Source organism: Mesoplodon mirus (genome assembly GCF_964341445.2).
Source record: "Mesoplodon mirus genome assembly, chromosome: 3".
NCBI classification, from domain to species: domain Eukaryota; kingdom Metazoa; phylum Chordata; class Mammalia; order Artiodactyla; family Ziphiidae; genus Mesoplodon; species Mesoplodon mirus.
The window spans coordinates 12,560,230-12,632,318 of NC_138978.1; the positions used below are offsets into that span (position 1 = coordinate 12,560,230).

Sequence of the window (72,089 nt, forward strand, 5' to 3'; positions counted from 1 at the left end):
AGACTCCACGTCTGACCAGCCGCGTGATCCCGAGCAGGGGGCCTCGCCTCTCTGAGTCTCAACCTGGCTCCCTTGCAAAATGGGCACATTCATGGGAACGTCAGCCTTCAGCAACGCTGTGACGAGTATCAGTGTAGCATGTGTGAACGGGCTTTGTAAACTCTGGAGTGTTCTGTGAGGTATAAACTACCCTCTATTCTCATTAGAGGGAATTCATTTCATAACCTGCTCCCGGCTCTTGAACTTTGCTGTGCATCCAGTCAGTGCTGAATGATCTGGAACCAACAGCTGGTCTATTTATGGCTGAAAACCCACAGGTCATAGGAAGACAGCAGCACCAGAGCCCCTGGGTGGCCACAAAGATAAGGTCCGTGTCCTGCCCCTTCCACTAGTGACAACTGAAAACCTTGGTTTCCCCAACACCCCGATCCAAGATCAACCCGACTCTTTGCCCAATGTTGGAGAAGTACCGGCGTGTCCTGCAGGCCTGGCTGGCCCCCTCTGACTGTGTGTTGCCTCTTTCCACAGATCAGTGCCCTACACAAGGCTACAACCAGGTGCTGTGCCAGACCCTGTCTGAGAGAAAATTAGAAATCACCACCCTGAAGCACGAGGCCGAGAACTTAAGGAGGGAGACTGCCATCACGTCAGGTGAGGCCCTTCTGCATTCAGGCCCCAGAGCTTCTGCCCTCCCCCTGCAGACATCACCAGTCAACCAGCACACCTGTGCCCGTGACCTGGGTGCAGCCTCAGGGATCACCCGTGTCGGTGCATTAGAGTTCTCCCTCAGTGGAGGTTTCTTGCCACCCACTTCCGAGGGCAGGGCCTGGTAAATATTTGAGAGAATGTTATCTCTTGGCTACAAGGTCTCCTGAGCACTGGCCCCACCAGGGAGAACACAGGTCGCCTTGTGGCTTGGGTGGTTCCACAAAGCAGCCTGAGTGCAAACTAGAGCGTGGACAAAATGGGCTCACTCCTTTAAGGCACCCATGGTCTCACCCATTTCAGCCGAGTGCACTTGGGCCCAAGGGAAACCATTTTCTAATTTGATCCGAGGTGGTTCCCTGATAAAGGGCTTGGGTTGGGAGAGGGGCAGCCAACGCACAGCTGTGGCTGAGCTTTGATTCCCTGGATCCCTTCATTGCTTCAACATGTTTCTTGAGCTCCTTCTCGGAGTCAGGCCCCGTTCCAGGCTCCGGGGAGGGAGAGCCAAGCAAGACAGTCGGATTCCTGTACTCACAGATTTGGGAGGGTGTGACAGACAATAAAAGTAAACGGATGAATAAACGAGCCCACTTCAGAGAGCAGTGGTGCTGTGGAGAAAATAAACTGTGTGTCGTGGTGGCCAGCGCTTCAAGCGGGGAGGCCAAGGGGGACCAGCTTAGTGGGTGTGCAACCATGGAACTCAGGTGGGACTTGAACCCGTGGGCTGGGACTCGAACACAGTCAGAACCCACTATCTTTTAATCGAGATCACGCATCTGGTCTCGCGACTTACTAAAGCTCAGGTTCTTTATGTCTCATCGCAGAAAGAATTCAGGGAGAGACAAAGTAAGAAGTGGATTTCTTTAGAGAGAAACACACTCCACAGACAGAGTGTGGGCGATCTCAGAAGGCTAGAGGCCCCCAAATATGGGGCGGTTAGTTTTTATGGGCTGGGTAATTTTATAGGCTAATGAGTGGGAGGATTGGGACAACTCTAATATTTTGGGGAAGGGGCGGGGATTTCCAGGAATTGGGCCAACACCCACTTTTTTTTTTTTTTTTTTTTGCGGTACGTGGGCCTCTCGCTGTTGTGGCCTCTCCCGTTGCGGAGCACAGGCTCTGGACACGCAGGCTCAGCGGCCACGGCTCACGGGCCCATCCGCTCCACGGCATGTGGGATCTTCCCGGACCGAGGCACGAACCCGTGTCCCCTGCATCTGCAGGCGGGCTCTCAACCACCGCACCACCAGGGAAGCCCCACCACCCACTTTTTCACCTTTATGCTCAGCCTCGGAACTGTCCTGGTGCTTGTGCGTGTGTCATTTCACTCATGTATTACAATGAGCCTGTAATGAGGCTCCAGTTCCCCTGGAAGTCGAATCTTACGCCCCCTTGGACCTAGCTGATTCTAACCAGTTTATGTTGTATCCTCCACCGCTATGTCCTTCTTTTAGAGAGGACCTGTTTCACGTGGGCAAGGACAAGCCAAGGGCAAGAGAGGCTGCATGGAATGAACAGGGGATTATGGGGCTGGGCAGGGTCGGGGGTCTGGGTTTTTATTCCAAGTGTTTTGGGAATCCAGTGGAGGTTTTCAAGCAGGAACTGGCATGCCTAGAGACCTGAAGAGGATGGGACAACTCACAGACGAGGGGAGGGAGAGAAGCAGGTGACAGGGAGGAGGCAGTGAGCCTCGGAGGGGCACATCACTCTGAAAGCAGCCAGCGCGTAGCAGGAAACATGCCCACAGCTGTAGAAGCCAGGCAAGGCATTGAGTCGCACGTGAATCACCATCTCTGTATGAATCTCTGCTTTCCTTCTGCCTCACTCTGCAACTTAATCACACCCACACCCACCCCCTGCTGCCCCCAAGTCTCTGCTTATGCTCCTCCCTCACTTGGGATGTCCTCAGATATTTTCTGAGCACCTCCCCCAGGCTAGGTGCTGTTCTGGGCACCAGGAATGGAAGGATGAACTCGCTGGTCCTCACCTTCCTCCCGTATGTCGGCCAGTGAAACCTCATCCAAGCATCGAGCCTGTCTCAGATCCCACCTTCTCCGATCAGGGAGTCGGACAGACCTGGGTTGGGATAACGCTTGAGATGGGCTGGACCCACTCAAAGTGTGGCAAGCCCCAGAGGGATTTCCAAGTAACTGAACTGTGTCCTGGAGGCAAAGCTCAGTTTTAAAATGAAATTCTGGAGCATTTTGTGCTTTATTTCATAGACATTCTTGATTGATACCTACCACTAAAACTGGGCTTGATGTTCTTTCAAGAAAAGAACCGTAGGAGATAACCCAATACCACTGCATTTATGCACCATTCTTCCCACTTTTATTCAAAATGATACTACAATGCAAGAGGGAAGAGATATGGGGAGATATGTATATGCATAACTGATGCACTTGGTTATAAAGCAGAAACTAACACACCATTGTAAAGCAATTATACTCCAATAAAGATCTTAAAATAATGATCCTACAGTAATGGAGTAGTTATCTATTGCTGCATAACAAGTTACCCCAAAATGTAATGGATAAAACCCCAACCAATATTTATTATCTCCTCCAATTTCTGTAGTTCAGGAATTTGAGGGGGGGGTGACTTAGTTCTCATGAGTTGCAGGCAAGATGTCGGGTGGGGCATCAGTCATGTCATCTAAAGCCTCGGGGGGCGCCGGAGGATCCCCCTTCAGAATGGCTGCTCATGTGGCTATTGGCTGGAGGCCTTAGTCCCTCAGCACACATGCTTCTCTCTAGGGCTGCTTGAGTGTCCTCACGACACAGCAGTTGGCTTCCCCCAGAGTGAGTGATTGGAGAGAGAGCAAAGAGGAGGCCACAGTGTCTTTTATGACCCAGCCTGGGAGGAAACAGTCCGTCATTTCCAGAGTATCATATTGGTTACCCATGGCAGCCCTATTCAGGGTGGGAGGGGCTACACAGGGCATGAATTCTAGGTGGTAGGGATCATTGGGGCCATTTTGGAAGCTGGCTGCCGAGAAAAATAATAGGCGCCATGGAACAAACATAATTTAGCCACTTTGTGTTCTTGGGACATACCGTCTCATTTGACCCTTACAATAACTCTGTGTGGGACAGACAGTGGGAGGTGAAATAGCTTGTCCAAGACCACCAAGCTAATAAGTGGTAGAGAGGGGTCCAAACTCAGAGGACTGTGAAACCAACCACCCACCCCATCAATAGTGCCCAGCAGTGCCCTCTGCCACACGCCCGTCTCCTGGCCTCTGGAGAAGAATTCCTGGACCTTCTCTGTGCTGGGCCTTTGTTCCCCAGGCCCATGGTGTGGCCTCTCCTCCCGGCTTTGCCTGGCCTGTGCCCACAAGGGGCCCCCAAAGGCTTCTCCTCTCGCTGGTGCTGACTGCCCCTCATTCTCACTGAAGCCTCAAACCCTGTTCCGTGGACTTTGCTCTCATTCCCATTCCTGCTCTGGGACCCTTGCAAAAAGCCTCCCCAGTTCTAGGCGGGCACCGGTGGTGGCCCGGGCTTGGAAGGTCTTGTCTGAACGTTGGCTGACAGCCATGGTGTTGCCAATAATCCTTCCTGCCTCTTTGACCTCCATGAGTCTTTTGTTTTGTTTTGGTTTGGTTCTTTTACAGAGATGGTGTCATCTTTGCAAAGAGACGTGTTAGTAAAGGATGGTCAAGTTCAACAACTACAACAGGAGGTGAATCAACTGAAAAGTGAGAACAAAGAAAAGGATCACCAGCTCGAAGCCCTCAGCTCCAGAGTGAGTGTCGGGTCATCAGCAAATTGTAGCTGCGAAAAGCAGACACAGTGGAGTCACGTGACACACGGTGGTGAGATGAGGCCAGTGCCCAAGGACACAGGGAGGGTAGTTGCTGGGCAGGTGGACAACTTCTCTGAAGCCTTTCAAAGGACAGCATATATGTGCCTCAGAAGAAGCATAATAGATTTTCAAATCCAGCAAACATTCTCTAACCCCTATTATAAATGAGTTTGTTTAATCCCAGCAACAAACACCCCTATGAGCATATACTGCCATTGCAAAGTTTAATATTAAACAGAATACGATCTCTCTGTGAGCACGGATGACCACACGGCTGCATCATGGTCCCAGCACCTCTGGTTCTCATAACTGTCTTCAAAGCAGAACGTTTGAAGATCCAGATGCAAACACGCAGACTCTCATTTCTTCCTTAGACTTTAGTGTGCAGAATGTCTCTATGGAAGATGAACGTGGTAGGCAAGCAAAGAGCTTTTTCCATGTAACTTTGACTATTTGCAAATCTTGCCTTCAATGCTAACTTTAGAATCCTGCCTCTATAGGATAAGAGTTCTCAGTATTTGCATGATGTGCCTGTTTCTGTGAGTCAAGGTAAAACCTCAAAGCTTTCACCTCAGGTGGCAACTCAGAGATTCCCAGAGGCTACCCGATAGCTAGGTCTGCATGGGGCTGGGGTGAGAGCAGAACTTGAGGTTCCAAGGAAAAGGCACAGTAAGTAATACTTGGTACGTAGTACCATATCCAGTTTGGAGCTGGTGAAAGGCACTGCATGAGCTTTGGGATCAGACAGACCAGGGTCCAATCCCAGAGCTTTCTTTTCTTGTAACTTTTTTGGCCTCCATTTCCCCATCTGTGAAATGGGGATGACAAAATCGTTTTCCGAGAAGTGGGAGGCTGGTTTTAGTTGTGCTCTTCTGCCTCTGCCCCGGGTCGGCTGCCTGGCCAAGCCCTCTGCATTCGTTTCTCCCAAGCAGAGTGTCTTCCCAGGCATGTGCTATAGCTGTTTAATGTGGTGTGTGTGTGTGTGTGTGTGTGTGTGTGTGTGTGTGTGTGTGTGTGTGTGTTGGGGACGGGAAGGGGATGCAGAGCTGGTGCTAAGTAGAAGGAATCTGCAAAGACAGCACCTGCTTGGCTCTTCTACCTCCTGAAGTGCATTTGGATGATTTATGTCCCCGTTTCCCCTTCCTCGTTGACCTTGGAATGAGGTCCCTTCTCCTCTAGACTGTGCTGGCCAATAGCACAAGGGCTCGTCACCAACACGGGTACTGCTCTTGTGAACATTTGAGATGCCTTTTTTTTTTAATGACATACATCATGTGTGTTAATTTTAGAAAAATATGGAGATGACATTGAAAAGAAAAAATAAAAAGAGAGGAGAGGAAATGCTACCTTGAGAAATCAGTGTTAATATTTTCATGGATGTTCTTCCAGTCTTCTTTCTATATATTGCCTAGAAATCAATCAATCAATCATTTTATAGTGAATTTATACTACGCACATTTTTAAATTTTTTAAATACTTATTATTTTCCCATTCTAATAAATCAAAGCTCTTATCATTCGTCTTAAAAGCTACATACTTTCTCCTGGATGTACCCAGTGTTATAAAGTGGTCTGCTGTCCTAAACAACACTTGGGTTGTTTCCTCTTTTTTTTTTTTTTCTTCCACTTTACGGACAATTCTGTGAAGAGCATCCTTGAAACTACAGATTTACTTATTTCTCCAGTCACTGTGCTTAAGGTACATTCCTAAAGTGGGAATTGCTGGGTCAAAAGAAGGCACATCCATCCTTATGCCCTTAATGCCTGTTGCCAAGCCGCCCTCGGGCAAGACAGCTCCGTTTACCCCTCCACACTAGTCGGGGCAGTTGTGTCTTTGAGATGCAACCTGCACAAAAGCCCTAAGATGGACCCCAGCTCACTGGCTCGGCCCCTCCACCCTCACTGGTCACAGGGTGGAAACATCCCAATTCCTGCACCCTAAGTACCCAGACTCTACAAAGCTGGATTTCCCCTGCAGTGAAGTTTTCTGGCTTTTGAAAAGGAATTTAGACGCTCTATTCCTCAGAACTCATGAGAGGGGTGAACTGGGAAGGACTGCAGGATCCGGTGCTCCCATCACACAAATGGTCTCGCCTCTCAGAATTCAGAGGTGTGATTGGGTTATACAGCAGGAAACACTCCTGGGCGTAAACACAGGTACTTGGGACCCCCAGCCAAGCCCCCGTGGCCTTGTCCTTTTTCTCCACAGTGCTCAGTGCTGAAAGAAGAGTTACAGAAGGAAGATGCCCAGAAGGAGAAATGGGAAGCCCAAGAGAAAGAGTTAAAACTCTGCAAAACCGTGCATTGAACCTCCTGACCCCTAGGTGTCCACTGAAAGCCTAGATTGTGGCCTTGAGGGTTTTGGAGGGGTTCCTTGGCCCATTAGCTAGCACAAGCTCTGGGGCTTTCTGGGTGTTTGTCTATTAATGTAGTCTCCTAATTCTTTGGTTTGCTGGCCTCAAAGAGATGGGTGAAAAGACCATGGAAAACACACTCTCCCAGATTTTGTGGGCAGTTGGCTCAAGGCCCCTCATCAGGTTTCCCCTGGGGAAAGGGACGGGAGGTGGCCACCGTATTCTGCTAGAAATTCACCGTGGTCCCTACCCCTGGACTTGTGATGCCCAGACTTTCATGATCCACTGTCACAAGTTTTATCACAGCCCTGAACACTGTTATTAACACAACTCTTCTTGAAGTAGTTTTGCTTAAATACATTCAATTTTACAACAATTCATAAAAACAAAATAAAAAGCAAATGTATCACTGGCCTTGTATGGATGGTGAACATAAAAATGAATACAATGGAAAGAGCACTCAATGTAAATGTTCACCCCCTGTACCAGCCCAAACCCTCGTGCACATCACCAGGCATACGTTTTCCACCCATTGGGAAGGACGGTGCCTGGGACGGGGGCAGGAGACGTGTGTTCTTCTGTCTGTCAGGAGCACATTTCTCTGCCTCAAATGAGAAAAAAGAAAAGTGTCATTGTTCTTTTCTTCCAAACTGTGCCCATTGTGTCTTCCAAACAGCCCTTATTTACATTGAACTCAAAAATATACCCCAAGGAAAGAGATTCTAATGAGTGGATAGGTATCTTGTACTGTTTAATCCAGGATCCATGCTGATCTTCAAAAGAAACTCAAATTTTCCCTCACCCAGCCCTTTCATTGCATCCGTTGAAAGAAAGTCTACTTTGCCTCAAAGATGTGGAATTGTCCCCCAAGGGAAGGAATGAAGCGAATCCCAGACTAGGTTTCTGGATTAATGAACCGGATGAAATGAGTTGTGAAGTTGACTTCCCTGTTGTTGGAACTCTTTCAGCAAATCCATGACATGGAAAAAGAAATGAGGAAGCTCAGGGTGGAGCTGAAAAGGAGCAGTACCGAGCAGAGCCTGATCTCTATGACGCTGCGGGAAAAGAGCAAGGTATGGCAGGGACAGGTCGGCCTGGGAACCACTCTGGGGCAAGCACTCCACCTGCATCATCTCTGTTCATCCTCACAATGACCCCATGTGGTCTATACTGGTATTAACCCCACTTTACAGTCGGGAAAACTGAGGCTCACAGAGGTGAAGGAAGTTATCCAAGTTCACTTGCATAAAGTAGTTGTGGCAGAACTTGAATCCAGGTCTGCCTGACTCCAAAGCTCCGGTGTGTAACCACAACCCTAGACTGCCTTCAAATCTTAAGTGTCAAATTATCTAAGAAAGAATTGATCCATTAAATCAAGTTTGCCAATGATGTTGTTCCAACTTAAATTCTCATATTGAGTTTTTTTGTCTTTTTGTTCCATCATTGAGAATGTTTTTAAAAATCTCAACATGTTTGGAATTTGTGTGTTTCTTCTTTTAATATGAACGATGTTTGCTTTATATATTTTGAGGCTGTGTTACTAGGTGCATATAAATTTAGAATCCTAATACTTCCTGTAGAGCAAAACTTTAGATCATCATGAAATGTCCCTTTTCATCTCTAGTAGTGATTCTCCCTTAACGTCTCCTTTGTCATTTAGCTTCATCACTGGCTTTCTGTTGGTTAGAGTTTTCATACCATATCTTTTTCATATGTTCTCTGTCAATTTTTGTCTTAAGGTTTAGACACATGCCATCAAATAGCGTATCATTTTTACAAAATCCAGTTTGACAGTCTTTGACTTTTAGTCCATTTATATTATGTAATTACTCGTGTCCTGGGGTTTAACTCTACCTTCTTGCTCAATACCAGTTTTACCACCTGTGTTATGTTCCTTTTTCGCTCCTTTCTTGCCTCCTTCTGAGTGGATGGTTTTCTCTTATTCCACTTTCCCCCTCTATTAGCTTGGAAATATTTCACTTTTTTACACTTCTTTTAGTAATAGTAAGACAATAGCATTCATCCTTGACTCACCAAAATCACACATTAATTAAGTTTTTCACTCTTCTACTATTCTCTTAGTAGTCATCCTGAAGACTACAATATGCATTCTTTTTTTTTTTTTTTTTTTTTTTTTTTTTGCAGTACGTGGGCCTCTCACTGTTGTGGCCTCTCCCGTTGTGGAGTACAGGCTCCGGATGCACAGGCTCAGCGGCCATGGCTCACGGGCCCAGCCGCTCCACGACATGTGGGATCCTCCCGGACTGGAACACGAACCCATGTCCCCTGCATCGGCAGGCGGACTCTTAACCACTGCGCCACCAGGGAAGCCCTGCATTCTTAACTTACCAAGAGGCAATAGTAGTTGATAATTATGCCCTTCTCCTTGACAGTGCAATGAGTTTCAAACACCTTAACTTCACTTACCCCCTCCAGATTTATAAGCCATTGCTGTCATTTTCTAAACTCCTCTTGATACTTAAAACCCCACAAGACATTATTAGTGTTTTTCTATAGTCAGTATCATATCCACACATTACCCTTACTGTTGCTTGTCTTTTCTGCATCTCTGATCACCCACCTGGGTTCATTTTTCTTGTGTCTGAAGAATACCCTTTAATGTTTTCCCTCATTGTGGCTCTGCTGATGACAAATTCTCAAATGTGCCTGTGTGTCTGTCTGGAGATGTATATTTAACCTTCATTCTTAAAACACATTTGACTGCATATTGAATTCTACAATGGCAATTCTTTTCTTTCAGCACATAGATACAGCATTAGATATGTCACTATTGTCTTGTGGCTCCTATTATTTGTATTTAGAAGTCATCTGTAAGCCTAACTGTTGTACCTTTGCATAATCTGTCTTTTTCTCCGGTTGCTTTTAAGATTGTCTTTTCCCTTGATTTCCAGCAGTTTTATTATGGTTTACCTAGGTGTGGATTCAGTTTTATTTACCTCGTTCAGAGTTCGTAGGGGCTTCTTGAATCCCTGGCTTGGTGTTTGGCCTTAGTTCAGGCGCTTGGGCTCTGTACCACACAGGCAGTGGGGAGCTACTAAGGCTTCTGAAGAAGCGACTGATGCAATGACATTCGTGGACAGTAATAAGGGTGAAAATTATAGTTATAATTTCTCACGTACTAGGCGTTCCCCTGAACATTTCATCTCTTCATCTTCACAATAGCGCTGTGATCTAGAAATCATCCTCTCCATTTTACAGATGAGAAAGTCAAGGCTACTAGTTACTAGTAAAGTAACTAGCCCAATGGCACAGTCGGTTTTGTCTGACTCCAGGTTCATCTGACTTCAGTGACCCTGGCGTAGCAAACAGCCACATGCTACTGTTTACAGTGAAATTAATCAAACTTAACTAAAATTTTTAATTCAGTTCCTCCGTCACACCAGCCACATTTCAAGTGCTCAATCCCCAGATGTGGCTGGTGGCTGCCGTATTAGACAACACAGCCTCGCTTAGAGTACCTGTACCGTTGTAGAAAGTTCTGTTGGACAGAGCTGCCTTACAGCAGGGTAACTCTCACAGTACCGTTAAGATTGCACTGGAAGAAACTAAACTAGAGGCGAGGAGGCCAGTTGTCACAGTCCAGCTAGCATGTGAGAGGGACTGGAGGACAGGCGTGAGACCCCCGAGTGTGAGAGAGGGAGCAGGGCGGCTGTTGAAGGTGACTCTGAGGCTTGGGGATGGGAATGGGCGCTGTTCATGCAGAGCACAGATAAGGGCAGGGTCCAAGGGTGGACTTGGCTTTTGCAGCATATGAAAAAGGCTGCTGAAATAGAAGTCAGAGCATGTTTAGACCTGGGAGAAAACTAAGGCCCAGAGAGCTTAGATGACTTTTCCAAGGTAACGGAACTGGGTAGAGGCTCTTCCACTGGACCACACTACTCAGAAGAAAGCTCTTAAGGGCTTTTCTGGGTCTTTTATTACATCCCTGTGATCCCCCTCTTCAGATCCCTAAGAAAACAGCCTGTGAATTTGTTTCAGCACAAACACTTTCCATTTATTTACGAGAGTTTGCCTCATTTCCTGTTAGTGCCAGAGCCCAGGGCTCAGCAGGTGCATCCAAGACTTGAGCAGCTGCGAGGCCTACACTGGCCAGCCAAGGGTAGCGTGGAGCACTCCCAAGCTTACCGTGCGTTGACCGTTACCCAAGGAAGGGTGGAAAAGTAGGCAAGCTTCTCCACTTTAAATGCCTTCGTTTGCAGGCTGCAATTCTTAATAGACATTGCTTTAGCAAGCCTCCAGAGAGGTTACCACCAGTGAGTGTGCTCAAAGTGGTGACGACAAACAGTTATGATAATAAACCCAATCATAACATTTCCAAGTACCCATCACGAGTTATTAGAACGAGACTGTACGGCGGACATTGCCGTCCACCTTTCATAGGTCACAACAGTACTTAACACACTCACAGAGCCCTTAAGCACTATTCCGAACATTGAATCCCCACAAGAACTCTATGCAGTGACACTAGTATAATCATCCCCATTGGACAGATGAGGACACTGAGTCCCGGAGCAGTGAAATAACTTTCCCAGGGTCGTACGGCTTGTTAGGGACCGAGCTGGGATGGGAGTGTGCGGTAGAACATAGTTGAGCCCCGGGTGCAGAGCTCATCCCTTTCCCGTAGGGGGCAACTCCCTGTGAGTTTGCCTCCACCCTGTGCATGCCTGTGACCCATGCTGCTGGTCTGCAGCTGTCCCTACCCCTCAGGGACTCCCCCACTGCCATTAGCACCCCCCAGAAGAGTTTCCCCAGAGGGCATGATGATCACATTAGCAGCAAGCCCTCGGTTTCATCATCCTTTCAGGTTGAAGAGAAGCTTCGGGAGGATTCCAGAAGGAAATTGCTTCAGCTGCAAGAAATGAGGAACAGAGAAAACCTCATTAAAGCCAATTTGGAAAGGGTAGTAGGTCAGGTAGGCGTGCTGCAGAGCCCCTTCACGGGCCCGTGCTCTCCATGGAATCCCGCACCCAAGCGGCCGGCAGGGATGAATGAGGAGGAAGACGGCCTGCCTTAGTTCACCCGCTTATTTTCTATACGAAGAAGTGTCTAGAAAGAACTAGAGCTGAGATTCTATCTAGATCTAGAGTCTGAGCTCTTAACCACGATGCTCTACTACTTCGCTATTAGTTACTAAGCTAAGCATCATTGTTCTGTGTTTTGAAGAAAGTTTCGTGAACCTTTGTCCCGCCCCCAAAGGTAGTGGAAATGACTCCTGCGTTAGTCCTGTCCCCCATCAGCTGCAGTTTCCCTTCCCCTCATTTCAGATGAAGATCAACAGTTCTCGGGAAACTCAGCAGTATTTGCTGCAAGAAGAGTTACGGCAGCATCTGGCAGAGAAGGAGAAGCTGACCGAGGAAAGGCTACAGCAAGAGGAGAAGCTGAAAGCCAGAGTCAAGCGGCTAATGGCAGAGAAATCGGTAAGGTGGTCCCCGTCCTTCTCTTTACTACTGGAAACTGATGAAATGGGCTTTCCTATGAGAAACAGAGGGCTCGTACTTAGATGGAGGAATCTAAGCAACTCCTTGTTGGGAGCTAAATTAATTAAAGAGGGTGAATGATATAGGAGGAATTAACATGAAGCTTCAATCCTAAAGCTCAGAGATCAACTTGAAGATCAACTTGAAGAGGCAAGCTTATTGAAATGTCTAGAAATGGTACTTTGTTTATATACCGCAGCTGATTTTATTGATACAAATCCCAGTCGTTACTGCGGGTCCTGGTTTGTGTCTAAGTGTGTGCAAGACCAACCAATTGTATTTCAGTCTTTTGCTTTCTCTTCATGCATATCAGGGGAAACACATGGCCAAAACGGCTACTTACTTTTCCAGAAACCAGCCAATTAGAGGATAGTTTACAACGGCGCCTCTTAACTCAAAGGTGTCCACGGATCATATGGAGATGTTATTGAAATGAAGATTCTGACTCAGCAGGTCTCGGGTGGGGGGAGCCTGGGATTCTGCATTTCTGAACAGCTCCCAGCTGGTACCGATAGCACAGCTCTGCAGACTACATTTTCAGCCACAAAGTCTTAGAAGAAGCTTTTCCCCAAGTTGGCCGATAAGAACCACCTGGGGCTTCCCTGGTGGTGCAGTGGTTGAGAGTCCGCCTGCCGATGCAGGGGACACGGGTTCGTGCCCCGGTCTGGGAAGGTCCCACATGCCGCGGAGCAGCTGGGCCCCTGAGCCATGGCCGCTGAGCCTGCGCGTCCGGAGCCTGTGCTCCGCAACGGGAGAGGCCACAACACTGAGAGGCCTGCGTACCGCAAAAAACAAAAGGGGGGAGAGGGCTTTTTTAAGGATATAGGGGTGAGTGCCTCATAAAAACTGGGAGCTGAAAGAGAGCCTGGCCTCGAAATAGAACTGGTAAGCCATCAGATCTCAGGCATCATCTCTTTTACACACACACAAGCATGCGCACACGCACACACAGGCCGTATCTCCTCTCTGTGTCTCTGTGTGGCTCCCCTGATCTCTGCTCTCTCCAGTCATGTGACAGGAAGGAATGACCTCATGGTCCCCCAGTTCAAAGGACCAGCCCAGGAAGCAAGTAGCATCTTAGAGCCCATAACCCCAAATCCTGGGAGTGACCATCTTAAAAGCCCATCCCGTGCCAAGTGCCCGATCAGCTATGACCAGGGACAGAGTCACACACATGGCTGCCTGGATCCAGGAGTAGTGCTCAGAAAAGGGTTAGACAGAACCCCTAGAGTATGCTGCATTTTCCCCTCCTAAGACATCAGAGACATAAGGCATTCAGTTCAGTAACAGCTTTTCGAGAGAAAGTCCATCCCAATGAAATTGCCTATGATCAGAAACTCCTGGTTCCAAAAAAGATGCAAATGTCAGAAGAAAACGTTATCTGTGTATCTGGAAGAGTGTACACCAAAATGTGAATAAGGTTACCTGTGGGTAGTGTGATAATGGTGGATCATTTTACCTTCGTTTCGCTCACGTCTATGTGTGTATATAAATATTTTTTACAACAAAGATTTTATTTTGAGTTAAAAAATATGCCATTTGAGAAATATTTGGGGATCTCCCTACAATTATAGAGTTTGGGCATTTGTTGCTCTTGCTTATTGTAGGTTGGAGCCAGAAAAGGCACCCCAAAGATGGACCAAGGAAGGGAGATGCTGAAGAGAGAAATGTCCAGCAAATCCAGCCAGAGCTTTCTGTTTTCTAAACCTGGTGGAAGGAACTAGAAACGTCGTCCCGCTGGGCCTCGCGTGATGCTCCGTGAGTCAGTGTAACTCTTCTGCGTCAAACTACTAAGATGCTTTTTTAGGACATTAAAGGTTGCTACCCTAGTGTGTTGCTTCCTAGACTGGTATTTTGCACAATACTGTATTTTGGAGTGTGTGAGGAGAGGGGTTCTTTTCACAGATATTATGAATGTAAACATACGCAGGCGTATGAATAATAAGTTTGAAATTCAGACTCCTAGGCCTGGTAGATGCAATTATGTGTTTGGGTAGTGACAAACCCAAATGTCACACCTCCAAGGAGCTCTGAGAAGCCCGCAGTGGAGAAAACCCAGGGCGTGTACTGGGGCCACAGGACAGAATGGTAACCTCAAGGCTGTTGGGGCCATGGTATAGTGCATTTATATCTGAATTGATTATAATAAATGTGAACAGCAACCAGTTTTATCGCTTCCATAACAGTGAGTCATGTTTATGTGGCGCTCTGCGGTGTTCAAAACACTTCTCGTCTAATCGTCTCTCAAGCCCTGGGAGGTAAATAGCATTATGTTCCCCATTTTACAAAGGAGGAAGCTGAGGCCCAGAGAGGTTAAATGGCCCGTCTAAAGTCACACAGCTAGTAAATTCAAGAATTGGGTCTGGAACCCAGGTTTCTAACTCCATCTCACGCTGCCCATTCTGCCGCACCAAGACAGCCCAGTAGGTCAAGTCCCAGGCCATCAGGACAGACCAAGTACCCAGTCATCAAAGAACACACACTGCCCAGGTGGACACACCCCTTTCCCGTGGTGTTTGAAGAGACCCTCATTTTTGCCTTCTCTCCAGCCATCTGTTCTCTCCCTGCCTTTCTTGTACGGCCAGAGACCACCAAATAAAACAGGAGGAAGAGCCAGAAGCCATGAATATCATTGATTTTTTATTTTTAAAAAGCCACAATAGGGGCTTCCCTGGTGGTGCAGTGGTTGAGAGTCCGCCTGCCGATGAAGGGGACGCGGGTTCGTGCCCCTGTCCGGGAGGATCCCACATGCCGCGGAGCGGCTGGGCCCGTGAGCCATGGCCGCTGGGCCTGCGCGTCCAGAGCCTGTGCTCCGCAACGGGAGAGGCCACAACAGTGAGAGGCACGCGTAATGCAAAAAAAAAAAAAAAAAAAAAAAAAAAGCCACAATAAAAGTATTTTGATATTTTAAAACCAAATGCATTCTTTATACTGATTAAAGCTAGAAGGAAATCGGAAAAATGACTTGCATGATCTTCCACTAAAGGTACTTCTTACACAGTGAGAAGGGGGAGCATCACCTGACCTTAAAAATAATCTTGAAAATCCCAGCAGTTTTCCATAAAGAACATATTACTTATACTGTACCATATCCCCAAAATCCAAAACAGCAATCTCCAGCACCAGAAAAGATCACTTGGTCAGGCAGTAGTTAAGTATCTGGCTCATGTTTGGAAGCCAAATTGTGTGGGGAAAAAAATACTTTGGTTGAATACAAATATTTGAATTTGCATAAGTTAAATGTAATGCCTATGGGACTCCACTGTATTTGAGGGTTTTCAAAGGACGTGCTAATCTTTATCATATCAACATTGCAACCCACAGTGGCAATGTCCTTTCTTCACTCCTTGAACTAGATGGTTCTTTAGGTGTCTCCTCAGCCACACACCCCTTTCTCTGAGAATGCACATTCCCCAACCAGGTTTACCCTACCTACTGCTGCTCTCTTGGCCACACCTGACTGGCTGATCAGTAGATAGTCTACCCAAGCCAGACCAATCAGGTTTCTCTTCTAACCCAAGCTGGGCCAATCAGCACCTGTGCCCTTGATATTTGGAAGTGGGACACGGAGTTACCACACAGGTCATTAATGGCGCAGAGCTGAAAGTCTTGATGCAGTTCCCAGCTGGGGTGGCCATTTCTCCCACTGTGTTTGGAGAAACAAAGCCAGTCTTAGAAAGAGATGGCCAGGATAGATAAGCAACAGGTAGAGACAAGAAACCAAGACCCAGGGAATTCCCTGGCGGTCCACCCTGCGCTTTCACTGCCAAGGGCCCGGACTCAATCCCTGACCAGGGAGCTAGGATCCCATAAGCCACACCATGTGGCAAAAAAAAAAAAAAAAGAAGAAACCAAGACGACCCCCAGAGAGACAGTGCAACAGACACTACAAGCCCCTTAGTCATTGCCTCCCTCTACTGTATAAGCAGCACGCGAAATGCCTTCATTTCCCAGCCTCCCTTGCAGCTAGACCTGGCTGTGTTGTTCAGTTCTGGCCAGTGACATGCAGGTGAAGGCCCTGGGCAGGGCTTCTCTTCTGGAATTAAAGGCAAGGCTTTGCTAGGAGAAAGTTTTTCTCTTTGTCCCTTTGCCTTGTCTCCTTTTCCTCTCCTGGAGCTCAGACTTGGAGCTGGAGCAGCCATGTTGGGGATCACCAGGTAACAAGCAAGAGACCAAAGCCCACCTCAAAGGACAGTGGAGTGGAAAGACATGAAAAGCCTGGGTGGGAGCCTAGTGGCATCACTGTGCTCTGCACTGTACGTGAACTGCTTACCTCTGTACATCCTGTTGTATAAATACATAAATCCTATCAGTTTCAGCCACTGTAGTCAGATGTACCTGTTTGTGCTGTGGAGCAAATCACTCAAAAGTTAGTGACTTAAAATGGCAACTATTATTTCTCATGATTCCATGCGTCAAGCTGGCCACTTGTACTGGTCTGGTTGGTTTGGCTGGGGCTAGTTTAGGGTGGCTTCGTGTACAGGGCAGCCTGGTCATTGCCCGGCAAGCTGGGGGCGATTTTGCCACCCAGGGGGCATTTGGCAACGTCTGGACACACTTTGGTTGTTAAACTGGGGTGGGGGTGATCCTATCATCTCGGGGTAGAGGCCAGGGATGCTGCCAAACATCCTGCAGTGCACAGAACAGCTGCCCACAACCAAGACTTATTTGATCCAATATGTCAATCGTACCGAGAATGAGAAACCCTGGTCTAGAAAGGCCTCAGCTGGGACGTCTGATTCTGCCTGGTGTGGTCCCTCATCACCCAGCAGGCCAGACCAGGCCACGTGTGGTGGGTAGAGGTTTCCAAGAGCAAGAGGAGAGAGAAAGCCCCAAAGCACACTTTTCAAGTCTCCACCTGCCATGTGTTTGCCAACATCTCATCAGACAAAGCAAGCCACATGGCTAGAGTTCATTTGGGAGGGGCTCCAAAGTTTTACCATCTACCCACATCCAGGTTTCTGTTATTTAAAGCTGAAGGCAGCGCGCGCCCAGAGCGTTAACGGGCGGGGGCGGGGGTGTGGCGTTGGGAGGTCCACTGGGCCTCCTGGTAGCCTCCCTGAGTTCAACCAATCCAGTGAGGAGAAGCCGTGGGCGGGGCGAGCTCCGCTGCCAGAGCGGCGTGAAAAATTTCCCAAGGCAGAGCGAAAACCTTTCCTGAGCGACTGAGCATGCCCGCTGGTGAAAGGTCCAGCCCAACTTTCACCACATCCCAGACTCCAGAGGGACTTTTCTGAAACCCAGAGAATTGACCATGTCCTCAAACAGCTTAAAAATCTTCCAGGGCTCCCCCGTGCCTCCTCAGGAAAAAAAGATCACACTTCAGTGGGTGTTTTATGCTTCATCCTCAACCAATTTCTTCAGCCATGTCTCCCACTACTTTTGCAAGAACTCTTTTGCTCCACGGATGTTGAAAACTTGCAGCTTCTCATACATACCATGTTCTCTGTGCACACAGGTTCACCTACCTGCGATTCTCTGCCCAGGCCCTCTCTACCAGGATAATTGCATCTGTACTTTCTAGGTCTATGAAGACAGTCATGCTTCATCCCTCTGGCATAGCTCTTGTTTTTTTTTTTTGCATCTTTGTTGGAGTGTAGTTGCTTTACAATGGTGTGTTGGTTTCTGCTTTGTGGCAGGGTGAATCAGTTATGCATGTGCATGTGTTCCCATGTCTCTTCCCTCTTGCGTCTCCCTCCCTCCCGCCCTCCCTGTCCCACCCCTCTAGGTGGTCGCGGGGCGCCGAGCTCATCTCCCTGTGCTGTGCGGCTGCTTCCCACTAGCTATCTATTTGATGTTTGCTGGTGTATATGTGTCCATGGCATAGCTCTTCTTATTCTGTGTTGTGAATATACTCTATGTGCTCCATGTCTTATCTTCACTAGAAAGTGAGCTACTTGAGGGCAGGCGTCTTGGCATATTTTATACCTGTATGGAACTCTAAGACCTACCAGGGTGCCTGGCACCGGATAGATACTCAATAATTGTTTATTGAAAAAATGAATGGATTATGAGCTCCATGAAGGAAAAAAAAAAAAGCTGAAGGCATTCCAACTGATGCAGAAAGTTGCCGTGATTCCTGATGACTTTCTGGTTCCTGGTTTCTTTCCTTGGAAAGGCCCATTCCAGTGCCTGCCCTTGGGTTCCACTAGGACGTTTTGTATCACTCAAGATCTGGTTGCAACCAACAGAAATCTCCTGTGGCTAACTTAAACAGAAAGGAGTTTACTGAAAGGAAATGCGGAAGGTTAGAGAATCAAAGGGCAAGCAAAGCTGAGGAGTCTGGACAGGCAGGAGCCATCTTTTCTTTTCCATAGATGTCGCCTTTTTTCTTCAGCCGGTTTGAGTTTCTGTTATTTGCAACCAAAATGGCATTTACTAAGACGCTCTGCACAGCCCCAACTGGTAGCTCTGAGAAGCTACCAGCGACCTTTCTTTCCCCTGACGTTGTACCAAGGGACAGCAAGGTACCTGCAGTCCCCCCACCGGAACTCCCAATCTTCTGATCCCCCAAGAAGCTAAGCCAAACAACTTCCTTCCACCCTTGCCAATGGGGGCCCATTTGGATTCGTGACATTGCAGATAAGGTGCCCTTCTCCAGCAACTTGGCAGAGCCAGCAGTGCCTGCTGTTGTAGAAACCGGGGTCGTGAAGTGTCTACGGAAGAAAACAGCTTCCCCTGGATCCGTGTTGCAAAGTGTGTTCCTGGTAAGTGGAGTGGTTTCCAATTTTTTAGGGTCTTAGGAATGAAAGCAATACACTAACGATGAGAGGAAACCCAAAATCTGCTAATGCATTTATTTTATTTATTATTATTATTTTTTTAATTTATGGCTGCATTGGGTCTTCGTTGCTGCGCCCGGGCTTTCTGTAGTTGTGGCAAGCAGGGGCTACTCTTTGTTGCGTTGCGCGGGCTTCTGATTCCATGGCCTTCTTTTGTTGCGGAGCATGGGCTTTAGGCATGGAGGCTTCAGTTGTTGTGGCTCGCAGGCTCAAGAACGCAGGCTCAGTAGTTGTGCTGCATGGGCTTAGTTGCTCCACGGCATGTGGGATCTTCCTGGACCAGGGCTCGACCCCGTGTCCTCTGCATTGGCGGCGGATTCTTAACCACTGCACCACCAGGGAAGCCCCTCATTTACTCTTAATGCTTCCCCCTGTTGAGGACAAACAGGAGGAAAAAAGAAAGGGCAGGGCTTCCTTGGTGGTGCAGTGGTTGAGAGTCCGCCTGCCATTGCAGGGGACACGGGTTCGTGTTGCAGTCCAGGAGGATCCCACATGCCACCGAGCGGCTGGGCCCGTGAGCCATGGCTGCTGAGCCTGTGCATCCAGAGTCTGTGCTCCGCAGCGGTAGAGGCCGCAACAGTGAGAGACCCACGTACCGTAAAGAAAAGAAAAGAAAAAAAAGGGCAATAGCAAGGTTCCAAATGAGCTGAGAAATGACCTTCTAAAAGGGCTCTCAATCTGGCCTCTGGGAGATGTCTGTCGGGGTTTCTTCCCAGACTAGACCTTCCTCAGGAGAGAAGACGTTTAGGGCTTACAGTGGGCTGACTGGTGGCCCCAAAGATCTCAGGCTCTAATCCCTGGGACCTGAGAATGTTACCTTACAAGGTAAAGTTTTGCGGATATAAGGATTTTGAGTTGAGACTATCCTCGCCCTAAGTGCCATCTGTAAGTGTACTTATAAGTGAGAGACAGGAGGAGATTATATACAAAGAAGAGGCGGAGGCAGTGAGTGACCACAGAGGCAGGACTAGAGTGCTGCACCTACAAGTCAAGGGATGCCAGCAGCTTCTGTGGTTAGAGTCTTTTGAACTCCTTGGCTTTTCAGCTCCTGGGCTGTAAGATTTGAATCAGCAAATGCCCCAAGGAGAAAAGCTGCACCAAATGTCAAGCTTGCGTCTGTGTTTCCCTTCTCTCCAGAACTTGGCCCACATGTCTTGGTGTCTCTCTAACATTCAGATGCCAGCAAACAGATGTTTTCTTACTTTATCCAGGTTTTCTAAAATTTCTTTAGACTTCACCTGATCTTATGTTATTATTGAACTACCATCTCAATTACCCCTAGGAAGAAAATTTACAATTTTTAGAGAAAAGGGAACCCTGGTACAGTGTTGGTAGGAATGTAAACTGGCACAGCCACTGTGGAAAACAGTATGGAGGGTTCTCAGAAAACTAAAAATAGAACTACCATATGACCTCGAAACTCAACTCCTGGGTATAACTCGGAAAAAAACAAAAACACGTGTTATCAAAAACATGTATTTGAAAAGATACATGCACCCCAATGTTCAGGGCGTCATTATTTACAATTACCCAGATATGGAAGCAACCTAAGTGTCATCAAGAGATGAATGAATAGGGGCTTCCCTGGTGGCGCAGTGGTTGAGAGTCCGCCTGCCGATGCAGGGGACACGGGTTTGTGCCCCGGTCCAGGAAGATCCCACGTGCTGCGGTGCGGCTGGGCCCGTGAGCCATGGCCATTGAGCCTGTGCATCTGGAGCCTGTGCTCTGCAACGGGGGAGGCCACAACAGTGAGAGGCCCGCGTACCGCAAAAAAAAAAAAAATTTTAAAGAGATGAATGGATAAAGAAGATGTGGTACATATAACCAATGGAATACTACTCAGCCTTAAAAAAGAACGAAATGTTGCCATTTGCAGCAACATGGGTGGACTTGGAGGGCATTGTGGTAAGTGAAATAAGTCAAACAAAAACAAATACTGTAGAATATCACCTATATATGGAATGTAAAAAATACAACAAACTACCGAATATACCAAAAAAGAAGGAGAGTCACAGACATAGAGAACAAACTAATGGTTGCCAGTGCGGAGGGGGAGGAGGGGGCAATACAGGGTGGGGATGTGAGAGATGTAAACTTCTGGGCGTACGATAGGCTCAAGGATGTATTGTACAACACAGGGAATATAGCCAATATTTTGTAATAACTGTAAATGTAAAGTAACCTTGAAAAAGTATATAAAAAATTTTTTAAAGAAATCATAGTGAAAATTGGAAACAATTTAAATGTCCATCAACAGGAAAATGCACATATAAATTATTGTATTTCCCTAGATGGGAATCCTACATAGTGAGAAAAAAAAAAAAAAGAAAGAAAAAAGGGATGCCAGCAGCCACCAGAGCTGGAAGAGGCAAGGGATGGACTCCTCCCTAGAGCATCCAAGGGAGTTTGGTCCTTCTGAAAAACCTTGATTGCAGCCCAGCTGATGCTGATTTGGGGCTTCCAGCCCCCAGACCCATGAGAGAATACGTTTGTTGTTTTAGGCCACTAAGCTTGTGGGAATTCATCACTGTGTTTAGCAAACCAACACGGGGCTCAATCTTCAACTCATTAGAGACCAGCCCCCCACTTTGATCTGAACACTTCTGGACTCTTCCTATACGGCAGGAGTGCTGTGGAAATTGCACAAAGGACCTTAGTTGTTTTGTATGTGTGGAAACAATCAAGTAGAAAATTATTCACGTTTTTCAGAGAATAGCTCATGGATGTTTAGTACGTAAAATATGGAGCATGGATGCACCTCCGTCTAAAAGGAAGGCAGGGAGAATGTTAGCTGGGAATGGTAGCAATAGGCTGGAGCCCTGAATAGTGCCTAGGAAGACAAGGAAGTTATCTGCAAGAGTAAATTAAAACCAAAGCAGGAGGTCACTTTCACCTCAAAATTCCCGAAGGCACACCCGTCCTGCTTGTCCACTGGTTCAGACTTCTCAGAGCTCTCTATCTTTTCACTACAGAAAAAGCTAAAAAGGTAAAAACCAGAAGAAAGACCCTGGCCCTTCCTTTCCTCTCTGCCGTGTTTTTGTTCTTAGACTAAATATAAGAAAGGCAGAGACAGGGGAGAAAAATCAAAAGCCACCCACCTCACATGTTCTTGGGCCCTAACTGGCCCCAGGGCTATGAAAGAGCAAAGAAAATTCCCCCCAGCACTCCCACCCCACCCAGAAGGAGGAATCTCAGCAGCCATATCGGTGCCATGTGACCTCCACCCTCTCAAGTCACAGCTGATAGGTATGTGTTCACCTGACCCAGGAGAACCAATCAGAAGCTGGGCTGGGCTAGGCTCATCTCTCCCAGGTCCTGGTTGGGCAATGTGGTATCAGGGATTAAGGGGCCACAGGTGAGTGAAGCAGGGGACGTGCCTCAGCACAGAGAGAAGCTGATTGCTGAAAGAGGCCAACATGAGGATGAGACCTCAGACATAGCTGTGTCCTGATGACTTTCTGGTCTTTGGTCCTGATGCCTTGGAAAGCCCAGCTGTACTTCTGCCCCTGGGTTCCACAAGAAATGCTGTGTCCTCCCAATAAATTCCCCTTTTAAGGTCGGATCCTAAATTTAGTCCATGTCCTTGAAGGCACGCCCTGCCTTTGCATCATATCAGGCAGTGCTGGGCCCACAGTGGATACTCCACCGGGTCTCAATTTTGATTTTCACTTTTCTCAGACCAGTTACAGTCCTGAAAAGGGGAGCCACAAGCAGATGATTGAGATAAAAGATCGTGTTGGAGCACAACTGTGACCGCAGTGCAGAGCGCTGCCTGGTGTGTGTGTGCAGCTAAGTCAGCTGCATCCACCCACAGGTAAGTATGGAGCTCCACAGATATGTGCCAGGGTACTGTTCTGGGTTCTGGGGACAAAGCATGAAGCCCCGCTCTCCATGCTTGAACAGTGTTTCCCAAAGTGGGTCCCGCGGCCTTGGGTGACAATGACCATGGTCATTTTGGACTGGCTACTTGCACTGGATCTAATCAACTTGAAAGCCACCAGGGAGCCACGTGCCCAGAGAAAGCTGGTCTGCAAGAGGAGACTCATGAAGCAGAGGTTCACGGAGAAAACAGTCCTTCAGAGAAAGAGAGAGTTCTGGGCTCCCCTTAGCCTGGCCTCACTCACTGTCCTATAGGATGCCCCAGGCTACTTTCAATAAAGTCCTATCTTATGCTTAAACGAGTTGCAGTGGGTTTCTGTTGCTTGATGCCAAATATTCTGAGACGCCTTGGCTCTGGATGAACACGTGTGAGATGGGAACTCTAAACTAAACCCACAACTGTGGAGCAAAACTGAAAATGGGACACAGCTTTATCCCTGGAAATGGATGGATCAATCAAACCACAGGCCATAAATGGGCAGTACACGAAGAGCCCTTCTGAGGATTACTGGTCTCATTTGTTGCCTTAAGGGCCCTGGCCAGGCCCATTTAGCTCCTAGGACAAATTGTGCTGAGTATTTAAGTGTGGAGGTACAAAGGACAGCCCCTGTTCTGTATGCAAGCACAGAGGGCGAGAGATGGGCTTTCAACTGGGCAGGACTTTGTTTTATTCCAAGCACTGCTGCTTCCTAGAAGGATGATCGTGAGCAAATAATTGGATCCCTCTGAGCCGTCCTCTCTACACCACCAAAATGGAGTTTCCTGATTTTTATTTATTTATTTTTTTTTGTGGTACGCGGGCCTCTCACTGTTGTGGTGTCTCCCGTTGTGGAGCACAGGCTCCAGATGCACAGGTCCAGCAGCCATGGCTCATGGGACCAGCCGCTCCATGGCATGTGGGATCCTTCCGGACCGGGGCACAAACCCGCGTCCCCTGCATTGGCAGGTGGACTCCCAACCACTGTGCCACCAGGGAAGCCCTGGAGTTTCCTACTTTTGAGCACCTGAGGAATCCACAGGCAAAGTGCCAAAGCTACACCTGACAGAGAGTGGAGGCGGGGGTGTGGGGGGGATTTGCCACGTGGTGGCTGTGACTAGACCACAGTCTCCTGATGGAGAACTTGAAGATTCAAGCACTTCTCCAAGTGTGAGCCTCACACTCATTTCTGAAAACGTGTTTTGGGAAGATTCACCAGGCGCCACCAATAGTTTGCGAGGAATCTTCACATAAAGCCATCTCAGGAAAACGGCAGCAGGGCCACGTAGGTAAGACCAGTTGAGGCAGCCCTGGGCTCAGCCTTGCACAAGGCTTGGTTCCTCAAGGCACGTGATGGCAACTCTCATGACGTCCGTTTTGTTTGTTTTCAGGCTAACGCCGAGTTGTCTGTGTACTCAGAACTAAGTGGCTGGTACTAGGAACCACGGCCCTCAGGATTTTAGCCACCCTCTTCCTGGTGAGTCCCCAAGCACATTTCCCAGGATTTTAATGGCAAAACGTCCCTGATGAGCTCCATTTGGGAATCTCCAAGTTAAACAGTCTATTCATTCAACACATTTTTATTGAGCACCTACTATGGGTCACATGCTAGGGATAATCTGCAAACAAATGGATCAAGTCCCTGCTGACACAGGGGACACATCTTGGGTGGAGGGGGGACATAAAATAAACCAATAAATAACAATATGATGCAATGTCAGAAAATGAGAAGTGCTGTGAAGACAAATGAGGCAGGGTAAAGGACAGATGAGAAGGGATCACAGATCTGGGTGATCAGGAAAAGTCTCGAGGGCAATCACATTGCAGAAAAGTGACGAGTGAGCCACATGGATACCTGGGTGCAGAGAATTCCAGAAAATGTCTCAAATGTTTGTGCACATTATGAATCTCCAAACAGATGCTGTATTATGTCACATTTCCCAAACCCATTTGGCCACAAAACTCTTTTTCCCCACAGAGCATCTTCCAGGGTCAGCTTTCACAGAACACCCTGCAGGGAATGGTGATGGAGCCCAATCTGATATTCTGCAGGGGGAGAAACGGGCCCAGAGCAGACAAGGGTTGCCCATAGTCCTACAGCTCATTGATGAAGTCATCCATCAGCTTTCTCACTAGGTGGCATTCAGATCGCAGATCACCAGTAAGGGCAAGCCACTAAGATGGCCCAGCAGCGCCTGGCAGTGGTGGCGGTGGGCAGCGGGGTAGAACCAAGTTCATGGGTGCAGGATGAGCCAGGCACAGGCGCCTGGAACCTCCAGCTCAGACCCCCCTGTGTCCACTCCCCGACAGGGAAGCGTGTGCCTCTGATGGGAAGCCTGCACCCCCTCATGACAGCCTCATGGCAGAGGGGTGGATGCTTTCCAAAGTTCTTGCCACCTGTGTGGGTGGTGGTTCGCAAGGCACCGTCAGACCATTCAGAAGCACCTTTCATGCTGAGCCAACAGGAGAAAGCCATTCCCCGGTGTCTTTGTAGCAATGCAGCTGGCCTAGGAAGCGATGTCCCAGAGTGCCTGAAGATGGGATGGTACGTGACAGCGAGCCACAGCACATCAGGCTCAGATCCTCCAATAACTGAAGGAGAGTAGTGGTCAGGAAACCTGCTCTCCTTGGACATTGCGAAGCAAGCTGACCCAGAGAGGGAGGGAAAGATAGGGAAATACGAGCACACAATACACAGATGCAAATTTCTCCAGAAAAGCCACTAGAGAGAACATGTATACACGTGCACCAGACACCTTTAAAACGTAGCCCTGGCAACAGGAGTTTCCTTGGGACCAACCCGCCTGACTGCCATGTGTCTCATCAGACCCTTGGAACTCTGCACTTTCCAGGAAGGCAGTTAGGTGGATGACATGCTGATACAAGCCGACCAGCTCCCAGATGCAACATGTGAGCAAACGTTCTCAGCTTGCAGTGACACTGTTAAGGATTCAAGCCAACGCCAGAACTGAATGTTCTCACCTCAGATCAGTGGTTCTCAACCAGGATTGGGTTTGCCCCCCAGTGGACATTTGGCAAAGTCACAGTGGCCGGAGGGGGAGCTGCTGCTGGCATCTAGGAGAGCAGGGATTCTGCTAAACACCCACCAATGCATAGGACAGTCCCCACAACAAAGAACTGTTCTACCCCACAGTCAATGGGGCTCAGTTTGAAAAACGCTGCCCTGAACAAAGGAAAATCCATTCTCTTGGGCAGTGAGGATTCCCAGCAGAGAGCCTGGACACCCGGTGTCAGTTCCATAAGAAAGAAGCAGGAAACAATCATCCTTGGAGACCAGTCTGAGTGTGGTACTTACCATTTTCCTTTAAAGAAACAGTCTTTTACAAAGACTGTTTTCCTATCCCTCCCCAGTCCAGAACTATAAATCAAATTCTCCATGGCATGATATAAACAGACTTCTCTTCCCTTTCTCCTTTTCTCTATCTCCAGTCCCAACTCTGTGCATTAAAACCTGGCATTTAATTGTAATATAAAAACTGTGGGAAAGAAAAGAGTCAGTAGTAGTTAGAAACTCAAATTGATTTGGAGAAATTTTAGATTATTTAAAAGCATACTTGGAACTAATGGAGGGTGAATAACCACAACAAAACCAACTAGAATACAATTTGGGAAGCAAAAGTTATGGCAAAAAGCCTTCTGGGCTATAGGTCTTCCTTATCAGAAAAAAGAACCAATGTCAAACAATACAGCATGCATCTCAGAGATCACCTAGGCTCAATACTGTATAAAATTGGAGAGGTGCATGGGAACTTTAAATGCAAGAAAATGTCCTTAGTGTTTATCATCAAGATGACTTATTTCAGAAAGCATCCTTGATGATATGTCCAGTCAAGAAAAATCATCAGCATCTACTTGAACAAAACACAAAAGAGAGAAAAATCATATAATAATGAGATAGCAAGCTTTTTCCTTCACTTTTTGGGTAAAACTTGACAAGCTGTGAATATATGTGTTGGTAAGAGAAATTGTGTGAATACTTGATATAAACAAGTGAATAAATGTACCTGCCTGGGCTTCCCTGGTGGCACAGTGGTTAAGAATCCGCCTGCCAATGCAGGGGGCATGGGTTCGAGCCCTGGTCTGGGAAGATCTCACATGCCGCGGAGCAACTAAGCCCATGTGCGACAACTACTGAGCCTGTGCTCTAGAGTGCGTGAGCCACAACTACTGAGCCCGCGTGCCACAACTACTGAAGCCCATGTGCCTAGAGCGCGTGCTTCGCAACAAGAGAAGCCACTGCAATGAGAAGCCCGCGCACCGCAACGAAGCATAGCCCCCGCTCGCCACAACTAGAGAAAGCCAGTGCGCAGCAAAAAAGACCCAACGCAGCCAAAAATAAAAATAAATGTACCTGCCTTATCTAAATGCTGCCTCTTTCAAAGCTGAACAACAACCACAAAAAAGATAAAAGCTGCATTTTTTTTTGTTTCTGACAAATTAGTTGTCTGTTTTAAAAATCAGATTCAAAGTATGAGCCCACAAATTGACTTTTTGATTAGGAAAGGACACACCATTCTAGCAGTTGCCAATGATAAATTCATTTTAGCACCAAGTGGGTTCTTTTAAATCAGCACAAAAGCATGAGAGAGAAAGATTCAGGAATACACATCTCACAGGAGATGCTGTGAGCAGAAGAGAGCACTAATTTGAAAGGTAATGCTAAGTTTATTGAAAATATCCACTCAATCAATTAAAATGGCAAAGAGGAATTGGGACCAAAAATATCTAACTGCTATTTACGATAAATTTGATTTTGATGTTTATTTCCCGAGTCTAAAAAAAAAAATTTAAGACCTAAAATTTTTCCATTGACCTGAAAGCAGTAAAAATTGTCCATTAACCTCCCCTCAGGCCAATAATAGAAAGGTCTCAAGGGGTTGAATAGGAGCCAGAAATAAGATTGAAGGGGAAACAGTAAGGAGATGCACATCAAATGACTAAATTCTATGGGTAGGTTAAAAACAGACGATCTCATTGTCCTACGTCATGTATAGCTGAATTCTCAGATGTGTACATTTTTATATGTACTTCCTTTCACTGAAACATATAAGTAAGAGGAATATGATTTTATCTCTATGGATTTCTTCGAGTCAGGGTTTCTCAGCTTTGGCACTAATGATATTTGGTGCCGGAGAGCATTTATGTGAGGGGGGCCGTCCTGTGCACTGTAGGCTGTTTAGCAGCATCCCTGGCCTCTACCTACTGGATACCAGTAGCTCCTCCCTGGTGTGACAATCAAACATGTGTCTAGACATTGTCAAAAGTCCCCTGGGAGGCAAAATATCCCTAACTGAGAGGTACAGCTTTAAGTCTACTGGGGGAAAATGCAGTATGGAGAAGTAGACTAAAAACAGTATCAGCAGGGTGGCAATTTTCATGTTTCTGAAAGGAAGGTGTTGGTAACTGCATTCAGTCACAGGACTGGAAGAATCCAATGACTAAACCATAATGTTCTATGTAATGAAAATGCTACAAAAGGGAGAGTTTTGAACAGGAATGGTGCTAGAGCTCATTTTGTCCAACTTCCTTGTACAGCGAAGGAAAACGGAGAGGCAGAGTTGTTTGTCTAAAGACCACACCAATGCAATACAAGCATAGGTGGTTACCAGTAAATACTACGTAGTTTCCACCTGGAAAAACAAAAACACGGGAGCCAACCTGCATGAACCCCTGAGGTGGCATAGTACGAGCCTCAAACCACATAATGAGTTCAGTGGATTAAAACACATCTACACTGTTTAAATCAAAGACTCCTAATGATATTTTTTAAAACTCACTGGTCACTTTGGCAGTTGCTTCTTTGAATAATGACACATAGGAGGAAAGAACCAATCTCTTATTCTGCCTTCCTGAACCAACTGTATTTTATGATAAACAAATAAACAAATGGTTGATGAAGGATTCTAGCTAATAATTACCAAAGGAATAACAATCAGAAAAAAATCACAACTCTGTGACCCCACAAGAAATACGGATCCAGGGAATGATCCTCAAAGGATGCTAAAACTATTAGGTAAAAAGTTGCTGGATGAGCTCCAGAGCCCATTTACAAATGAATGGATAAAACAAGGTATATACACACAAGGAAATATTATTCAGCCTTAAAAAGGAAGGAAATTCTGACACATGCTACAACATGGATGAACCTTGAGGATATTATGCTAAGTGAAAGAAGCCAGTCACTAAAAAGACAAATACCGTATGATTCCACTTATATGAGGTCCCTAGCATAGCCAGATTCATAGAAGTAGAAAATAGATGGGTGGTTGCCAGGGGCTGGGGTAAGGGGAAAATGGAGAGTAGTTGTTTAAGGGGTACACAGTTTCGGTTTTACATGATGAAAAGTTTTTGGAGGTTGGTTAAGCAACAATGTGAATATCCTTAACGTTAGTGAACTGTATATTTTTAAATGGTTCAGATGGTAAATGTTATGTTATGTATATTTTACCATAATGAAAAATTAAAAATGTTAATTATTGGGGGAAAAAAAGCCGTTGGGGACTTTGTAATGGATGGCTCAGTCTGTTAGCATTGGACCTACCATTCAATCTCAATATCGTTAAAAACAGGATGACCAGACATTATGTGCTCACTGTGTGATGCAGGATGGATCACACAATACCGCCTAGGAAGGCGTCTGGACAACAAAAAGACTTTGCTCTCCTCAGTCCTCTAGATCTAACTATTAGTTTACAGGAAACATGGGGAAAAGAGGAACAAGTTAACTGAAACCAAGAGGAAGTGATCAGCCAAATCCAGGATGTGAATATTCTACAGGACACAAGACCCAGTTTCTCCAACAAATCAGTGGCTGGGGGATAAAAAAGGTCAGGGGCGGGGAGTTGCTGTTACAGAATTAAAGACCTGTCAGAGACATAACAACCAAGTGTAATGTGTGGACATTGTCTGGATCCTGATTCTAACAAACCAACAGGAAAAAAGATATTTCTGAGAGAATCAAGGAAATGTGAGCATGGACTGAATATTAGATGATATTCAGGAATGACTATAAGTATTTTTAGCTGTGATAATATCCAGGCGGGGATAATGTAAAGGAAAAAAAAGTCCTTTCAGTTAGGATGTCTTTATGGGTGAAATGACACAACTTGCTTTAAATTAACCTAGAAAAAAACTCAAAAAGGAAGAAAAAAGAATGAAAGAACACTGGGAAAATGTTGAAGCTGGATGATGAATACATGGAGTTAATCGCAGGCTTCTCTAGTTTTGTGTGTGTTTCCAAAATCCCATAATAAAAAACAATTTTTATGTAGGCAATCTCAAAGGAACATACAGACACACAACACAAACAGAGTGAGCTACAACCAAAGCGTAAGCAAATGAGGAAGCCATTTGCCTTTAGTAAGTGCAGGAAACGGGAGATTAAGCCTTGGGCCTTGCAAAGTGAGCTAACCAAGTCTAAGATGCCTGTATTAAGCTGGCACCCTCAAAGATGCTCCACATCCTGGCAAGCGGAGGGCTTAAAAATTTTTTTTTTCTGGTCTTTCAGAAAGCGGAGTCTATGAAAACCTGTAGTTTTCAATGTGGCTCTGGAGGGGAAAACTAATAATGGCCACAATACTGATGATGATGATGATCACCCTGAAGGTTTGTAACCACGTGGGTCTGGGGCTCAAGTTTACACTCCATGTATTCAGTGGGAAAACTCCAAGTTGAGGAAATAAATGTCAGTGTTCAGAGGTTATTAGCATCCCCGGCATCCAGCTGAAACAAACAAAAAAGACTTCCGAGAGAAAAGCAGCCAGGAATCAGACCCCTCAGGATTCCCACAGATTAAGTTCAATCAAGAATGAGATCACAGTCAAATTACTAAACATCCAAGCAATAAGTCAGTATGAGCCAGAGTAAGCAGACACAACAAACAAGACATTGAGACACCACCCCCGCCACTCCCACCCAAAGACTTCAGATGTTGGAATTATCACATAACAGATACTAAAATCACTGTGTATTCAATATTTTTTTTAAAGAAGGCTTTTAAAATGAGCAAGGAATGAGACTATCAAAAATGGCCAGGCATTTGTCCTCAGGAGTTTGTGGGAGCACAGGAGAGCTATTTGACCCCTGTACATTTGGCTCTTCCATTCTGGTGGGAAAAACAGATTTCTTTACAGAATCAAATTATGCTGGCAATAAATATTCAAGTGCTTCCAGGAGCCCGAGAGGAAATATGAGCAGTGCATTGGGCAGGCAGAACATAGGCTGTATCTAAAGAGGGAGCCTCTACTCAGCCCCAGCAGATTGTTGATCTATAGACAAGAAGAGAGTCCAGGTATTGCCAGATATTCCCATTTTCCCAAAAAAAGGCATAAATCCAGATGTCAATGATCTGTACATGTTGGCTACTGTGGTAGACATCTGGTTTTTGTCACCTAATAACAATTCACCTCTCTTCTAAAATATTATGGCGTTATGATGCCCCTTTGGGGACAACACCTTTCTGCTAGTCTCAGTCCAGTTTCTCAGAGACGCTGTTGATTCCACCTCTGGCTGCAGGGATGGGCATGTGGGTCAAGCTCAGCCAATCAGAGCAGTCTCCTGGGCCACAATAATTGGCTCAGCAATGGGCTTGTGACCCACCCAGAGAAAATGAGAAGCAGTGAGGCCATTGGGGGAAGCTTAGGAAAAAGACTCCTATCCTTCCCTATGGAATTCAAAGCTGAGAAGATGTAAGGGCTGGAGCTTCGGCCGCCTTTTTGTGACCATTATAGAGAGATTCTGTCTAAGGTTGGATCCACATGGTTCAAAGAATCCCTGAGAGCTGGAGAGAGGCCAAGGCCTCATGAAATCATCTGAGCCTGAACCCAGAGGTTCCCTCTAGACTTTTCATTTTTGGTAACCAGTGAATTTGCATTCATGCTGAAGACAATTTGAATAGGTTTCTCTGTCACTCCACAGAAAGAGCCCTCTCCCTTCAGCAACTAATTAAAAGTCTTTTAACACGCTGAGAAAGCCAGACAAACATATCTGAGGGCTGACCATGGACCTTCAGTCTGCGGTCTCAGCACCTGACCACCCCTCTCCTTCTGAACTCCTGTCCCTAGCTTCTCTGATGACTCATCTTCTCGCCTCCATTCCCACTGCTCCTTCCTTGGACCATCCTCTTCTCTCCCTGCTCTGCCTCCGGAAATCCTACTCTTCCTTCAGAACTCAAGTCAAATGGGTCCTTTTTTCTTAGCGCTTTTCCTGAGAACCCCACCCTAAGCCCTACCCGAGGCAGAAGAAGATACCTCTCCCTCCATCCCCAGGCCCCTCTGACCGCCCCGATGAACACTCAGCCCTTCTGCTGAGGATCCTAATTACCCAGCCACGTTCCTGTCTCGCCTGCTTCTTGACCGTGATCCAAATTCAGACCCAGATTAGAAGGGATGATATTTGAGGCTTAAGTTTCAAAAAACAATCAGTTCTTAGGAGAAGTCAGAAAACATGGTGAAAGATGAGGATTTGGGTCAGGGATTCGAAAGAAAAGAACAGTTGTTCTGGGGAAAAGAGAGGGTCTATGTGGAGTGCAGTGAGGAAGGAGGAAACACTGGACATATTTAGACCAAACGAAATGATTCAGAGGAAACCTGAGAAGAAATGTCTAGAGAGGCATGAGGTTGATCTGACTGGAAAGGAATACAAAAAATGTGTGATGGGAATGACCCAAAACAACAACGACAAAATGCCCAAAATAGGTGCACTGTTCACGTGAGAAAAGAATGCAGACAGCAGCAAGACGCTGAGCAGCCTCCAGAAAACAAGAGAGAAGGTAACAAAGGATGAGGTCATCTCAAACCAGATAAACTGGGAGGCTTTCTATGGATTGAAAGGGGTTTTTCAAAAGCTAGGGCTCATGTTGGCTTGCCCCTGATGGAAACTCAGGGCACCGAGGCCTTCTGGAATTTTCTGTTCAACAGACAGACACAGGGAGGGTCCCAGGAGGCCAGGCAGTGGCTAGATGTACCAAAAGAACTACCATGGGTCAAAGGACAAAACAAGCAAGGTGTCCGTTTATGAGCCACCCCAGGCAAGCACTGTCTTGCTTTTTACTTCTAAGGACCATGGGACCTTGTCCACAGTTCCCATGCCTCCTACCCTGGGACCAGTTCTTTCTTCATGTGATAAAATACCTAAGCCGGACAGTAGCCAATCACAGCGGCCTTTAACCTTTGTTGGGGACATAGCTGGTGGAGGCTCTGAGCCCTCTTCCCAGAAAAATGCACACAGCCTCAGACACAACAAAGTTTCCTTCCCGTTTAAGCAGCTTATACCCGCCCTGGGGCCCATCTCTTGAACAATATTTCCTAAACTCATTCACTTAATCAAAAAAACATTTATTGAGTGCCAGCTACCCGGTACCTGCCAGGTACTGGTGACAGGTACTGCTCCGGGCACCAAGGATACAGGGATCCTCGCCTCATGGAGTGGACCTTCCAGTTTGTATTTGAGCCCTCAAATGATCAGAATGTCTGGCGAAGCGGCCCGGGAATTCAGTGATTCTGACATGGGGCCAGAATTAGGACCTGTCCTCCCAAAGAGCCCCAGCTCAGACACCCCTTCTGTAAGGAGAGAGGGGAGGAGTGTATTGAAAGCATGTGCTCTAACTGGGAAGCTCATAGCCTGCTGAGGGAGTGTAGAGGGTACCTGCACTTTGGAAAAATGTTGGGCAGAATCTCATAAAGCCGGACGTATGTGTGACCCAGAAATTCTACTCCTAGATATATACCCAAGAGATATGTGCACATGTGCAGACCAAAAGGCATACACAACGGCCCCCAATTATCCCTGGTGTTCACACCTCTGTGTCCCCTCCCCTTGAGAGTAGGCAGGACTGTACCTTATTTCTAATCAGTAGATGCTGCAAAGGTGATGGGCATGTCATCTCTGTGATTATGTTACAGAAGATTGTAGCTTCCATCCTGCCTGGAGACTCTCTCTATGGACTCTCACTGGCTTTGATGAAGCAAGCCACCTTCTGGAGAGGCCCACATGGCAAGAAACAGTGCAGGATCTCTGGCTAACAGCCAGCAAGGAGGTGAGGCCCTCAGACTAACTAACAACCCGCAGGGAACAACTGTATCCTGCCAACCACCCCATGAACTGGAAAGAGGATCCTTTCCCAGCTGAGCCTCAGATGAGACCCCAGCCCTGGCCACCTCCCTCATTGCAGCTTGGGAGAGACCCTGAGCAGAGAACCCAGCTAAGCAGTGCCCGGATTCCTGACCCACAGAAACTGTGACATAAGTGTGTGTTTTTTGGATCCATTAAGTTTGCCATAATTTGTTCTGCAGGAATAGATAACAGAGTATAATGCAATGCAGCAGTGAGAATGAATGAACCACAGCTACATCAGACAACGTGGTCGAACCTCACATAGTTGAGTGAAAGAAACCAGGCAGCAAATGTCATCTGTAAGATTCCATTTCCATGAAGTTCAAAACCAAGCAGAACTAATCTATGATTGGAAGTCAGACAAGCGGGAGGGGGTAACCAGAATGAGCACAGGGAGTCTTCTCGGAGGGGCGGGGGTGGGTGGTGATGTTCTGCTTCTAGTTCTGGGTTCTGGTTAGGGTGGGTGCATACACTTTGTGAAAATTCTTCAAGTGTACACTTATCAGTTGTGCTCTTTTCGAGATGTATATTATGTTTTGAAAAGAAAACTTTACAAAAAAGAAAATATGCTGGAGTCCAACAGCTAGGGTTCGAATCTTGGACCTATCACTTACAAGATTTGTAACTGGGAAAGTTACTTGACTTTTCTGAGCCCGCTTCTGTGAAATGGGTTGGGCCAAGAATTAAATAAAACAGTGCATGGCATAGCGGCTGGTACCTAACAAGCCTCAATAAATATTAGCTAGTTTGGTTCACCTCATTCATAGTGGTTCATTGTTAATCCCCCCCAAAAAAGTAGTGAAGGTTGATTTGCCTGGATGCCTGGAAGTCGAATATATGGAGTTGTCTTGCACGTGCCACGCCACAGAGACCAGCTGGATTCTCAGAATCCCTCTAGCAGTGATCAGGGGAGCTCAGCCTGCCTCTGACACCCACACCCAGAAAGGTCCCTGGGCAACAAGCAAGATGATATGCGAGTGTTCAGAGGTCAACTTTGCTCTGGGTTGGGACTGAGATGATGCAAATCAAAGCTCTCCCCAGGATGGCTGTGATCAGGTTGAGATGCTGCTGTCCTCCCACATCATCAAGAAAACAACGAAAACAAGCAAACAGACAGACAGCAACGCGGACATTCACAGAAGGAGTCTGTGGTATCGGGCACAGTTTACTACTTCACACATATTAACCCATTTGGTCTTTACAGTCAATGCTGTTATTACCTCCATTTTACAGGTGACAGAAGTGAGGTACAGACAGAATAAAACAAACAAACAAACGAAACCAGGCCGATCAGAGGTGGGATCAGCACCCTTCATCTGCAGTTTTCAAACAGAACATACAGACTGACCTCCCTGGCAAAGCTTTTTTTCTGTTTTTTTGTTTGTTTTTTTTAGAGAGAGTGGTTTTATGGTTTTGTTTTAATTTTTTTACTTAATTAATTTATTTATTTTTGGCAGTGTTGGGTCTTCGTTTCTGTGCGAGGGCTTTATCCAGGTGTGGCAAGCGGGGGTCACTCTTCATCACGGTGCACAGGCCTCTCACTATCGCGGCCTCTCTTGTTGCAGAGCACAAGGTCCAGACACGCAGGCTCAGTAGCTGTGGCTCACGGGCCTAGTTGCTCCGCGGCATGTGGGATCCTCCCAGACAAGGGCTCGAACCCACGTCCCCTGCATTGGCAGGCAGGTTCTCAACCACTGTGCCACCAGGGAAGCCCCCTGGCAGAGCTCTGATTTGCAAGAGATGAACATCCCAACCAGCCTTGTCTCTATCTGAGAAAACACCTGGGTGACTTCTCATTTTCTGACAGGGGAAGGGGGTGAGCACGGCCGCAGAAGGCCTCAGTGACCAGCTGTGATTTTGTGGTTTGAATTTATTTTTGTGAACCTGTGTGTGTGTGTATAAAAACCTGCATTTCCTTAGCCCATAGCGTCAGGTTATGAATGGACTGTGGAGCCTCCAGTGGCCCTTTGCTCTCCCATCTGTCACCTACTCAAGAGCTTAGCTACTTCCTGATCCTCGAGCGCTCTCTCTCTCTCTTTTACTCTCCCTATCTCCTTTTCCAGCTCTTTCCCTGGCTCTCTCTTACCCCTTAAAGGCTGGGCAAGCTCCCTACCTCTTCCAGGCGGGAGGCCAGCATTCATTTCTTGTTGGAATGCAGGGGACAACAAGCAGATCTGGGGAGGGGGCACAGTGGATGGGCTCTCCCAGTCAAGGACAGCCCAGGGAAGGTAACTGTGGCCCAATGAGATTTTATGGGGCAGAGGTCCTGCAGGGAAGAAGCCCAGTGGGTGGCAGGAGAGGTCCCTGGCAAGCCTCAGCTACCCCCTCCTGGCCTCAGCTCCCTCCCTCTCTTGCTGCAGGCACTGCCCAAACTTCAGGACAGCCAGAAGCCCAGATTGTTCAGGGCTGAGGGAAAGCAGGTGGTGAGCATGGGTGTCTCGTGGCTGTGACACCTGTCACCTGTGGTCCCCGGGGAAAATACCTTCCCATCACAGTCATCTAGATTCAAATCCTTTTCTGGCTGTGTCACCTTGGTCACATACCTCCATGTCTCTTGAGCCCTATTTTCCTGTTCAAGTGGGAGTGATGTGATAGAAATAATACCCATCACGACATTTTTGAGCACTTCTCTGCAGAGCTCCCTGTTCCAGGTGTTTCACACACACCTACTGCCCCAGGTTATGGTGAGGATTAAATGAGATGATCCACAGGAAAGACTGTGACAGTGCCCTGAGGGTGGAAAGCCCAGAGTTAACATTACTCGCTCCAGTATTATGAGGACAGCTGGGAATGACAAAGCTGGGACTTGGACCCAGGCCTTTCAGACACCAGCATCCTGATGTTGATGGAGATACAGTACAACCTTGGTAGCCACCCAGAGCTCAATAAGATTCATTGATTACAGGCATCACCAAGGAGCCCATATAAGCTAGAAATCTCTTTTTTTTTTGGCCATGCCTTGTGGCTTGCGGGATCTTAATTTCCCCACCAGGGATTGAACCCGGGTCACGGCAGTGAAAGCACCAAGTCCTAACCAGTGGACCGCCAGGGAATTCCCCAGGTACAGTATTTTGAACACCCCATCATCGCAAAGTACAACTCTCACTCAGCCCAGGGCATGCTATGATAAAGCCATGAGTTATTGGGGTATTTTAGTTTCTGTTTTTGAAATTTAAGTGGATGACATGGAACTGGGTTTTAAGACTTTCACACACCCTTTGAGATGACTGTGGCATCCTGTGGGGAGCGGCAGGATCCAATCAAGATTTGGCAATTTCTGCTCCAGTGAGCCTGAATGTCAGCTTTGTTCTCCGTTTAGTATTTCCTCATCGAGAGATGGACTAATGGCAACAGATGCTCTCCCAAGCCTATCAGGGGGCCAAGGGCGGCACCGGCTTCAGCCTGGCCTGGATGGGCTCCGTAGGGTCTGGCTGGCAATGAGCAGGGTTGGGTTCTGTGCTCATGTTGATGACATTGAAGACAAGCATGGAGATGGGCGTGGGGCTGGGGAGGGCCAAGGCTACAGAAGCCTAGGTCCTGGGGTAAGGACAGTTCAGCTCAGCAGCTCAAGAGTAGGAGGCAAGGCTGTGGGCGGGTGGCAAGGGCTGCCCCTGTTCATTCACTCATTCGTTCATTCAGGCACTGTTCTAGGTACTGGTGATACAGCAGTGAACAAAAGAGAAAAAAAAATCCCTGCCCTAATGGAGCTTAAGTTGGGGGGCAGGGGGGAGTTGGGAGTGGGGAGACTGACAACAAATAAGAGAAGGAAACTGAATAAATAGCATGTTAGAGGAGTGGTAAGATGAAGGGAAGAGCAATAGAGTGAGGTGTTTGTTTTGTTCTTCATGTTTTTGGGGGGGTGTTTTTTGTTTGGTTTGGTTTTTTTTTGGGTGGCATCATGGGGCTTGCAGGATCAACTAGGGATCGAACGGGCAGTGAAAGCACCGAGTCCTAAACACTGGACCGCCAGGGAATTCCAAGACCCTTTTAAATAGGGTGATATTTGAGTAAAAATCTGAAGGAGCTGAAGGAGATCCCTGGGGGAAGTGCCTGGTAGGGAGAAGAAACAGTAACTGCAAAGGCCCTGAGGCAGAAATGTGCCTGGAGAGTTGAGCCTGACCCTCTCTGTTCCTCTGAAGTTACCACTCAGGGCCCCGGCCTCTGTGGTCACTCCTCATACATTCCTAAGGTCCTTCTGGTCGAATGGAACTAACCCAGGCAGAACCTTCCAGGCTGACTGAGGGCCTGGAAGAGATTTCTAGGGACAAGTGCTGGGAGGGCTCTGCGATTCAACGGCAGGGTTGAAAAAGTCCTGAGGTTTTGCCAAGCTTTTAACAAATGCACAAGGAATTTGCAAGAATGCAACAAATTCATTCCTGGACCATGCTCCAGAGCTGCCTAATCAGAATCTCTGACGTCTGTGCCAGGGAATGTGCATTTCTAAGAGCCTCTAGGCATGTGGGAGCATCTTTACCATATATTCCATCCCATATCGATTTCCATGATTTTTCTCTCTTATATCTTCTTCTAATTGACTAGAGTGGAGTCTGCCATCTTTCATCTTTCTCAGATGAATATTTTGAGTTTGTCTTGGGGCACCTTGTCAGTCATTTCCTGCCAGGGAAATGAGGCATTCTGTAGGTAGTCAGCGGGGCTGTTCTGCTCCCAGACAGAAGGGGCTCATCTGAAAAAGGTGACATGGGGTGAGGGGAGATAGTTGGCATTTGCATGTCTTCTCCACACGCTCCATCCCCCCAGCCCCGTGCCCATGGTGGGTGCGGGAGGGTTTCTTAAGGATCTCATCCAGGTCAACACTGGGGCCACCGTCTGACCTTATAGGGACTCAGGTGATGTTTGTAGAAGTAAAGAACACATGAATGAAAGAATAAACGCGAGTTTTGACAGGGAAGGACAGGAACAGGAAGGCTGTGGGCTTGTAAATACCCTTTCCCTAGCACGTGGGAGAATCTTCCATTCTTTCAGAAGTGTTCCTTCCACCCCACCCATCTCCCATCTCCACCCCCACCCCCGGAAGTGATGGTCCCCCCAGCTTACTCTGTTTTCTCCTCCACAACAGAAAGAACTAGAGTTTCGGGTGGGACGGGGGGTACTAACCTCCAAGCTTCTCGTGGCTCAGCTCCATTACCCTCCCACGCCTGACCACCCCCTCCTCAACGCACCGAGCCTAGAGCTAAGGTCAGTAGGAAGGATTCTTGAGTCTGCTCCTTCCCCGCTGTAAGACTTGGAGCTACTTCTGTGAACACGGAGCCTGTTTCTCCATCCTTGAAACGGGGCTGGGGACCTCTAGCGGGCAGGTCGGGGAGGGCTCGCAGCGCTGCAGCGGGCTGTAATTGGCCGGGTGCTCCCAGCGCACCTCCCCCTCACCCTCGGGCGCCGCGCCCGCCACGCCCCTCCCCAGCTCGGCCGTCAGAATGGCGTTGCCGTGGCGACGTTTGCACAAAGGCCGGGCGGGCGCGCGGGCTGCGGGCCGCTGGCTGGAGAGTCCGCGGGAGGGCGGCAGAGCGGAGGTCAGGGCTCTCGGCGGAGGACGAGGCGTGGGCTTCTTCCTCTGGCCAGGTGAGAGCGGCGCGCGAGGAGGCGGCGGGCGGAAACCTGGGCCAGAGGAGGCCAGCCCTGCGAGGTCAAGGGCGTTGGGGTAGGCAGGGGACCCGGCGCCAGCCGAGTCCGAACTCTCTGATCCAGGCTCGGGTCGCCAGGAGCACCCCAGAAAAGGTGCCCCAACAGCAGCCGTTCCTTCCTAAGTGCAGCCCCTACCTCGCCCCCCAAGGGAGGCGGCACGGGAGCTTTAAGCCTCTCCTGGGCACCAGCTCTTGGATGTCCTGTGGGTATAGCTGGGATTAAGAGAGGAACCCCTGTTTCCCCTGATTTATGGACAACACCCACCCAATGGTCAGACACACACACACACACACACCCGCCCCTTACCTGAACTCCCCTTCTTTAAGGAACTTTGAGGCCACTGTATACCTCAAAAGTAAGTTTGCTCCTATAGCCCAATTCTGAGCCATCCAAAGTGGTCGGGGGAACGCAGATGACTGAAGCCCTTTTGCTCTTTCCTGTGGCTGGTGCTCCATGGCGCTGAGTAAGAAGGAATTCACAGAGCTCCACACATTCAAATTACTTTGACAGTGTTTTCACGCAAGGAAGTGATGCACAGGGCAAAATGAAGGTGGAGAAATATTGTCCAATCCAAAAGCTAAAGAGATAGAATTTAGGTTTTCCAAGGAGTCATCTAAGCTAGATACTGACAGGAAAAATGAAAGGTAGTTACTATCAAAGCTTCCTAGCCAGCTGGCTGTACTGACTTGCTTTGAGGTGTCCTTTGTATTTTCATTCACTCAGCAAGTGTTTCCCAAGCACCTACTATGTGTCAGGTTCTGCCCCCCCGCCGCCCCCTGCCCTGGAGAAGGGGTAATGCACAGAACTGGCAGGAACTGCAAAGGGTCTGACATTTGACCCTGTTTGAAAGTTAGTAAGTTAGCCTGCCCAGCTTATAGTTCCTGGCAGAAGACAAGAGACTCCTGGGCCAGAAACAAAGAACTTGATTACTCACAGCACAGCTGACATAACAGGCAGCAGAGCTGCATATGCACATTGGTTCCTGTTGCCCTGAAAGTCCCTCGGGGTGGTGCAGAGCAGCCAGTGTGGATGCTGTGCGCCCAGTGGGTCTGTGTCCCAGGTAAGGAACTCCAAACTCAGGAAACTGCAATCTTTGAAAGGGGCTGCTAGCAAACCTGCCCAACTTTTGCCCCAGAAGGAGCCGTTATCTTTATTAGAAACATTACCTCTATCCTCCCAGGCTGTTTGCCATACAAGCATCCTCAGAAAGTGAGTGCAGGACAAAATCTTTCAATGCCTTTGCTCTGAAGATGTGTACAAACACAAAATACCCATGAAGAATCGCTTCTTAACAAAATGAACACAGTCCTGGTTTTCCAGGAACATATATCTTAGTGAAAGAGAAACTAACAGCAAGCATAACTAAAGAAAGGAACAAGAACATGTCAGAGAATGATAAGTACAAGGAAGGAAACACAGCACGGGAAAACTAGCAGGGGAATAACATGACTGAGGGTGCCTTTAGCCAGAGTGGTCAGTCAGGTGGTTGCCCCGAGGGGGGACGTCTGAGCAGAGAGAAGACCCCAGCCTTGGGGACGTCTGGGGTGAGAGCTAAAAAACAAATATGCGCATGATCCAAGTTTAAGTTTTCGATTAGTGGCGTTTCCTGTGGTTTTCCTGCAGAAGAGACATTTCTTGGAAGTTTCCATTTTAGCTTAATTAGACTTGAATGTGTTGCGTGCTAACATGGTCCTCTGCAATTGAAGATTAATAACTGAAGGCAGCAGAGCATGGTTCTTTGGGAAGAGGAAATGTCTTTTCCCCTGTATACATGACAGCGAACTTAATCAAATGTATTTCTCATTATCTGAAAACATCAATATTTGTGGGACATCCACAGGCCTCAAAGTTTACAAATATAAACTATCCTGCTTGTTTTTATTTCTCTTACCCCCAGGTAGGGTCTCGTCTTCCTTTCAGAGGATAGAATGCTGGTTTCAAGGACTTTCTTTTACTACATGTCCCAAGTGTCAGCAGACAGTGCAATTCCCCCACCCCTACTCTGCCCCACCAGCAGCAATGGAGGTTTGTACACTGGTTACATGCAAAGGCCCAGAGTTGTCACACACTTACTATTGTGTGACCTTAACTTCTCTGAGTCTCAGTTTCCTCATTTGTAAAGCGGGACAATACTGACACCTGCCTCGCAGGGTGGTTCTGAGGATGAAAAGAGGCCATGTGTGTAAAAGGATAGCCCAGTGCCTGACACTTAGTAGGGATTCAGTGATGGAATGATGATGGAGATGTTGATGGAAAGCAGAGCCAGACCGGAGACCCTCTACGGTCAGACCTAGATGATTTTTGTTTTTATCCACAGTCTAACAACTTCACACTTCAGTGACCTTTCAGTTGAAAAGAGACTTTGGGGACTTTCCTGGTAGCTCAGCAGGTAAGAATCCGCCTGCCAATGCAGGGGACACGGGTTCGAGCCCTGGTCCAGGCAGATCCCACATGCCTCGGAGCAACTAAGCCAGTGCACCACAACTACTGAGCCTGCACTCTAGAGCCCGCGAGCCACAACTAGGGCCCGTGTGCTGCAACTACTGAGCCCACGTGCTCCAACTACTGAAGCCTGCACACCTTGAGCCCATGCTCCACAACAGGAGAAGCCACCGCAATGAGAAGCCTGTGCACCGTGAGGAAGAGTAGCCTCCGCTCGCTGCAACTAGAGAAAGCCCACATGCGGCAACGAAGACCCAACACAGCCGAAAAAAAAAAAGGAAGAAAAAGAAAAGGGACTTTGACATGGCACTGAGATGGATCAGAATTCAAATATCATGTGAATTATCATCAACATTTTGGAACCAGCTGAAGTCACTGAAATTTTTATGTTTGAAAACACATGTATATATGGGCTTCCCTGGTGGCACAGTGGTTGAGAGTCCGCCTGCCAATGCAGGGGACACGGGTCCGTGCCCCGGTCTGGGAGGATCCCACATGCCGCGGAGCGGCTGGGCCCGTGAGACATGGCCTCTGAGCCTGTGCATCCGGAGCCTGTGCTCCGCAACGGGAGAGGCCAAAACAGTGAGAGGCCCGCGTAACGCAAAAAAAAAAAAATAATAATAATAAATAAATAAAAATTAAAAAAATAAAAAACATGTATAGGGCTTCCCTGGTCGCGCAGTGGTTGAGAATCTGCCTTCTAATACAGGGGACATGGGTTCGAGCCCTGGTCTGGGAAGATCCCACGTGCCGCGGAGCAACTAGGCCCGCGAGCCACAACTACTGAGCCTGCGCATCTGGAGCCTGTGCTCCACAACATGAGAGGCCGCGATAGTGAGAGGCCCACGCACCGCGATGAAGAGTGGCCCCCGCTTGCCACAACTAGAGAAAGCCCTCGCACAGAAACGAGGACCCAACACAGCCAAAAATAAATAAATAAAATTTAAAAACATGTTTAGGATTTACTTTGAAATGCATTAAAATATAAAATGTATAGATGGGTAGATATGTGATAAAGCAAATAGAGCAAAATGTTGATTGTAGAATCTGGGTGGTGGTTCTATAGAAGTTCACCATCCACTTCTTTCAACTTTTCTGTGTGTTTGACATTTTCCTAATAAAATGCCAGCAAAAGATACGTACAGAGTCTTGACCGTACAGCCAAGCTATAATCTTGATATTTTGTCTTTGGAAATCATTTTTTTTTCAACCTAAATATATGAAGGAATGCGGTGACTTAAAAAGAAAGTATCTTCTAATGCCCATTTCCTTGATGACTGACTCTTCCACACTTTAAGAAGCTCTGTAGAAGTTGGGGTTTCTTGAGTCAAAGTTCAGAAGCCCAAGATTAATAACAGTCGCAATCACAGTAGGACAAATGGGTGTTTAGTGTAGCAATCACCATTCTAGATGCTTCACATTTAATCCTCACAAAACTCTTTGGGATACAGAGTATTATTAGCCCCATTTTACAGATGAGGAAACAGAGGCATAGAGAGAGAATAAGTAACTCACTCAGAGTCACAGAGCTAGTAAGTGGTGGGTTAGTAACACTGAGTACTTGATTCTGTCAGATAACTAACCCCAAACTAAGCTTAAAGGGAGGTGGAGAGCGGTTATCAGTGGAATTCAGATTTGTTTTTTTTTTTTTTTTTTTTGCTATTGCTTGTTTGTGCTCTGAATTACATAAAGGATGTCCTCTTGTGATCAGAAGCAAGCTCATCTATGCCGGCTATCACTGTTAAAAGGACAGTCTTAAAAATGTGCGGAATTATCATTGTGATCATTGTTAAATCCAGCTATCCACTCCTACCTCTGCTGACTTCTCCTGTGGACATTATGGTGTATTCCATTCATTCTAAATATGACATTGAATAATTAGAGGACTGTATTTTTCTAACAAAATTGTTTTCTGAAAACCTTTTATAGGGAAAGCAGAGAATATGAAAGCCTATCTAAAGAGTGCAGAAGGCTATTTTGTCCTGAATAAAAGCACTACGATTGGAAGGCATGAAAATTCAGACCTTGTTTTAGAGGTAAGACCTCTTCCTAGCCAGTCCCCGACCCTCCCTACCCCTCACACCACCAAAAGTCTTTACTGTTCTGTGGACTCCAGTCTCTTGTAAAGCACAGCCTCTGGCTAACAGTCCCAGCCTTCCTCGGTGTGCCACCAATAACCATTCCCCGCATGTGCTGGGTCTCCCTGGCACATGTGGTAAGAATGAGCACAGTGCAAAGTGCGATGGGCCCTGTGTCCTTTGCTGACTGTGTGTGCAGTGTCCCACACTGATGGCGTGGTTTGGAAGGTGGGCGTAGAGCTGATGCTTGACCTTCACCTGCGCCGCGTCTGGCAGCCACGGCCACCTGAAGGGCCCAGCTTGAGCAATGGCCTCTCGCCCTTTCCAGAGCTTCTGGAGACTCTGGGCCCCTCAGAGCCGTCCCCCGCCCCCGTACCTCCAAGTAGTAAATCAGGGTAAGCCCTGGGCGTGGCCTCAGCGCTCTCTCACTTCATTTCATTCCATTCTCTGAATTAGCTGTGGCTTGGTCCACAGTCCCAGCTCACTGACAGCCAAGGAAGTTGGAAGAAATTGTAAGTAAGGAATTATACAAACAGTGGCTTTGAGCCTTTTAAAATTTTGAAAGGGATTAAAATATTGAAGCAGAAAGAGAAATGCAATGGAATCCCTTTAGGACTGTGAAAGGCAGACCACTCCCAGACTTCACTCAACAGAGTTTTTTAAACTTTATTTTGAAATAATTATAGATGCACAAATGGTAGAGAGAATGGCACGAAGCATGTGTGGAGTCCTGTGCCATTTTACCACGTGTGGATTTGGGTGTGGCCATCAGGATATAGGAGTATTCCATCATCAGGGATGTCCCTTGTGATGCTCCTTTTATAGTCACAATTCCTCCTCCCACCATCGTCCCCACGCTCCGAAAACCACTAATCTATTCTCCGTCTCTATAATTTTCATCATTTATGTATGACCTTTGCGATTGATTTTTTTTTTTTTTTTTAGTCAGTGTGATGCCCTTGACATCCATTTAGGTTATTAGCTTGTTCTTTTATTGCTGAGTAATAGTCCACGGTATGGACGTATCACCTATGTTTAACCATTCACTTTTTGAAGGACATTTTGTTTCCATTTGGGGCTATTACAAATAAATGTACTATAAACATTTGTATACAGGTTTTTGTGTGAACATAAGTTTTTATTTCTCTGTGATAAATGCTCAGGAGTATGATTGCATGGATTAACATATGTGTTTATATATATTTGCTTTGTAAAGAAACTGCCAGACTTATCCAGCATGGCTGTACCATTTTTCGTTTCCACCAGCAATGTATGAGACGCATCCTCACCAGCAATTAGCATAAACACTGTTTTTCATTTTAGCTGTTTTAGTAAGTGTGTAGTGGTATCTCATCATAGTCTTAACTTGCATTTCCCAAATCGATAGTGATGTTAAATATCTTTTCATGTACGTGTTTGCCTTCTGCATATCCTCTTCAGTGAAATATCTCTTCATATCTTTTAAGTGTCTCTAATTGAATTGTTAATTTTTTTAACATTGAGTTTTGAGAATTCTTTGTGTATTTTACATATGAGTCCCTTGTCAGATAGATGGTTTGCAAATATTTTCTCCCATCCGTAGCTTGTCTTTTCATTCTCTTAGCAGAGTATTTCACAGAGCAAAAGCTTCAACTTTTGATGAAGTCCAGGTAGTTATTTTTTCTTTTATAGATCATGCTTTTAGTGTCATGTCTAAGAACATGCCACAAGGTCCCTGACCCTGAGGATTTTCTCTTATGCTTTCTTCTAAGTGTTTTATAGTTTTATGTTTAAATCTATGAACCATTTTGGGTTCACTGTCGTTTATGATGTGAGATTTAGGTCAAAGTTCATTTTTCTTCCATGTGGATATTTAGTTGTTCCAGAACCATTTGTTGAAAAGACTATCTTTTCTCCATTGAATTGCTTTTGCAAGTTTGTCAAAAATAATCTGGCCATACTTTCTATGGGGGCTACTTCTTAGTTCCCTATTATGTTTCATGGATCTATTTGTCATAATGGATCTACCATTATGACATAGCCTTGATTACTGTCGCTATGTAAGTCTTAAATCAGGTAGAGTGATTCCTCCCACTTTTCTTTAAAAAAAATTTTTAACCTATTCTAGTTCCTTTGCCTTTCCATTTACACTTTAGTGTAAGCCTGTCTGTATATACAAAATATCATGCTGTAATTTTGATTGGAATTGTGTTTAATCCTATATATCAATGTGAGAATAATTGATATACTCCTACATTGTCTTCCAATTCATGAACATGGTATATTTCTCCATTTATTCAGTGTCTCTCATGAGTGTTTTGTAGTTTTCAGCATATGAGTCCTGAACATGTTTTGTTAGATTTACACTTAAGTATATCTCCTTTTTTTTTTTGAGTGATTGTAAATGGTATTATATTTTTAATTTTGGTGTCCACATGTTCATTGACAGTATATAGAAATACAGTTGATTTTTGTATGCTTCTTGGTATCTTGCAACCTTAACTGCACTTTCTTATATAAGGGCTTTTGTAGATTTCTTGGGATTTTATACATAAACAATCATGTCATCTGCAAATAAGAACAAGTTTATTTCTCCTTTCAGAAAAGGAGATCTGAATGCCTTGAATCTTCTTTTCCTTGCTTTATTTCCCTGGTTAAGACTTCCAGGACTCTGCTGAACAAGAGCAGTGTATAAATCCTTATATTCGCTTGTTCCTGACCTTAGGGGAAAGCAGTCAGTCTTTCAGGTTAAGTATGAGGTTAGCTGTAGGGTATTTATACATGTTCTTACGAAGTGAGAAATTTCCCCCTTTATTCCTAGTTTTCTGAGAATGTTTATTGTAAACGCAACAGATTTAAAGATAACTCCATAAACCTCCCCATGAGATTCTCCTCCATGATATGGTCTCCCTTCAAGGACACAGAACATCTGTGCAGTGTGCAAAGTGGGAGGAAAAAGAAGAAGAAGAAGAACTGCAGTTTCTTCTTTATCCTAAGAAGGCATAGATTTGGGGTAGTTTTATTTCCTGTCTGGCTAAAGTAGAGACAGAGATCTCTGTTTTGAACCTGACTATGATATTATAAAACTGTAGTAATTTTTAAAAGCACAGGCTTTGGAGATAGACAGAGCTGGGTTTGAATCTCATTAGGCTACTTTGTGGCTGAGTGACTTCAACCAAATTACTTAATCACTCTGAGCTCCTTTTCCCTGTCTGTAAACCTCTTACCTCACAGGGTTATTCTGAGGATTAAGTGAGAAATGCATATAAAGAGCCTGGCATGTGGTGCTCAGTGAATGACACAATGATCATTATTATGGTCTCATAAAACAGAGACTGAGAAGAATCCTCAGAGGTGCACAGGGTTGAGATGAGGATCCACTGACATTAATAAGCCATTTGGAAAAGGGAACTAATGAGGACAGTTATTAACGAGACAGAAATTGAGTTGCATTCATTGTATAGAAATAATTGACTGCTTACTGCTCCTTGGACTTAGCTTAAGAAATACGTCACTAGGCTTCCCTGGTGGCGAAGTGGTTGAGAGTCCGCCTGCCGATGCAAGGGACACGGGTTCGTGCCCGGTCCGGGAATATCCCACATGCCGCGGAGCGGCTGGGCCTGTGAGCCATGGCCGCTGAGCCAGGGTGTCCGGAGCCTGAGATCCGCAACGGGAGTCCACAACAGTGAGAGGCCCGTGTACCGCAAAAAAAAAAAAAAAAATTCAGGGATTTATATTACTAAAAAGTCATCCTTGCAATTACCCAGAGGTTACATCTAGCAAATAAAAAAGATTGTTCTATTTGCCTGGATCAATCCTAAAGAATAGGCAGTCATGCTTCTAAAGATTTCTACTCATCAGCAAGGCTGACATGTTGTTTTGACTATTGGTATCGTAGTATTTCGACATCATTTACTCTTTCCGATAATGGAAGGTAGTTACATGCTTCTTGTTTTTAAAAATTGGGAGAAAGGAAAATATGAGGAAGAAAATAAAAGTCACTTGTAATCATTTGGCTCAGGGAAAAATCAATATTGATATTTGCAGGGTTTTACCCTCCAGACTTTTTTCTATATCCTGTAAGGAGTTTGGTTCCCTAAGGCAATAGGAAGCCTGTTTATAGCCAGGCTAGTAAGAACTGTTTATAGTCAACAGTGATAACTGTTGTTATCACTCATTCATTGCACAGTATTTACCCAGAGCCTCAGCACCAAGCCAAGTCTAGGGGTACAGTGATGGCAGAACTGGACATGGTCCCTGCCATCAGGAAGCTGCCAGGAGAGAGAGAAATAAGTCAAATGATCCCACAAAGGTGTGACTAATTCCATTCCAACATTGGGGCTGTAAAGGAAAGGAATATGGAAGACAAGGAGGACTCAACTAGACAAAAGGAGAAGGGAATGGCATGTGCAAGGGCCCTGGGGTGGAAGAGCATATTGTGAATCCAAGGGACTGAGAGAAAACCAGGGCATCCAGAAGTCAGAGTGGGAAGGAGGAGGGCTAAGGGACAAGTCAGCCTCCTTCATGTCACCATAAGGGTTTTGATCTTTATCTGAAAAGCAGTGGGAAGAAGGCTTGAAGGATTGTAAACAAGGGGGAGACCTGCCAGTGAACATCCCAGCTGCTGTGTGCAGATGAGCCATCAGGAGCTCTATTCACAATCTCCCCTCTCCCATTTTACACGGCTCAAAAGCCTCAGCCTTGCTCATTTCACAGCTAAACCTTGCAAGTTATAATTTATATGATTTGATGTGCCTTGTAAACTGTATTTTTTAGAGTTGGATATGGCTGTTATTTAAACTCTGCTGAGAAAGGGACTCAGTTCTTCCAGAATGAAGAAACACCAAAGCCAGTGGTTTTTGGATTTTCCGCATGTTTAAGAGTGGTTGTTCAACATGAACTCCTAGGCATTCTGACCCAGTGGGTTTGGGGTAAGGCCCAGGAATCTTCACATTTATATGCTCCCCAGGTTCAGGTGGGGGTAATGGAGTCCCTGGAGTTGGTTCCAGGACCACACTTTGAGAACCCCACCATCAGTGCTCCCTCCCTCTCCCTTCTTGATCAGCAGAGCTCCTGCTTGTGTGTGTGTGTGTGTGTGTATTCTTTCAATAAACTTTGTTTTGAGGAAAAGAGAAGCGAAGGGTAAACAATGAAGGGCTGACTGACCCTACCCCCTCCCCAGGGACTCCCCCAGTCCCACCCTGGGGAAGTCCCAGGATCCCTAGAAGACTGAGCTCTAGGACAGCCCAAGTCAGCGCAGGGCTGCAGCTACGAGGGTGGAGATGGAAGAGAAAAAGAAAGAACCGACATGACAAGGGGATGAAATGCTGGTGTCCACCCCTCAACCTCGGTGGTCAGTGTCCTGCCAGTCATCTCCTTTCTCATGGGTGGAGCCATCTCTCCAGCCTGTGTCAGCCCTTCTCGCGTGGGATCTGAGGGTCGTGAAGCCAGACTGATCTCATACACACACCCCAGATCCCATCCAGCCGGATGACTCTCGTCCCTTTTCCTGGCCCCTGCCAGTTCTGGGCTGCCTCTCAGGAAAGAACCAGAGCCTACACCATAATCTTGTTTATTATTATTAAACAAGGCTGCTGGGATTCTCCTATTATTTGCATCATTTCACGGACGTGCAGGTATGTCTGCTCTGTCAAAGGACACATACAGCTGTAACTCTGATGGGCATGGCCAAATTGTCCACCAGAGGTTTCCGGATGTGGTGTCCTGCCAACAGTGGACGCCCATCTCCCACTCCCTCCCCAGCCTAGGGTGCTGACCCCCCATTGGATCTTCACTGATCTACGGGGTGAAGTATGGTACCTGTGTCATTTTACTTCACATTTCTCTTATTCTAAGCGAACACCTGCATTTTGAGACATAAGGTAACAGGTGGACACTCTGTGGGGAAATCCACGGAATGAAACAGGCCTGGGAGGGTGCACTTGCTGGCTCCCCATCTGCATCGCGCTTGTCCTCCTGCCTGGGTCATGCTCCCATCCTCCCCCCTCCCCCCCACCTCACCCCTGGCTTCTCCCCAAGTGCTCCTTGCTCTGGGGGTTCACCTGTTTGGTCTCACCAGTCCTCAGGGAATGTTTTGTCCCCTGTTTGGGAACTGGCGGCTGATTTCATTGGTCAGTTCCCACCACAGCAATTGATGGAACTAGTTTCTCACCAGCAGATGGAGGGCTTCCAAGAGGAAAAAGTTCAGAGGAAAGGGCTAGATCGTGATCTCATTTTTCTCATTTTTTTATTGCGGTAAGATATGCATAACATAAAATTTACCATCTTAACCACTTTTATTAAGTGTGCAGTTCAGTGGCATTAAATATATTCACACTGTTGTGCAGCCATCACCCCCATCCATCTCCAGAACTCTTTGAATCTTGCAGAACTGAAACTGCACCCATGAAACAACAACTCCCCTTGTCCCCCCATCCCAGCCCCCAGCAACCACCGTTCTGCTTTCTGTCTCTATGACCTTGGCTACTCTGGGTATCTCATATAAGTAGAATCATAACAGTATTTGTCTTTTCATGACTGGCTTCTTTCACTGAGTATAATATCCTTTCACTGAGTATAATGTCCATGTTCATCCATGCTGTAGCATGTGTCCGAATTTCCTTCCTTTTTTGAGGCTGAATAATATTCCATTGTGTGGATTCACCACATTTTGTTTATTCATTCATCTAGTGATGGACACTTGGGTTGTTTCCACCTTTTGGCTGTTGCAAACAATGCTATGAACATGGGTGTATAAATATCTCTTCAAGGCCCTGCTTTCAGTTCTTTGGGATATATACCCAAAAGTAGACTTGCTGGATCATATGATAATTTTATTTGTAATTGTTTGAGGAACTGCCATGCTGTTTTTCATAGTGGCTGCACCAAGTTACATTCTCACAACAGGGCACAAGGGTTCCACTTTCCCTGCGTCCTCACCAAATCTTGTGATTTCCCTTTTTTTTTTTATAGTAGCCATTCTGATGGATGTGAGATGAAAGAAAGATCATAATCTTTTGAATAGCATACGTAATACAAACAGCTACAGCATACATTTCTGGACTACTTACTGTATCTCACATGGCTTTTTACATCATCTATGTATGTTCTGTATATATATTTATAGAATTATATCCACAAAACAAATCCTGTGCGGGTGAGAACTACTATTATCATTATTATCCTCATTTGATGACATGGACATGGGACTCAGAAAGGTTAAGGAACTGGCCCAAATCACACAGCTAGACGGGGGAGGTGGGGCTGAGTTTCAGACTGAGCTGACTCAAGCTTCTAAAAACAGAAGCTTCACTTTTTGAGTGTAAATTTAGCTTTGGGAACATCTAATATCTAAATTGGAAATTCTCAGATAACTGAGATAACAAGATAATTGACTAATCTAGGGAAATTCCACCCTGTGGAATCGAGAATGGGGGTTGTCAGTGAAATGTGAGATGAATGTTCTCGTGATCCTCATTCATGCAACAGACTGAGGTGGTGCCATCTAGGGGGGGATTTGGGTAAAGAGGAAACATTGACCTGGTGCTTTCCCAGGAAGAGGAGCATTGGGGCTGTTAAGTGGGGGCCCAGCAAGAAACACCACTTATCTCTCCAATCCAGCCAGAGTAAGTTCTCTGCTTATAAGGACTGGTGGAGTTCAATTAGTCCCACCTGGATAACCCAGGATAGTCTCCCACTTTTTAAAAAATTTTTAAAAAGTTTTTGGCTGGGTTTGGTCTTCGTTGCTGAGCACAGGCTTTCTCTAGTTGCAGCGAGCGAGGGTTACTCTTTGTTGCGGTGCACGGGCTTCTCATTGCAGTGGCTTCTCTTGTTGTGGAGCATGGGTTCTAGGCACGCAGATTCAGTAGTTGTGGCACGTGGGCTCAGTAGTTGTGGCTCGTGGGCTCTGGAGCGCAGGCTCGGTAGTTGTGGCACACGGGCTTCGTAGCTCCATGGCATGTGGGATCTTCCCGGACCAGGGCTCGAACCCGTGTCCCCTGCATTGGCAGGCGGATTCTTAACCACTGCAACACCAGGGAAGTCTTTAGTCTCCCTCTTTTAAGAGCACTGATTAGTAACCTTGACATCGGCACAGTCCCTTTGGCCACCTCATGGAGCATATTCCCAGGTTCTGGGGATCAGGGCATGGGCATCTTTGGGAGACCATTCTGCCCACCACATTAATACTACCACCTGACTGGACCGTTGCTTTGGGACTGGTCTGAGAGCTTTCTGGAAGAATCAGTAGGATCAATGCCACAGGCCACGGAGAAAGATGGCTGGATGAGATGGCAGGTGATAATGCCGTTACCAAGAGGGCAGGAAGCAGGACTGGTTGAGAGAGCACCTCAACATCCCGGAAGCAGCCAGGCAGTTTGGGGCCTGGAGATGAGCCAGGGGTTGGAAATACACACCTGCCAATCGAGGGGGTGGCACAGTGGCCCCAGCCCATGGACAGAGTGTGGAGGGAACGGACATCTGAGGGGAGAGGAGCCCGGTGTGGAGAACTGGAAGCAGTGAGAGAGGTGAGGGAGCCAGAGAGCTGCTGCCAGGCTGAGGGTATTCATCACAGAGACAGCTTGCTTTGTGCCAGGTACTGTTCTGGGCACTTTCGAGTGTATTAACTCATTTCATCCTTAGGAGGTTAGTGTTGTTTGCCCCACTTTACAGATGAGGGCGTTGAGGCACAGATAGGCTGAGTATCCTGCCTGAGGTCACAGAGGGAGGCTGGGGCACTGGGCACCACGCTCGGGCAGTCTGATTTCAGGACCAGCCTCTCCTGAGGCCTTGCCGGTCCACAGGGCTCTCCTGGGGAGACCGGGGAGGAAGGATCCAGCTGACGGGGAAGCAGAGAAGCTTCTTCTTTCCTTCCACTCCCAGACTCGTCTCATCAGGCACTGGCCGTTTCCTCATATCCATATTCTTTTGAAAACCCCATTTCTTTTTTTACTATTTCTTCTCTACATCCCTTTCCTGAGGCAGTGGGGGGATGGGGCTGGGGGATGGGATAGCCTAGAACCAAAAAGTTAAAAGAAATAGATAAAACACACACACACACACACACACAAGTTAATTTCGAAAATGTTATCCCACTCCTTTGAACATGTCACCAAGCAGTACCTTTTGTCAATCCTACAAAGCCCAGCTTACCAAACTCATTTTTGCTGCTCAGGGAGCAACCAAAGAGAAGCAAAGAACCATGCCCCAGGCTGCACAGCTGGAAGGTAGCAGAGGTGGGACTTGAACTCAAGGCTTTCTAACTCCAGAGCCCATCCTCTTGCTCATAATAGAGAACATTTCCCATTTGCCCTATGTTCTCTTCTAAGTGCTTTTGTATGTATTATATCATTTATACGTCACCAGTAACTTATAAGACTGTCCTTTTGTTACCTTACAGATGAGGAAGCTGAGGTATCACTTGCCCAAGGTCACCCTGCTAGGAAGTAGGAGAGCTGGGCTCGAGCCCAGTCTAATAACCACCGCACAGCCCTGCTCCCCCAACCCCTGAACCAACAGGCCACGTGCCTCTCTCTGACAACTGTGTCACATGTCACAGGGAGGCCGAGAGCCCGAGGAGGCCCCCGAGGGCAATGGCAGTGTGTTGAGGACGCAGCGGGAGAGGAACCTCTTGAAGCCATTTGATATTAAAGGAAAGGAAGGGGGAAGGGGCGGTGTTTCCAGGCCGAGGGTGTGGTGAGCACGTTCACAGCTTAGACGGAAGTTACACTGTCAAGGTGAGGATGCAGAAGAGGAGATGGTTGAGGAGAGGGACCAGAGCAGGGTGGGATGAAGGCAGGACCACCCGGAGGCCCTTGGCAGCTAAGAGAAGTCTTGAAGGTCCCATCTACGAGCTTCTCCATGCCTGGGAAGTCCAGGTCCTGGCAGGGAGCTGAAGGCACATTCACAGGGGTGTGGAGTGATGGAGGGGAGTTTCCTGAAGGGACTCCATAGGGAGTGGGCAGGGCTCAGAGAAACCACAAAGGATAGTGCAGGGCCCAGAGCTAGTATGGGTGAGGACTGTTCCCACCCCCAGAGCTGAGGGGTGAGGGGCAGGGGCATTTCCTGGGACCCGGAGACCCCGTGGGCTGGGTAGAGTCCTCTGAGGGAAGCTGTGTGGCCCCACAGAAAGGAAGCCAGGGGAGTAAGTACCCCAAGCTCTCTCCTCCCTGCTGTGATCTCTAACCCCCCCATTGGCCAAACCCAACCAGAAACCAGAGGCAAGGAGCCCATCAGCCCATGGATATAGCTGCACAGGTGGGTCTGCTGGGCAGAGGGCGCCGTAGAAAGGGATGGAGGAGGGTCTGGAGAAGCAGACGGAGAATGCAGGCAGGTGCAGGAGGTGAAGACCTAGGAGGCTGTTGTCAAAGTAGAATGAAAAGCCTAAGACCAGGGACCTGCTGGCTGGGGCGCCCAGAGGCCACTGGGACAGTCTCAGGACAGAAGTGTGAGGGTGGCAGGAGGGTTTGGGGGCCAGGATGGACTTGAAGGAGCTGGTGAGCTCGAGCAGGGCCCAGGCTGGGTGAGCGTAGGGCATTACGCATAGGGAGGGGACGGGGAGCAAAGGCTACGTGACTCAAGGAGAGGACGAGACAGAGGATAAGGAAGGCTGGGAGCGGGAAGTTATGGTCTGAGATGGGGCTTCCCAGTTCCAGGTGATGCAAGGTTGAAACCTAGCTCCAAAGGATGGTTCCAGGTACACGTCGAACCTCAGCGACAACGTCAGCGAACCTCAGGGCAACGTCATAACTAACTCAGCTTCCCGAGGAGGCTTCCTCAAAGCACAGGAGTCATCAGAGCAGATGGTCATTGTTAATAGATGTTTAAACGTCTCAATATTTTATGGACTTACTATATACTTTTTAAACATTTAAAATGCAGGAGCCTTTAAAAAATGCACTTGTTTTCTATATTAGGTCCTGCCTGTCTCCTCTCTCATTATTAAATCACTCTCTACTCTGAAAATCACAGGGTACAAATCAAAGGTACAAGTTTTGGAATTAGACTTGGGTTCAAACCCTGACATTGCCCTGTGCCAGCATCCTGATGTTGAGTGAGTCCCTTCATCTTAGCCATTTTTTAAATTGTGGTAAAATACATATAAAGTTTACCGTCTTAACCACATTTAAGTGTACAGATCAGTAGTTGTAAGTTATTCACATTGTTGTGCAACCAGCCTCAGAATTTTTCATCTTGCAAAACTGAAACTGTACCCATTAAACAACAACTCCCCGTTTCCCCCTTCCCCAGCCCCTGGCAACCCCTATTCTATTTTGTTTCTATGAGCTTGACTACTCTATGTACCTCACATAAGTGGAATCATACAAAATTTGCCTTTTTGTGACACTTATTTCACATCATGTCCTCACGGTTCATCCATGTTGTAGCATGTGTCAGAATTTCCTTCCTCCTACACTGAATAATATTCCACTGTATGGATGGACCACATTTTGCTTATCCAATCATCGGTCAGTGGGCACTTGGGTGGCTTCTACCTTTTGGCAATTGTGAATAATGCTACTATAAACACGAGTGTACAAATATCTCTTTAAGTTCCTGCTTTCAATTCTTTGGGGTATATACCCAGAAGTGGACTTGCTGGATCATATGATAATTTTATTCTAAATTGTTTGAGAAGCCGCTCTACTGTTTTTCCTATCAGCTGCACCATTTTACATTCTCAGCGGTGCATAAGTGTTCCCCTACTCTACATCCTTGCCAACACTTGTTATTTTCTGTTGCTGTTTGTTTGTTTTTGATAGTAGCCATCCTAATGGGTATGAGGTGGTATCTCACTGTGGTTTTGATTTGCATTTCCCTAATGACTAGTAATGTTGAGCATCTTTTTATATGCTTGTTGGACATTTGTATATCTTCTTTGGAGAAATGTCTATTCCAGTTCTTTGCCCATATTTGATCAGGTTATTTGGGGGTTTTTTTCTTGTTGTTGTTGTTGAGTTATAGTTCTCTATATATTCTTCATATTAACCCTTTTTCAGATTTGTGATTTGCAACTATTTTCTCCCATTCTCTAGATGGCCTTTCACCCCGTTTATTGTGTCCTTTGATTCACAGAAGTTTTAAATTTTGACATAGTTGAATTTATCTATTTTTACTTTTGCTGCCTATGCTTTTGGTATCATATCCAAAAAAGCATTGCCAAATCCAGTGTCATAAAGCTTTCCTCCTGTGTTTTCCTCTAAAAGTTTTATAGTTTTAGACTACGTTTAAGTCTTTGATCCACTTTGAGTTAATTTTTATACATGGTGTAAGGTAAGAGTTCAACTTAATTCTTTTGCAGTCTTTCCCGGCATCATTTGTTGAAAATACTGTTCTTTCCCCATTGAATAATCTTGGCACCCTTGTCAAAAGTCATTGGACCATATATGCAAAGTTTTATTTCTGTGCTCTCTATTCTATTCTATTGGCCTATGTGCCTGACCTTATGTCAGTATCACACAGTTTTGATTGCTGTAACTTTGTATGCAGTAAGTTTTGAAATCAGGAAGTGTGAGACCTCCAGCTTTGCTTTTCTTTTTCAAGATTCTTTTGGCTATTTGGGGTCCACTGAGATTCCATATGAATTTTAGGATGGATTTTTCTATTTCTGCCAAAACTGCTGTTGGGATTTTGAATCTGTAGATCCTGCTGTGTAGTAATGACATCTTCACAATATTAAGTCTTCCAACCCATGAATACAGGGTGTCTTTCCATTTATTTGTGTTTTTAATTTCTTACAGCAGCACTTTGTAGTTTTCAGTGTACACATCTTTTACCACCTTGGTTAAATTTATCCCAAAGTATGTTATTCTTTTTGATGCTATCATAAATGAAATTATTTTCTTAACTTCCTTTTCAGATTGTTCATTGAGAGCATATAGAAACACAACTGATGTTTGTTGTTGATTTTGTATCCTACGATTTTGCTAGCGAATGTTATTTATTGGTTCTAAGAGGGTTGTGGTTTTTCATGGACTCTTTAGGATTTTGTACATGTAAGCTCATGTTGCCTGTGAACAGAGATAATTTTACTTCTTCCTTTCGAATTTGGATGCCTTTATTTCTTTTTCTTGCCTAATTGCTCTGGCTAGGACTTCCAATACTTTGTTGAATAGAAGTGACAAAAGCAGGTATCCTTATCTTCTTCTTGATCTTAGAGGAAAGGCTTTCAGTCTTTCACCTTTGAGTATGATGCTACCTGTGGGCTTTTCATGTTTAACCTTTATTATGTTGAGGTAATCTCCCTCTATTCCCTGTTTGTTGAGTGCTTTTATCATGAAAGAGTGTTGCATTTTGTCAAATGCTTTTTGTACATCCATCGAGATGATCATTTTTTTCTTCTTTCTGTTAATGTGATGTATTACGTGGATTAATTTTCATATGTTGAACCATCAAGTCTGCATTCCAAGAATAAATCCCACTTGGTCATAGTGTATGATCCTTTTAATGTGCTGTTGAATTCGGTTTCCTCCTATTTTGTTGAGGATTGTGGTATCAGTGTTCATAAGAGATATTGGTCTGTAGTTTTCTTGTAGTGTCTTTGTCTGGGTTTGGTATCAAGGTAATGCTGTCCTCTCACTTCACTTTTGAGTCTCAGCTTCTTCATCTCTAAGATGGAGATAATAATAGAGTCCCTGTTTAGGGCTGTCATGCAGATTAAATGATAAAAATGCACACAAAATGCTTCAGCATGGCCCAGTTCACAGGAAGCCCTCAAAATATGTTAGAGGATGATAAGGATTATAATAATAATAATAATAAATAAATAACAGTTCATCTCATAGTTGGACAGCTCAGTAGGCTGGGGCTTATAGAGTCAGTCTGTATTAGCAGCAGGGCGTCTGTCCAGTAGTAGCATTTAGCAATTTTCCAAGTAAAGGGAGCGAGTGATATTATAGGGCCGAACTAGGAAGCTGTCTCCTGGCCTAACATGTGGTAGAGGCTCAACCAATTTTGTGGAGTCATTTAAAACTTCCTGCTTGCTTTGATTTCTTAATAATGGCTTGACAGATTTTGAGGAACTGAAAGTAGTGAAGCCTGGGAAGGGACAAACAAAATGTAACACACAGAATTTCTCTCATTCATGGGTTATCAAAGGTTCAAAGGACACAGAGCTCAATGGCAATGGTGATGAAGATGATGTGGGTGACATTTTCCAAAGAACTAATGTGTTTTCATTTTTTTTAATACTTTATTTTTTTGAACATTTTTAGGTTTACAGGAAATTGAGCAGAGAATACAGAGAGTTCCCATATATCCACCCCTCCAATACACACTGTTTCCCCTATTATTAACATCATGCATTAGTGTGGTACATTTGTTACAACTGATGAACCAATATTGATATGCTATTATTAACTAAGTCCATAGTTTACCTTAGGGTTCACTCTTTGCATTGTACGTTCTTTTGTTTTGACAAATGTATAGTGACAAGTATCCACCATTACAGTATCATAAAAAATATTTTCACTGCCCTGAAATCCCCTGTGCCCCTCCTCTTCATCCTGAGCCCCAGAGCCCCTGTGCCCCTGGCAAGCACTGATCTTTTGCTCTCCTTATAGTTTTACCTTTTCCAGAATTTCATACAGTTGGAATCATACGGTATGTAACCTTTTCAGACTAGGTTCTTTCACTAAGCAGTATGCATTTAAGATTCCTCCATGTCTTTTTTGTTATTTGATAACTCATTTATTTTTATCACTAATATTTCATTGTATGGATGTACCACAATTTGTTTATCCATTTACCTTTTAAAGGACATCTTGTTTGCTTCCAGCTTTTGGCAGTTATGAAGAAAAGTGCTGTAAGCATGTATCCAAAATACATGAGTCTTCATGGATATAGAGAACAGACTGTGGTTGCCAAGGGGGAGGGGGTTGAGGGAGAGATGGAGTGGGGGGTTGAGGTTAGCAGATGTGAGCCGTTACATCCAGGATGGAGAAACAACAAGGTCCTAATGTATAGCACAGGGAACTATATTCAATATCCTGTGATAAAGCATAATGGAAAAGAATATTTTTAAAAGAATGTATATATATGTATAACTGAATCACTTTGCTGTACAGCAGAAATTAATACAACATTGTAAATCAACTACACTTCAATAAAATAAATAAATAAAATTAATGAATCTTAAAAGTCAACAATAAGAAACCAAACAACCCAACTTAAAAATGGGCAAAAGAGCTCAACAGACACCTCACCAAAGAAAATCTACAGATGTCAAATCAGCATATGAAAAGATGTTAAACATCATATATCATTAAGGAATTTCAAATAAACATGACATATCTCTTCATTTATTTAGACTACTTTGATTTCTTTCATCAACATTTTGTAGTTTTCTTCATATACCTCTTCATATAGCTAAGTATTCTGTTAGATTTATTCCTAAGTACTTCATTTTTTTTTTGGTGCTAATGTAAATGGTGTTGTGTTTTTAATTTCAAATTCCACTTGTTCATTGTTGGTATATAGGAAAGCAATTGACTTTGTATATTCATCATGTATCCTGCAACCTGGCTATAATTGCTCATTAGTTCCAGGAGGGCTTTTTGTCAGTTCTTTGGGATTTTCTGCATCGACAATCATGCCATCTGCAAAATGGGCAAAAGATCTGAACAAACACCTCACCAAAGAAGATTTCTTTTTCCTTCCCAATCTGTCTTTTATTCTCTTTTCTTGCCTTGTTGCATTAGCTAGGACATACAGTACAATGTTGAAAATGAGTGGTGAAAGGGGACATCTTCACCTTATTCCTGATCTTAATTGGAAAGTTTCTAGTTTCTCACCATTAAATATGACGTTAGCTTTAGGGTTTTTATAGATGTACTTTATCAGGTTGAGGAAGTTCCCCTCCATCCCTAATTTGCCAAGAGTAGTTGTGGTGGTTTGGTGGTTTGTTAGTTTATCATGGATGGGTATGTAATTTTGTCAAATGTTCTTTTTGCATCTGCTGTTATGATAATGCGATTTCTCTTCTCTGCGCTGTTGATGTGATGGATTGTATTAACTGATTTCCAAATGTTGAACCAGCCTTGCATACCTGGAATAAATCCCACTTGACTGTGGTGTAGAACTCTTTTTATACATCACTGGATTCAATTTGCTAATATTTTGTTGAGGATTTTGCATCTATGTTCATGAGCAGTATTGGTCTGAAATTTTCCTGTTTTGTAATATCTTTATCTGGTTTTGCTATTAGAATAAGTTTGCCCTCACAGAATGAGCTGGGAAGTGTTCTCTCTTCTTCTATTTTCTGGAAGAGATTATTGAGAACTGGTATCATTCTTTCCTTAATGTTTGATAGAATTTACCAGTGAACCCATCCAGGCCTGGTGCTTTCCATTTTGGAAGGTTATTCATTATTGATTCAAATTCTTTACTAGATATGAGTCTATTCAGAGTATTTATTTCTCCTTGTGTGAGTTTCAGTAGATTGTGTCTTTCAAGGAAATGGTCCACTTCATTAACTTATAAAATCTGTGGGCATAGAATTATTCATAATATTCCTTTATTATCCCTTCAGTGTCCATGAGATCAGTAGTGATGCCATCGCTTTCATTTCTGATTTGAGTAATTTGTATCTTCTCTCTTTTTTTCTTGGTTATCCTGCTAGAGGTTTGTCAATTTTATTGATCTTTACAAAAAAAAGACCAAACAGCTCTTTATTTTGCTGACTTTTCTCTCTTGTTTTCCTGCTTTTTATTTCATTCATTGCTTCTTTTCTTCTGCTTGTGGTAGGCTTATATTGCTCTTCTTTCTCTAGTTTCATAAGGTGGAAGCTTAGATCTTTTCAAATGTATGCCTTCAATGCCATAAACTTCCCTCCAAGCACTGCTTTCACTGCATCTTGCAAATTTTCATAGGTTGTATTTTCATTTTCATTCAGCTCAAGATAAATTTTTATTTCCCATGAGACTTCCTCCTTGACCCATCTGTTGTTTAGAGGTCTGTTGTTTAATCTCCAAATATTTGGGGATTTTCCATCTGTCTTTCTGGTATTGGTTTCTAGCCTAATTCCATTGTGTTCTGAAAACGTACTTGGCATAATTTCTATTCTTTTACATTTGTTGAGGTATATTTCGTGGCCTGGAATGTGGTCTGCTTGGTGAATGTTCCATGGGAGCTTGAGCAGGATGTGTGTTTTGTTGCTGTGGGATGAAGCTGTGTGGTTGCCAGTTAGATCCAGATGATGGTAGTGCTGTTCAGTTCAACTTCATTCTTACTAATTTTCTGCCTGGTGGGTCTGCCCGTCACTGACAGAGGGCTGTTGAGGTCTCCAGCTACCATGATGGATTCATCTGCTTCTCCTTGCAGTTCTATCAGTTTTTGCCTTCCATACTTTGATGCTCTATTGTTGGGTACATACAATGAAGGACTGTTATGTCTGCTTGGAGAATCCACCCCTTTATCACTATGTATCGCCTCTCTTTATCCCTGATAACTTTCCTTCCTCTGAAGTTGGCTCTGCCTGAAATTAATAGAGCTACTCCTGCTTTCTTCTTGTGTTTCAGTATTTTAAGTGCCAAAGTGTTTGGTAGGAATTTGAAAAGTTGGTAAAGGCACAGTCATTTGAATCAGGCAAACCTGGGAACAAGCCAAGCGAGTCAAAGTGGCTGACTGTGGGCACACTTAATCGTTCTAAGCCTCAGTTTCCTCATCTAAAAAATGAGTAACTGTTGGACCTACTGTACAGCACAGGGAACTATATTCAATATCTTGCAGTAACCTGTGATAGAAAAGAATCTGAAAAAGAATAGATATTATATATATGTATAACTGAATTACTTTGCTGTACACCTGAAACTAACACAACATTGTTAATCAACTAGACTTCAATCAAAAATTAAATTTTTTTTTAATGAGGAAGTATCCCTTTGAATTATTGTGAAGATGAAACGGGATAATGCAGTAAAGCACTTAGCCAATTTCCTGGCATTTGTGTAATTACACATAATGTGTCATTAATATATTCTACTAATATATGCAGTTATATTATTATCTATTCATATACTGTAAGCTATTATTAATATAAGCTATTGGTTAAAATTATATTGTGGGACATTAGTATAGATTTCTAAGTCCAAGTACTCTCTATGAAAGTTGGATGAGGCACTCTGAGAAGAGTGACTTAGAAAATAGTTGCAAAGTCTCAGGCTGGAGTGGATGGCTCATAGGCAGTGTCCTGAGGAGAGAGAAGACTTCGCACGTGCCCTGCAGCCCATAGTCCAGGGCGCCGGGGCCAGGGGGGATGTGATATTTCCTCCTTGGTGCCGAGGTTTGCTCATTCTTCTTATTAAAGTGGTTACACAGGAGGTTTCTGACCCCACTGACAATTCACTGTCTGGGGTCTCTCTCTTTTGGGGGAAATGTGGTCACACCAGGGCCCCTATTGAAAAATAGATCATCTTTGGTTAGATAAATTCTGATTAGCTTTTAAGAAGCAACAGTAATAATTAAGCACATGGGAAAAACCTTCATTGTACACCAAGGCTTTTAAAAGGTAGTTATAAAACTATGTTTTGTGGTGTGAGCTCAATTGTGTTTAAATTTTTAAAAAAGATTGTAAGCATAGAGAAAAGACTGGAAGGATGTGAACCACCGTGTTCCTGGTGCCTGCCTCTGGGGGATGGGAGTCTAAGTGATTTCAATGTCTTCTTTGTGTTTTTCTCTAGTTCTCATTTTCTGCATTATTACAAAAAACATGTTATTTTAAAAATGAATAGAACAAACAACAATTATTACAAAACCTCCCCTTAACTTTAACACTTGCAGTAAATGGACAGTTGTCACTTGCCAACTGACCTTTCTGGTTTGTGTTGGGCCATTTCTGCTGTCTTGCCACTCGGGACAACCAAAAGGCTACTTGCATGGGATCAGAGAACTATCAAGTGGCCAATTCCTGGCCAATTCCCCCCGAGTTCCCTCTTGCCTCTGTGTTGCCTGACGCCCTACCCCAAAACTGGGCATCTATTCTGGGTCTGCTGTCAGGGACTGGTGACCCTCCACTCACTAGCTGAGTGGCCTTAGGCAAGTCACTTAACCTCTCTGACCCTCAGCATCCTCCTCTTAAAATGAGGATTGCAGGGACCATCCAGCCAGATGAAGTGGTGAGCACATTGGGGCCCCCAGTGTCAGTGGCACTAGTTATTCCTTGTTATTCCTGTTATTCCTGGCTCTGACTGTCCCCCTTCTGCATTTCAGTCTGCAGACGTCGACAACCATCACGCACTCATTGAATATAATGAGGCCGAAAGCAGCTTTGTTCTCCACGACTTCAACTCCTGCAACGGCACGTTCGTCAATGAGCGCCACATTCAGAACGTGGCTGTGAAGCTCCTACCCGGAGACATCCTGAGGTTTGGGTCCAGAGGGCTGACCTACGAACTGGTCATCGAAAACCCAGCCTCGGTGAGTCCAGGCCCCTGCGGGGGGCGGGTGCAGAGGTGCCGTGTTGTGTCACCTTCCGTGCAGCCTAGGGCTCGGGTACGGCCACAGGTGGAGTTCGTCTGGAGCGCGTCACTCTTGCTTTCGCGATTCTGCGAAGTTCAGCCCCATCGCGTGGGTGCCCGGGGAGAGCGAGTCCTCGCGCCCTCTTCTGGGCATTTCATAGAATTACATGCAAGGGTTGCCTAGCGAGCAGCCCTGAGCGAGAGCGTATTCCTGAAAAGTGAAGCTTGGCAAGGGGAGGTGGAAAGCAGGTGTGTGCTTTTGAAGATGCAGAGATGGATGCTTCCTTTTTAGGCAGATCAGTGCTCTGCAACTTCCTAGCTTTGCGACCTCGGCCAGGCTTCTCTGCGTGCCTGGGTGTGGGTCTTCTCAGCGGTGCAGGGCGTTGAGACAGTATCTATGTATAAAAAGTCAAAGTCTCTGGCCGGAGTAGACGCTCAAGGCCTGCCAGCTGTTATTACACCGGATCAGAAATGTTCCCGGGATCAGGACCTAAAGTATGGCCCCAGGTTAAGCGGAACGTAACCCAAAATTCGCCCAGCAAAGCTCAGTCACAAGAAGTATCTGGTTCAGTAGGGAGGCAGGATGGGGACTGGTTAGCAACACAGACCTGGGTCAGAACCCCAGCTCTGCCACTGGCCTACTCAGTGCGCTCTTGCACAAGCCATTGGACCCCTCGGAACCTCGGTTTCCTCATCTACAAAATGGGGCCAACGACAGCAATGACCTTGCAGGCTTTTCTCGAGAGCTAAATGAGATGGTTATCATTGTAAAACTCCCAGAATAATGCCCATTCGTGGTGAGCACAAAATGAATACCTCTCGTGTGTGTCCCAGAGAGACGGTGTGTTAACCTCACTCCCCAGCACCAAGAACCCTGCATGGACTGAGACTTCTGAGGCTTAAAGTTCTTTCTGGGACGAGGCTGGGTATAAATAAATAAAGTTTAGAGAATCTAGACAGAATCCTGGGGTGTGGGTCCCCTAGGCAGCCTTAAATACTCACTCAGAGAAGATGAGCACCGTCCCTCAGTCTGCAGGGCCCGTGACACCGCATCCACCACGTTTGGCTTTGAAAACCTGGGACAGTTTTCTCCTGCTGCTTCTCAGCCCCCTTTTCCTCCTTGGACCAACATTAGTGTGTGCTCACCTGTGGGATGCACTGGGATCCACTGGCCGCCCTGAGGAGGGGCTCCTGACATAGAAGGTGTTGACCTGATCAGGGGTTCTCAACATGGGTTCAAAGGATCCCCCTCGTCAGAAGCACGTGGGGAGCAGACCCACAGTGCAGATCTGGGCTTCACCCCAGGCCTGAGGACTCATACTTAGGATTCCCAGAAGAAATACAGGACACGCAGTTAAATCTGAATTCCAGAGAAGCAACAAATAATTGTTATGTACAGGTGTGGCCCAACTATTGCAAGGAACCACTTATGCTAAAAAAATTATTTGGTGTTTATCTGAAATTCAGATTTAACGGACACCCTATAGTTTATTATATATTGATTTATTCATTTCGTTATTTATGCGAAATCTGGCAACCATACACATCCTCCCTGGGAGTAGGGCCTGGGAATATGCATTCTCACAAGCTCCCTGATGATTCTGATGCACCGCCAATAGGAGGGAAACCGAAATTTAGAATCATTTGTATGGAACACTTACAGAATTTTTTAGGGATCAAAGAAAAGGGGATTTCACACTCCCAAGCCTGAAAATCCAAGTTCATGAAGTTTGATTCAATGTGCCTCAACATGTCTGATTCCAAGAATTTTTCAGGAATGTTCAGTAAAATTACAGGTTCCCAGGTCCCCTCCCTGGGAAATTCTGACTCTGTGGCTTGCCTGTGGGGAGAAGAATAGGGGAGCAGCAAATAATATCTGCATTTTTTTCTATTTTTTCCTACAAAGATATTTATTGAAATATTATTGATAGGGGCATAAAATTTGAAACCTAAATTTCCATCCAAAGGAGGCATTGTTTAATTAATTATATTGTTTAATATATTATAAGGAGTTTAATATATTATAAGGAGTTCGTTTATATATGGAATACTGTTCTGCCTTTTTAAAACACAGCTTTCTTGAGATATAATTGACATGTCATAAACGGCACATGTTTAAAGTCTGTAAGTGGATGGGCTTTGACATATGGGTAGACCTGTGAAACCATAGCCACAATCAAGACAGTGAACAGCTCCTTCATCCTCCAAAGTTTCCTTTGGATCACAGCATGTGTTTATTTGCTTGCTTGCTCTTAAGAGCTTCACTGAAGTACAATTTACATAACAGAAACTTCACCCATTTGAAGTGTCCAATTCAATCAATTTGAATACTGATGGAGTTGTGCAGCCATCACCACAACCTGCTTTCAGAACATTTTCCTCCATTTCTATCACCCCAAACCTCGGAGAAACCTTGGAGGTATTTCATTTTGGGGTTTGTTTTTAACTTTTAATTTTCAAAATTATGGTAAAATACACATAAAATTTACCATCTTAACCATGTTTCAGTGTACAGTTCACAGTGGCATTAAATCTATTCACACTGTTGTGCAGTCATCACCCCCATCCATTTTCAGAACTTTGTTCATCTTCCCAAACTGAAACTCTAAGCCCATCAAATCAAACCCCCTGCTTCCTTCCTCCCCTCCCACCATGCTGTGTCTGTGAACTGGACTATTCTAGGTTCCTCATATAAATGGAATCTTACATTGTTTGTCCTTTTGCGATCATCTTATTTTACTTAGTATGATATCCTCATGGTTCATTCCAGTTGAATATTTCATTGTATGGATTCACCACATTTTGTTTATCTGCTCATCCATCCATGGCCACTTGGGTTGCTTCCACTTTTTGGCCATTTTGAGTAAGTTTGTTATGAACACGGGTGTACAACTATGGAATGGGGACTTTATTTTACAAGGTGCTTCTTATATAATTGTGGGAAACAGTGATGACGACCTCTAACCTTTAGTAGATAAGACGGAAGAAGATGTTTTGTAAGAAGAGAAACCAGGAGAGCAGCAGGAGGAATCACTGACGTGAACAGCACTATGCTAAGCAATTCACCTGCTCTCCCTTATTTCACGCTCACAGCAACCTATGAGATGGGTTCTCCCATGATCCCCATTTTACAGACAAGGAATCCGAAACTCAGAGAGGTTAAGTAATTTCCCCAGGGCCACACAGCTAGTCAGTGCAAATTAAACACTATCCCCACTTGTGGAAAAAGGAGGGGAGAAAACCATTTAGTCTGATGCTAGCTGGAGCAGTAGCCTTGACTGGTTTTCACACCGAGGAAAGCATACTCTCACGGTCACTCGAATATGCACGGATTTTTTCAATTCTTATTCCTACATGCACTTGCACCTTGCTTCATTCCTCGGTTGACTGCAGGCAACTGCACAAGTGTTGCCCTGGCCTGTGCCCAGGGCACTTTGCAGGACTCTCCCCAACCCCATCTTCTCAAAAGCGCTCTCTGCCAGGGCATCCCCAGCTTGAGAAGCTTCCAGCCATGATACTCATATTCATGGAGGGGTCCTTTGCAGCGTCCGTGTGAGGGCAGCCTGTGGACTGACTGACACCTTCCTACAAATTCCACTTCCTGATGACTCCAACCTGCTGGCTGTTTAAATGAAGAGAAAGGAAGAGGGGGAAAAGGGAGAGGTATTGAAGAGCATCTCTCATCAAATATTTTGAAGCCCAGTTTTCCTAAAAAATTCGTGGCCATCTTGCTTCCGGCATATTCTTGTTTCCAATTGATTTTGGGGTCCCTGGTGAGGGCGTTGTGTTTCCTCCTTGGATGGAGTTTCCACGGAGGACTGCCCTGATATCATACAGATTAAGTATGATGAGAACTGTTCTCCCGACAAAGAGTTCCCAAATGGAAGCATTTAGTTCAGGTTTTGTGGTGACCCTAACCAATAGAGGAGGGTGTGTCAGCATTTTATTGGGGGAGGGGGGTGAGGTGCGGGGCGGTTAGGAATCCAGATGTGTTTGCAGATGTCACAGTGGTTAGAGCACGTGCCCTGAGGTCAGGCTGACTCCAGCACCGTCCCAGCCCTGCTCTTGACCGGCTTTTATACTGGACGTGCAAAAATCTTCTACCTCTCAGAGCCTCGGTCCTCACTCCTGTAACAATAGTTCCTACCACCTTGAGTGACTGTGGTATTAAGTGGGCAAAGTGCGTAAATTGCTTAGTCCAGCGTCTGGCACCTAATAAGCACATGATAACCCTCAGCTTTAAAGTCAAGCAAACCAGCATGGAGCAGCCAAGATGCCTCCTTTGTAAGTGTCCTTTTGGACAGGGAAACCTCCAAAGACCTGCCCACGCTAGCAGATAAATACATTTGCAGATAAATTACCCATAGAATAACATACAAGATGGAAAAATATAAAGAAAAACTCTTGTTTGACAAAGTGCCTTGGCAGGCCGGTTGTGCCCAGGACCATCCTTTTTTTTTTTTTTTTTTTTTTTTTTTTTTTGCGGTCGCGGGCCTCTCACTGTTGTGGCCTCTCCCTTTGCAGAGCACAGGCTCTGGACGTGCAGGCTCAGAGGCCAAGGCTCAGAGGCCCAGCCGCTCCGCGGCATGTGGGATCTTCCCGGACCGGGGCACAAACCCGTGTCCCCTGCATCGGCAGGTGGACTCTCAACCACTGCGCCACCAGGGAAGCCCCCAGGACCATACTTTGTAAATTATACCTCTCTCATCAAAGTATAACCTAGGGCTGCCATATTGCACAACTCCAGGGTCACCATTCACAACGTAGTCCATGTGGATGGTGCCCACTGAAGCTGTGCAGGACATAACCCGCAGGGCCATCTGCAATGCCCTGAAGCAACCGTTGATTAATCCCATAGAGTCTTGGCACCAGGCGTGGGAAATTGAAGTCCCAGAGTCAGGTGTGCTGCCGTGTTGTGGGTTTTGTTGGTTGTTGCCTTTACTCGTGCTTTCTGAGCTCTGGGAAAGGAGGTGTGGAAACAAGCTGTGCTAGTCACAGTGGCGCCGTTCTTACAAGGCAGCTGAGTAAGGAAACCCACGTCACCCGTATGTATCCATCATGTCTTTCTCTGTTCTGAAATATGGCATAACGGATGGAAATGGCCAGAATGAAAAAGGAAGCCAGGCGCCACAAATGACGTGCCGAGTTGTTCCATGAGGGGGTTGACAGCTCCTTGGCGGCAGCCCCCATCCCCATGACTGCCTGTGTCTGGCCTTCCCTGTAGCCTGCTCTGCCCTGTTCCCAGTCCAGCCAGATTCTCCCACGTGGCTCCTGGATACTGTCTTCTGACCCTGCAATGTCATGACGTCCTGTCTTGCGAGAAGCGCGCCCTCTGTCGGCCAATATTCCTTGCTGCTTTAATGGGGAAGCTCTGCATGCAGAACACAATTGAGAAAGCAAGGGCTTTGGAGTTAGATGGACCCAAGTTGAAATGCCAGCTGCAACTGACTTTACCTTTCTGAGCTTCAATTTCCAATTTCTGCCAAGGAGCTGCTCATTAATCCCAGGTCCCCTTTCCCCCTTCAGTTTTTTTTTATAGAGGTCCCTCGGACCACCCCTATCATGGCATAAACTGAGGCTCAGAGAGTTTCAGTGACTTCCCCAAGGTTAGGCATCAGTCCTATAGATCCAGAGACGGGATTTAAAGCCAGCTCTCCTGAGTCCCTTGGAGGCTTTTCCTAATAGCACGAAGCATCGTGGGGCCGTGAGAGCCCAGGCAGGTCCTTCACTGCCCAGCAGTTAAGGAAGGTCTTGCAATTCCCAGTCCAACCTGCAATTTCACACGCTGACAGGGGATGATTCATTATGTGGGTAAAAACGAAAGCCACTGATAATAGAAGAAAATGCATTTTCAGTTATCTGGCTTCCTTGCTTGTTTGGCTCCACTAACTTTTTTTATGGCTGCACCAATGCAGGATCTTAGTTCCTCAACCGGGGATCAAACCTGCACCCCCTGCATTGGAAGCGTGCAGTCTTAACCACTGGACGGCCAGGGAAGTCCCTGGCTCCACTAACTTTTTTTCTTTAATTATTTTATTTATTTTATTTATTTATTTTTGGCAGCGTTGGTTCTTCGTTGATGCGCGCAGGCTTTCTCTATCTGCGGCGAGCGGGGGCTACCCTTCGTTGCAGTGCGCGGGTTCCTCATTGTGGTGGCTTCTCTTGTTGTGGAGCATGGGCTCTAGGTGCGTGCGCTTCAGTAGTTGTGGTACGCGGGCTCAGTAGTTGTGTCTCGCGGGCTCTAGAGCACAGGCTCAGTAGTTGTGGCCCATGGGCTTAGTTGCTCCGCGGCATGTGGGATCTTCCTGAACCAGGGCTCGAATCTCTGTCCCCTGCATTGGCAGGCGGATTCTTAACCACTGCGCCCCCAGGGAAGTCCACCCACTAACTCTTTACCAGGGTTATGGCTGCCGTTCCTGGACAAATTCAGTTGCCCCCTTTCTTCTTCTTTTTTGACGATGATGATCATACCTGATGGCTAATGTTTTATGCTCATTTATTATGGACCAGGAAGTGTTCCCAGCATTTCACGTGCACTATCTCACCCACTTCTCACAGACTAAGAAATGGCTGTTGGTATCCCTGTGTCTTACAGACAAGGCACAGAAATGACACACTCGTCAGGGTCACAGAGAAGGAGCAGAGCCAGGAGCCGGACCAGAGTCTGTGTGACGCCGGATCCCAAGGTCTTAACCCGAGGTCGGCACGTTATGGCCCAGGGCCAAGTGCGGGCCATCGCCTGCTTTTGTAAAGTTTCCTGGGAACACAGCCATCCCATTCATGTCAGTATTGCCTGTGTTGTCTGCTACAACGGCAGAGTAAGCTGGGCAGATCGTATGGCCCACAGGGCTGGAAATGCTTACTGTCTGGCTCTACAGAAAACGTTGACCAGCCTTTCTGCCTGTAACACTATGCAGTCCTGCCTCTTTCATTTGACTTGCTTTCTAAAAGAAGAACTTAAAATAGAGGGGGGAGCTGGGGAGAAAGAACTCACTCAGATTGAGCCTTACTGTGTGCCAGGAAATGTGCTGGTTAATTGCTCAAGTTTACTGAGGAATAAGAAGAAACAGACAAGCTGGAAAACTAAATTTTGAACAGTCTTTTCAATACCTCTTTAAAAAAGAGCTGGAAATATGTGGTTCTAAATATACATACACATATATATGCATTTGCAAATATAGTAATAATATAATTACATTGACATGGATCTGATAAATATACTAGACATTAACATATTATATATACAACAGATGCATATTATAAATTTTACGTGTTTCTTCAACTGGAAAGTTTTCTTTTAAAACTGTGGAATGTTGGGAATTCCCTGGTGGTCCAGTGGTTAGGACTCAGTGCTCTCACTGCTGAGGACCTGGGTTCAGTTCCTGGTCAGGTAACTAAGATCCCACAAGTGCACGGCGAGTCCAAAAAACGAAATAAATAGAACTATGGAATGTCTTCCCTGAGTACCTTTTGAAGCAGATATTTGGGATTTGTAGTTTGAGGCCTGCTGTAGCTAGAGAACTATTTATCGGTCAAAGTTTCTCTAAGCAGCGTTTTACTGCTTGTCTTATGATTGGTTCCTTGGTCTTAAATCATTCTTCTCTGGAGATGCTGCTTTACTGTTATAAGTTTAAAGGTAAATTTGGTGCATGATGACAGTCTGGTGGGTTTTATTTGAGCATGTCATAACCTTTAAAACAACTTTCATTCTGAGTACATAGTGATGCTTATGCTAAAGTCTCAATAAGCATACTGTCCAGGAAATTTGATTGTTTGCAAGTGTCAGAAAACCAACTAAAACTAGCCTATGCAAAAAAAAAAAAAAAAAAAAACCCTTGGAACTGAAAAGGCCAAAAGCTGCAGCTTAGGGCCAGCTGGATCCAGGCGCCCAAATCATGGTCAGGAATCTGACTCTTTCTTCCCTGTTAGCTTCACAATCTCAGACAGATTCTTGCCTCACCTGTAGGAAAGTGGCCACCAGCAGCCCCAGCACCCTACAAAGTAGCAGTTCCAGGGAAAGAGCCAGCATCTTCATTGACACTGGCTTGGATCACGTGGCTTCCCCTGAACCAATCACTGAGGCCAGGGGCAAGGAATGCTCTGATTGTCCAGGCCTGGGTTATGGTCTCACCCCTGGGGTGGAAGGCTCAGAGTTCTATGGACTCAGGATTGTCAGGGAAAGGGTGTCTTCCCTGCAAAAAAATTAAGGTGCCCATCCAGAAGATGGAAGAAATGGATGCGGGGGAGGCAAAAACAAAGATGTCCATGACATTAGGAAGCATTCTTATTGCCTAAGTTGAGCCTTCCGAACGGGATTTGCCACTAGGGATCTGGGGGGAGGAAAATGATGAATAATCCACTTTTCCAT

At 45.9% G+C, this 72,089-nt stretch overlaps 1 long non-coding RNA gene across 1 annotated transcript; it reads left to right on the forward strand.

Annotated features, from left to right (window-relative positions):
* Positions 1-615: 615 nt before the first annotated feature.
* On the forward strand, positions 616-7,930 carry LOC309800284. The gene is made up of 3 exons (XR_014293434.1): positions 616-651; positions 4,319-4,449; positions 7,831-7,930. It is a non-coding gene; the product is annotated as an uncharacterized lncRNA (long non-coding RNA).
* The last annotated feature ends 64,159 nt before the right edge of the window (positions 7,931-72,089 follow it).